Genomic DNA, 61,273 nt, shown 5'->3' on the forward strand with positions numbered 1-61,273 from the left:
ATCTTCCATTTCAAATAGCGTGCTGGCTAGGGAATTCTGGGAGTTGAAATCCACAACTCTTAAAACGTTGCTTGATGGCTGAGAAAACCTCTGGGAGTTGAAGTCCACCAGTCTTCAAAGTTGCCTGCTGGCTGGGGGGATTCTGGGAGTTGAAGTCCACGGGCCATCATTTGCCAAGGTCTGAGACCGCCTGCATTAAATCGTACCTGCCAAAATGGAAAATAAAGGGAGCAGCACCAACTTTTGCTAGAAAGTCCAACCTGATTCTCCACCTGGTGACAGAAGGAGACCCCTGGAAGCGCCCGGCTTCTCCCAGCCTTTCCTTGACGGCTGCTTTGCTCACCTGAGTCCTTCTCCCACCCCCTTCAGCCATCGAAGACGAGTACAGCGGGCCGAAACTGGAGAACGGGAAGGTGACCTTGGACTTCATGAAGGAACTGATGCAGTGGTACAAGGAGCAGAAGAAGCTGCACCGGAAGTGTGCATATCAGGTAGCTGCCCCTCCCCCCTCCCTTCTACAGGTAGTCCTTGCCTTACAACCTCAGCTGGGACCCCAAGGTCCTTCCTCGGTCGTTGCAGTCAGGAAAGGAGTGATCCCATGACTGGATTTTTGCAACCTTTTTTTCCCAGGGTCGTTAAACAAATCGCTATTAAACAGGGTCCAGCTGGGAAGGCTGCCACTTGCAAACTGCAAGTGACTGCAACCTGTTGCCGATGCAAATTAAAATGGCAATTCTGTAAATTGCAGCGGAGGGGGTGGTGCGATAATCGTTAACGGGGGTGGGTGGAAGGACGGATCGTAAAATCACTACTTCTGTTGTGGTTCGCCGGCAGCCGGTGCAGACGGCAGCGGAATTGGACAGGGGGGAAGAACAGGGACCCTCCGGGAGTCTGGGGAGGACTCAGACGAGGGTCTTGCGTCCGATGTAGAGATGGAGCCAGAACCATCGGGGAGTCGGGTGCTGACTCCGGAGCCTCTGGACTCTGGCAGCAGCGAGGCAGAGGACCCAGGGGAGCCTGTTCCCAGTGCACGCATGCACAGAGCTGCCAGAAGGCAAGAGCAGCTGAGACAAAAGGGGCGACTCGAGAGTAAGGCTTGGAGGTGATTGCCCCTTCCCTAAGGTATAAAGGACAGGCAAAGATAGAGAAACCTTTGCAGGAAGCAATGTTGTTCGCTCTGTTACGATTAATCCTTGAAGCTCTGTGTGGACTTGGTACTTTGGTTGGGTTTTTACAGTTAATTTGGCACTTTAGTTCTTGGCAGCCATTCAAAGGAGAGAAAGGTGGGTGCTTATCTCAGGGAATTGTTTGGGACTCATTACAGGTTGGGAATGCACATAATTCCCAGCGTTGAAATAAAACGAGTTATTTGGACTAAGCATGTACGTAATTACGGTCTCGGGACAACGGTCAGAACAACTTCTGAGGCCATTATCACTTTGAACCATTGTTCAAATGAATGGTCATAAGTCGAGGACAGCCTGCATTTGGAAAAGAGCTCCTTCTCCAGCCCAGGATATATCGTTCCCCTTTGCTACCTGCCTGCCTGCTTGTCAGCCCCTCCTCTTTTCCTTCCTGCAGATTTTGGTACAGGTGAAAGAGGTGCTATCGAAACTCCCTACCCTTGTAGAAACCACGTTAAAAGAGGTAAGGCCGTCTTTCTACCTGTTTGCTTATTACTATGGCGTCCGCCAACGTAGCCTGCCCATTTCACAGTTGCAACTCGGGGCGACACTCACGGGGTTGAAGCAACGAAACAAAACATTGCCAAAAAAGGAAAGATGAAAAATGAAAATAATTGCACGTTGCATCCGTGATTCCTTCCTTATTCCCAAAACTTGGAATGTGAAGTCTCTTTAGTCCAGTGTTTCTCCGTCTTGCCAGGCTGAAGATGGACGGACTTCAATTCCCAGAATTCCCTGGCCTGCATGCTAATAAACTTCTAAGAAATATGGACTTCAGTTCCCAGAATTCCCTGGCCTGCATGCTAATAAACCTTAAGAAATATGGACTTCAGTTCCCAGAATTCCTGGCCTGCATGCTAATAAACCTAAGAAATATGGACTTCAGTTCCCAGAATTCCCTGGCCTGCATGCTAATAAACTTCTAAGAAATATGGACTTCAGTTCCAGAATTCCCTGGCCTGCATGCTAATAAACCTTAAGAAATATGGACTTCAGTTCCCAGAATTCCCTGGCCTGCATGCTAATAAACTTCTAAGAAATATGGACTTCAGTTCCCAGAATTCCCTGCCTGCATGCTAATAAACCTTAAGAAATATGGACTTCAGTTCCCAGAATTCCCTGGCCTGCATGCTAATAAACCTTAAGAAATATGGACTTCAGTTCCCAGAATTCCCTGGTCTGCATGCTAATAAACTTCTAAGAAATATGAACTTCAGTTCCCAGAATTCCCTGGCCTGTATGCTAATAAACTTCTAAGAAATATGGACTTCAGTTCCCAGAATTCCCTGGCCTCCATGCTAATAAACCTTAAGAAATATGGACTTCAACCCCCAGAATTCCCCAGCCAGTATGCTATTGAAACTGAAGATGGGTGGACTCCAACTTCACTGGGGAATTCTGGGAGTTGAAGTCCACCCATCTTCTAATCGGGGAGAATGCTTCATTCTTCAATCCCTCTTAAATGATTTTTGACCTTCCACCAACTTGCTCCTTGATGGCACCTCCCGTTATCCCACCAGTTATCTCCGCTGGTACCTCCCAATTCTACCTGCTTCCTTTGAAGTTGCGTACCTGTCCCGCGGGCCCCTCCCACCAGGGGTCTTCCCTTTCCCAGCGCTAACCAGAAATAAACCTCTCCCCCCTGCCCCACCTCCAAGGAACTCCATAACCTTTGGAGCTGGGGGAGAGGGCTGGTGACGGGACCCTGTAATTAAGACAGGTGGATTTGTGTCACCGCCACACACAGGTGCACCTGCTGGGCCTGGCTCAGGTGATACAGGTGAGCCTCCCCTGGGCTTCTCCCAATTCCCTGGCTGTCTTATCTGCCTGCAATTGGGGTCATTTTTGCCCGATGAAGCAGAGCAGAGCCTTTGATGTCTTCCTGGAAGCAGGAGAGGTTTTTTCCCCCCAGGTTGCCAAGTCTCTTTAAGTCAAACCAGAAGAGGTGAAAAAAATTATCCTAGTGATTAAAAACTAAACAAAACAGGCTCTTATCTGACTCATCTTTATGACCTCTGGTGACTCCCTGTCTTCTTCCTTCTTCTTTCATCCAGACGGATAAAATTACCATCTGTGGAGACACCCACGGACAATACTACGACCTCCTGAATATATTTGAGCTGAACGGGCTGCCCTCCGAAGATAATCCATACGTATCATTTTGGGGGGTGGGGAGTGGGGCTCGTTGGGGTGGCTGGAGGGTCTGGGGACCTGCGGGTTCTTGGAGAGAAAGGTGGCTGTGGAGCTTCTGGGAAAGGGAAGGGAAGGAAGGGGAGAAGGGAAGGAAGGAAAGGAGGAAAGGAAGGAAGGAAGGAAGGAAGGAAGGAAGGAAGGAAGGAAGGAAGGAAGGAAGGAAGGGAGAAGGGAAGGAAGGGAAGGGGGAAAGGAAGGAAGGGGAGAAGGGAAGGAAGGGAAGGGGGAAAGGAAGGAAAGAAAGGAAAAAAGGAAGGAAGGGAAGGAAGGAAGGAAAGGAGGGAAGGAAGGAAAGGAGGAAAGGAAGAAAGAAAGGAAAAAGGAAGGAAGGGAAGGAAGGAAGGAAAGGAGGGAAGGAAGGAAAGGAAGTAAAGAGGAAAAAGGGAAGGAAGGGAGAAGGGAAGGAAGGAAAGGAGGAAAGGAAGGAAAGAAAGGAAAAAGGAAGGAAGGAAGGAAGGAAAGGGAGAAGGGAAGGAAGGAAGGAAAGGAGGAAGGAAGGAAAGGAGGAAAGGAAGGAAGGGGAGAAGGGAAGGAAGGAAAGGAAGAAAGGAAAGGAGGGAAGGAAGGAAAGGAAAAAGGAAGGAGGGGGAGAAGGGAAGGAAGGAAAGGAGGAAAGGAAGGAAGGGGAGAAGGGAAGGAAGGAAAGGAAAAAGGAAGGGGAGAAGGGAAGGAAGGAAGGAGAAGGAAAAGGGAGGAGGGAGTGAAGGAAATATAAGGGAGGGAAGGGGACGAGGAAAGGAAAGGAAGGAAGTTTTGCATTTCCCTTGTTATTTCCTTGAACAAACCTCCCCACCCAGCTGTTCAACGGGGATTTTGTGGACCGCGGTTCCTTCTCGGTGGAGGTGATACTCACCCTCTTCGGTTTCAAGCTGCTATATCCCGACCATTTCCACTTACTCCGAGGTCAGCCTCAGATTCCCCAGGGAAAGGAGGGGCAGGAGGGGGGGCTGGCCCCTCCCTAGCAGCTCCGGGCTCATTTTCTACCACTCGTGCCCCGTGGTGGTGCTGGGACTGGCCTGACCGAACAGCCGGTTCTCTGGCTGGGTGGGCGTGGCTGGTTGGTCATGTGACTGGGTGGAAGATGTCACTCATCACACCCAGCCCCGCCTCCCGGCCACTCACCTCAAAGCCAGAGGTAGGATTCAGCTGGTTAATCTCACCACTGGCTGGTCCTGCCCCTGCCCAGTTTTCGGCCTGTTTTTTTGGGGGGGAGGAGGCATTTTGGGGCCATTTTCTGGCCAGTTTTCAGGCCCCCAAAACCACCCCAAAATGGGCCATAAAACGAACAGGGGCCGGGTCAGCCAGCGGTGGGATTTGCTGGTTCGCCGAACTGCACAGGATCTTAGCTACCGGTTCAGTCGAACCGTTGCGAACCAGCAGCCGCCCACTTCTGCTTGTGCCCGATTCCTCTCCTCCTTCAGGGAATCACGAAACGGACAACATGAACCAGATCTACGGGTTCGAAGGCGAGGTCAAAGCCAAGTACACAGCTCAGATGTTTGAGCTCTTCAGCGAAGTCTTCGAGTGGTTGCCCCTGGTGCAGTGCATCAATGGGAAAGTGTTGGTAAGGGGGCCGTGGGGTTGGCTGGCTGACCTGGGTTTGGCAGAAGAAGCCAAGGTGGCCGTCACAACCACGTGATGAAAGCCCGGCTGATACGTTGGCTGGTGGCCCCCCATCTCTGACCTCTCTTCTCCCTTCTCCCCCCACCAGATAATGCATGGTGGACTCTTCAGTGAAGATGGTGTCATGTTAGACGATATCAGGAAGATTGAGAGGAATCGCCAACCTCCCGACTCAGGTGAGCAGAAGACCTGGTGGGGAAGAAGACGTACGATAGGCTCAGGGATCTAGCTGGATAAGGTGCTTCCCGCTCAGGTGGGACTCCCATTTGGTCAACGTTCCCCCAGCCCACCACCTTCCAGCCCCTTTGGACCTCACGTCCCATGTTGCATGTCCATCATGGGTGATGGTTGTGTCCATGATCTCTGGAAGTGAGGAAGCCTTTATACGTTATCACAGGTGGTGTTTGTGGGTCCATATCCATGACCTCCTGTGTTTTGGGCCTCCTCCTCTTCCTATTAGCAGAAGCTTAGCTAGATCGAAGTATCTCAAGATACCTGCACGTTGAGGCTGCTGGTGAAGACCTGGATTCTTGGTAGAATGAGCAAAACCCAAGGGAGGTTTAGCAAAATGTTTTGGTCTTGTCAAGAATGCTCCTACTAATCTTTCATTTTGTGTGTTGTTGTTGGTTGTTTGTTTGTTTTTTTTGGCTTTCCTTGTTCTCTTCGCTCGACGTCTTCTCTTGGGCAGGTCCCATGTGTGACCTGTTGTGGTCAGATCCCCAACCCCAGGTGAGTCCGGCTTTGTCACTTCAACTCCCCGTTCAGCTCTTGGCGTTATCTGAGCCCCACCTCACCCCTAAAATCATGGCACGGGGTTGCGCACCTGCATTAGGCACGAAAGGCCACGCGTGGAAGTCCAGTTAATCTATTGCTTCGAGCCGATGCGCAGGAATCTCTCCGCTAACGGTTTCGCCTGCTTGGAGTTAGATAAGCTCAACGACAATCAAAGGAGGTTGGAGTTAGTCCAACCTGGCTACGTAGGGATTCTAGGCCCGTGAGGGTGAACCTATGACAAGTGTGCCACAGGGGCCACGCAGAGCCATTTGTGCATGCACGCAAGTCCCGGCCAAACTTACCTGCACCGCGCATGCCTCCCAATTGATTTTCGGGCTGTTTTTGTCCTCCCGGAGACTTGAGGGAAGCCACTACAAGCTTCTACAAGTGCCAAAACGGGCCCATTTTTCGGCCTCCAAAGGCTGTAGAGGCCCCGGGAGGGTGAAAATAGCCTCCCCCGGGTTCCAGAGGCCCCTCCGCTGGCTGAAAACAGGCACTTTCGGTATTTCCGGAAGGCCCATTTTTCAGCCTCTCGAGGCCGCGGAGGCTTTCCTCAAGCCTCCGAGAGGGCAAAAACGGCCTCAAACAAGCCGAAAAATCACCCGGGAGGCGCGTGCATGCGCAGTGCAGGTAAGGCGGGGTGTTGTGTGCGCACACACGGGGGTGACGCATTGCACTGTGAGTGCCGGCACACGCACGCTTTCGGCACCCCACACGAAAAAGGTTCTTCGTCACTGTTCTAGGCTGATGCCTCTTTTAACTCCACCCACAAGTTGTACCACTCCTCCTACAGCCTGGTCTTTGAATCAGCTGATTCTGCGAGGCTGGGCGTGGTTCTTTCTTCAGCTGGCATTAATTGATTAGTGTAATTAATTTTTCAGCTGGCCTTAATGAACTAATTAAATGTGCACAAAGGAAATAGTTCTGGTTGGTGGGGATGGTTCATAAGGCTGCGGGCTACCATAGGGAGCGGAGGAAGCCAACACCCTGCTGGTAAGAGATCCTACACACACACACACACACACACACACACACACACACACACACACACATTTTAAGAGGAGATAATTCCCATCCTTCCACCTCCAGGAACTTTGTCCACCATTGTAGAGGGGTAAGTAAGATACTCGTGATGGAGATAGAGTCCTCGGCTTATGACCATAACGGAGCCTGCCTATCGCGGTCATAACTCACGACAGCTATCAAATCGAGTCGCCCGTGTGGCCGACCCAACTTTACAGCCTTTATTTGCTAGTGACATTAAATGAGTCCATCTGGCCATTAGACGTATCTCACAATTAACTGAATCGGGCTTTGCCATCATCCTAAAATAATTTTGATCATATGACCGCCGGGATGCAATAAGTGTGAAAAACGGCGGTGCGTCCCTCCTTTCAACGCCCTTGTGACTTCGGTCGCTAAACGAGCGAGTTGTAAGTCGAGGAGCCGCCTGCAGAACAAGGGGGGGAAAAAAGCCCAATTAAAAATTGGATTTGAATCGAACACTATAAAATTTGGGGAAAATGGTATGACTGGATCGAACAAAGATAGTTAAATGGATGATGAATCAATGATAAGTAATATATAAGTTAAATGTTTATATTTGCATAAATTGTATATATTTGTAAATAATACACAAAATAATCGTATAAGAAGATGTCACAATTTGTCAAATCTAAGATACTTTTACTTTTACTTTTTCTTGTTTTTTGTTTTTTAAAGTTATAAAAGATTAATTAAGTTTACTAAAAAAAATCGGATGTAGCCCGATTTGGTTGTTTACAGCTCGCTCTCGTTCACCGGACAGGTTGACCCCTCGTTCCTTGTCTCTCTTTCAGAACGGCCGGTCGGTCAGTAAGCGAGGCGTGAGCTGCCAGTTCGGTCCCGACGTCACGAAGGGTTTCCTGGAAAGCAACCACCTAGACTACATCATTCGAAGCCACGAGGTGAAGCCGGAAGGATACGAGGTGGCTCACGACGGGAAGTGCGTCACCGTTTTCTCGGCCCCCAACTACTGGTGAGTCGGGGAGTGGGGGGATTGTGGTGGGACAGACCCTCCCCCCCTTAAATGGATACCCTGAAAGCGGGTAGGAATTTGGGAAACCCCTTCCCCAACTCACAGTTGTCATTTTTGCAAATTCAGTTTGGTGGGCGTGGCTTGGCGCGTGGTGCACACGTTTTGGGGGGGCGCATGCCCGCCCAACACACACTTGGCGCCGGCGGCAGAGGTGTCCCAACTTACCTCCTGCCAGCCCTCTTCCTGTCGCTTCAGCAGCTGCCACGTGGCACCGAGCTGTGCCGCGCAAAGCAGCTGCGCTTCGAAAGCGGAACCTGCAGGTGAGTATGGGAGCTCGGGCAGGCAGGTGAACCCAATAGCCGAACGGTTTGGAGAGAACCGCTCATTGGCGCTACCAGCTCGGCCAACCCGGTACAATACCGCCACTAGTTTGCCCCGGAGATTGTTCAGGGTGGAACCTTTTGCCCCCAAAAAGGGGGAAAAATGCAGATTAGCAGGATGTCCTTCCCTGGGGGAGAGGAAACCCCCCCCCTCAGCACGTCCAGGCAGTCCTCACCTTACGACGGTTCATTTCGCGGCCATTCGGAGTTACCGCGGCCCCGGAGATAGGGGCTTGCGACCGTTTTTTTTTTCGTGCTTAACGGACGTTGCCCACATGCTGTTGGGGGAGGGGGGGGGGAGAGACAGCCGCTTCCCGGGCTCCTCCTGAGGACAGCCGGCCCACCCTCTTCTCCCCCCTCCCCTCCCCCCCCCTCTGTCGCCAGTGACCAGATGGGCAACAAGGGAGCCTACATCCACTTGCAAGGCTCGGACCTCCAGCCGGAGTTCCACCAGTTCACAGCAGTGGTGAGTCCCGGCTTCCGGGGGGGCTGGCGCTCTCGGGGGAGAGGGGGCTGCCCTGGGCTCGGGCATCTGGGTGAGGCACCCGGGAGGAGAAGGTGGTTGAATTCACTGACTTCTCTTTCTTTTTTTCCTTCCTCCCTCCCTTCTTTCCCTTCTCTGCTTTTCTTTCCTTTTCTCTCGAATTCTTCCTTCCATTCTTCCCTCCTTTCCTGTTCTTTCCCTTCCTTCTCCCTCTGTTCCTTTTTCTCCGTTCCTCCATCCTTCCTTCCCTGCTTCCTCCTCCTTTCCCTCCACTCCTTTTTTTTCTTCCTTCCTTCCTTCCTTTTTCTCTATTCCTCCATCCTTCCTTCCCTGCTTCCTCTTTTTTTCCTTCCACTCCTTTTTCTTTCCTTCCTTCCTTCCTTTTTTCTCTATTCCTCCATCCTTTCTTTCCTGGTTCCTCTTCCTTTTCTCCCTCCCTTCCTCCCTTCTCTATTCTGCCTTTCTTTTCTCTGTTCTTTCCTTTTTTTCTCTTTCTCCATCCTTCCTTTGCTTCTTCCTCCCTCCCTCCCTGCCTTCTGTATTCTGCCTTTCTTTTCTCTCTGTTCCTTCTTTTCTTTTTCCTCTATTTCTCCATCCTTCTTTTTCTAATTTCTCCTCCTTCTTTCCTCCCTTCCCTTTCAATTCCTCCTTCTCTATTCTTCCTTCCTTTCACTTTTCCTTTATTCTTCCTTCCTTCTCTATTCTTCCTTCTTTTTCTCTTCCTCCTTCCTTCCTTTTGTTCCTCCTTCCTTCTCTATTCTTCCTTCCTTCCTTCCTTTCTTCTTTCTTCTTCCTTCCTTCTCTATTCTTCCTTCTTTTTCTCTTCTTCCTTCCTTCCTTTTGTTCCTCCTTCCTTCTCTATTCTTCCTTCCTTCCTTTCTTCTTTCTTCTTCCTTCCTTCTCTATTCTTCCCTCCTTTCATTTTTCCTTCTTTATTCTTCCTTCTCTATTCTTCCTTCTTTTTCTCTTCCTCCTTCCTTCCTTTTGTTTCTCCTTCCTTCTCTATTCTTCCTTTCTTTCTTCTTTCTTCTTCCTTCCTTCTCTATTCTTCCCTCCTTTCATTTTTCCTTTATTCTTCCTTCCTTCTCTATTCTTCCTTCTTTTTCTCTTCCTCCTTCCTTCCTTTTGTTCCTCCTTCCTTCTCTATTCTTCCTTCCTTCCTTCCTTTCTTCTTTCTTCTTCCTTCCTTCTCTATTCTTCCTCCTTTCATTTTTCCTTCTTTATTCTTCCTTCTCTATTCTTCCTTCTTTACTGTTCCTCCTTCCTTCTCTATTCTTCCTTCCTTCTCTGTTCCTCTTTCCTTCCTTCTCTATTCCTTCTTCCTTCCCTCCTTCCTCCCTCAGCCTCATCCAAACATTAAGCCCATGGTTTACGCCAACTCGCTGCTGCAGCTGGGGATGCTATAAGCCGCCTTCGGCCTCTGCTGACCGCCTCCCCCGCCCCTCCCAAGACCACCTGGAGGTCCACTCACCGGGCAGCGGCCGCGATTTCAGAGTTTTCTTATTTTTTTATTTTCCTTTTTTTTTTATCGTTTCTCCCAACATCAGCCTTCACCACGGAGCAGGACTGTGCCGCGGCCAGGCGCGGAGGGGTGGGGCAGCCAAGGGACGGACGGCCACGCCGAAAAATATTCTGTGGCAGGGTTGAGGGGAGGCGAGTCCCTTTTCTCAAAGAGCCAGGTAAAGGACCCCAGGTGGCCTTTTCCTTGCACTCGCTCACCTGGAGTGCTTCACCTGTGGCGGGGGCGGGGGGCGGGGGAACAGCGGTCGGAGCGTTTAAGAAACAAAACGTTTTAAAAAAACAAAACCAAATTATATATTTTGGAAGACTGTATTTATTCCCTAGGTCCTTGTATTTTTTTCTTTTCCTTTTCCTTCCCATTGTCCTCAACACCTTCCTTTCCCAGCCGAGAAAGGAGACCTGGAGGGGAGGGAGAAGAGGGTAGGTGGGCTTACTTTTATGGGCCTGTGTCCCTCCCCAAAAGTCTCCCTCTCCCCCCCTCCCCCGCCTTCCATTCCTCTGCCGAGGAGCCCCTGCGTCCGTCGGGGCCGAAATCCAGCGAATACGTTCCAAAGAGGACCGGGGGGCGTGTGTGTACGGGGGGCACGTTCCGAAGAGGAACATGGAAGTTAAGGGTCTCCAACCTGGTGGACTTCAACTCCCAGAGTTCCTGAGCGGATGCGACCGGAGGAGGGAATTCTGGGAGTTGAAGTCCCCCCGCCTTTAAAGCTAACCAAGGTTTGGAGACCCCTGGTGTAGGGTGAAGGAAAAGGCCCGCTCTCTCACCTGCCCACCCACCCAAAACCACCCACACATTCATTTTTTTTTTTTTCCTGTCATGGATCAGTGTCATCCGCGTGGACTTTTGAGACAGGTGGGTTTCAACTCCCAGGTTGCTGGCTGGGGAATCCTGGGAGTTGTAGTCCACCCATCTTAAGGTCCCCACGGTTGACTGATCCATCTTGGCAGAGAGGAAGGAAGAGACCCACCCCCCAAAATCTCACTTTGCTTCTCCCCCCCAGAAAACCAACCGGTCCCCCCTCAGATCTTCACCCAATGCAGGTCTGGCTCCACCTCTCTCCTCAAGGGAGACCCCCACCTTCGATTGCCATGCTGGTCAATCCAGGGTCACCCCACTTAGCCCCCCACCCACGCCCCGGGAGGGTTCCCAAGTCCTAGAGGGCTCCCTTGTGCCCCACCTCCGTGGAGGGTTTGGAGTCGGCCTCTCCTGGGGGTGTCAGGGCGACTTTTGTTCCTTTGGAGAGAGGGAAGAATAGAGACACCACAACACACAACAGGGACCCCATAGAGACACAAATCTCCTTCTCTTCACCCCCCCAGGCGGCAGTGGAGACAAAGCCATCTGCCCGCCTGGTAGACGGTGACCTGTATTCCTTCCTTCCTTCCTTCCTTCCTTCCTTCCTTCCTTCCTTCCTTCCTTCCTTTTCCTTCCTTCCTTCCTTCCTTTCCTTCCCCCCTTCCTTTTCCTTCCTTCCTTCCTTCCTTCCCTTCCCCCTTCCTTCCTTCCTTCCTTCCTTCCTTCCTTCCTTCCTTCCTTCCTTCCTTCCTTCCTTCCTTCCTTCCTTCCTTCCTTCCTTCCTCCTTCGTCCCTTTTCCTTCTTTCCTTCCTTCCTTCCTTCCTTCCTTTTCCTTCTTTCCTTGCTTCTTTCCTTCCTTCCTTCCTTCCTTTCCACCAACCCTTTTCTTTCTTTTTTTGCCTTCCTTCCTTTTTCTTTTCCTTCTTTCCTCCGTTCCTTTTCTCCTGTTCCTTTCCTTTCCGCCAACCTGTTTCTTTCTTCCCCCTTCCTTCTTTCTTCCTTTCTTCCTTGCGTCTTTTCCTTCTTTCCTTCCTTCCTTCCCTCCCTCCTTTTTTTCCTTCCTTCTATTTCTTCTTTCCTCCCTTCTTTTTTTCCTTGCTTCTCTCTTTCCCTCCCTCCCTCCCCCCTTTTTCCCCTTCCTTCCTTCCTTCCTCTCTCCAAGTTCTCTTCCTCCGAAGCCTGTGACAAAAGAGGGGGGCCCATTGGGGGGGGGCTGTGGAGTCACAGAACTGGGAACGGGGATGAAGCCCCCCCCAACGCCCCTTCCCCGCTCCCTCTTGCCCCGGAACAGCTCCTTTCGGCTTATTTTTACTTTTGTGGCTGAGAAGAGAAGCGAATAGATGAAAAGCACTTTGGTGTTGTATTATGATTATTATTATTATTATTTTCTCCATGCCGACTCTGGAGGGTTTTTATATCCATGCAGGATTTCTTTGCCACTCGCCCTCCTGCCTACTGAGCTATTTTACTGTCTGTAATTAAACCAGAGATGTTAAAATAAAATAACTATTGAAAGATTGACCAGCTTGGAGTCCCCCTTGCTTTCTTCCTTCCAAAAGATTAAATCCTCTTGAACGTCGCTCAACCTTGGCTGCTTGAAGAGGGGTGGGCTTCAACTCCCAGGCTGGCTGGGGGATTCTGGGAGTTGAAGTCCACTCCTCTTCAAGCAGCCAAGGTTGAGAAATATTGGTTTGAGCCAGCTCCCTAAGCCAGAGAGAGTTTTGGCTTGACTTGATCAGCAAGTTGTGTATTCTAAGCCATGGTTTGCAACTTCACATGTAACCATGGTTTGCAACTTCACATGTAACCGTGGTTTGCAACTTCACATGTTCTGAGTCCATCTCATTATACTTTATATACCAAGCCCTGGTTGAGCATGCTGTGGTTTGCATTCTATGTGACTCCAGTCTTAGACCATTGTTTATTTCTAAGCTACGTCCTATAACGGAATTTCTAGCCGGCATGCAAGTTCAACTACAGTTCCCAGAATTCTTCGTGGAGCATGTCAAATCAGGCTTCCTGTTGATTGGTGGAAAGTTCTGGGCGGAGCATCGAGGCTGCCAATGGTGGGAATGGAAAGAGCTGGTGGAAACACTGCCACCTTCTGGTCAAAGCAAGGCACTTCCTTGCCACCTTGCCCAACCCCAAAATAAAAGCTCCTTTGATGTAGTTCAGCCTAGGTCCTCATTTACTGGCCGTAATTGAGACCAGGGACCAGGTCGTTAAGCAAATCCATTGGTAGGTGCAATGGGACTGCATTTGATGATCCGATTTCAGCCTTCCTTCACTTTACAGGCCCTGAAAGGTTCTAAGGATTGGTCACAAAAGTTACTTTTTTTCATCACTGTTGCGGCTGTGAGCAGTCACTAAACGAGGACTGGTTATTGTCCCCAATTATTCATACCTATTTCCTGTATTCGTACTTAGGTTTATTCCTTTGGGCGTTTTTTTTTTTGTAAAAAGTTTTTTATTTTTTTACATTTCAAAAACGTCTCTTAGTGAACAGCACGGTCCCAAGTTTTCACATTTCCATACAAATATTGGTTACATACTCATCTTTCACATTCGATTTCATATATCATTTCATATTTTCTATAGATTTTCTCAAAAATTCTTATATTCTGCAAATTTATTTTATATGTTTTCTATACCTTTCTTATTTCTTTTTATTTTAAATAGTTCTCATATCTTCGTGTTCATTATACTTTAATCTGTCACATTTGCAATTTCATGGCATATTCTTATTTCATTATTCCAAAAGTTCCATCTTAATGTAATAGTTCAAAAAGTTTCTGCTTTAATTACTAATTTGAGTGTGCCACCCCTTTATTTTATACACCATCTAGTTAACCCCTTTTTAATTCATATACTTTTGTTTATTCTTATATCTGTTATCTTGTAAGAGATTGACAAATCAAAATAAACAAAGGGGGGGGGGAACCAAAACCTGATACAGAATCCAAAACTTCGAGTGTATATAAGAGTACAAATTTGAATCAAAACGGGAGGGGGGAAACCAATTTTCTTTTGAAGTAAGAGAAAACTTATACAGGGAGACCTTAACTTACAACAGCTCATTTAGTGACTGTTCAAACTTAAGAAACGGCACTGAAAAAAAGTGACTTGCGACTGTTTTTCAGTTACAATCTTTGTCGTATCCCTAGGATCAAAAATTCAGCCACTTGGCAACTGACTCACACTTATGACCATGGCTGTTTTCCATGGGGGTTTCACGTGATCCCCTTTTGCAACCTTCTTGACAAGTGAAGCCGCATTCGCTTAATCACCGGGCTACTAACTTACCGACTGGCAGCGATTCATTTAACGACCGGGTTCAAGAAAGGTCATGACATGGGGCAAAGCCCCCTTAACAAATGTCTCCCCTTAACAACAGGAAGTTTGGGCTCGATACAAGCGACAAAGTTACAGTCATACAGTCATAAGGGGGTGGGTGAGAGGGGGTGGGTGATAAGGAGTGAGGAGAAGATTAATAGTAATAGTAGTGCAGTCTTCATAAATAATTGGACAGTGTGGAGGGAATTATTTGTTGAGCAGAGTGATGGCTTTCGGGGGAAAAACTCCCCTTGTGTCTAGTTGTTCTGGTGTGCAGGGCTCTATAGCGTCGTTTTGAGGGTGGGAGCTGAAACAGTTTATATCCAGGATGTGAGGGGTCTGTAGATCTTTTCACAGCCCTTTTTTTTCACTCATGCAGTATTATACAGGTCCTCAACTGAAGGCAGGTTGGTAGTAATTGTTTTTTCTGCCGTCCTAATTACTCTCTAGAGTCTCTGTCTGTCTTGTTGGGTTGCCGAACCAAACCAGACAGTTATACTTTTTTAAAAAAATTACAAATAGTTCTGCTACACTTTGAAGTCTTTCTATCTAAAACTTTGGTTCATGTAGCTTTTTTTGGGGGGAGCGGGGCTGCTATCCTTAGACCTATATGGACTCTGATAGTCCAATATAAAGTGTTAGAAAGTGTTTTTCCATTTCTCACAAGAGGAAGGAAATCTTTGTACCACAACAAAAGGGGGAACGTGAAGAAACAGGCTCGGATCGGAGTGAAAACTAGATTAAACTTTGGAATGAAAAAAACCCAAAACCCCAAACACGGATTGGCTTGTCCAGACAGGAGAATGTTTTTGCTCTAGGCTGGTATCTTGTTTATTCCGGAGCTGCTGGGATGGCACGGTGTGTGTGTGTGTGTGTTTGTGCCATTGGCAAGTGCCAGGATCCTCGCTCCTTTCTCTGCCCAAAAAGTGGGCAGGGAAGGGGGGTCCCTCCAAGCCCCCAACGGGCTTGACTTCTGCTCCATTCGATTTTCCCCCCGCTCCCCGTTTCCTTTCAGGCGAGCGCAGACGGGAGTTTCCTTCTGGCCTTCTCCTCTTCCTCCTCCTCCTCCTCCTCCTAGTCCAGAAATCTCACCTGGCATCATTTGCCTCCGAGATGCATCTCTGGTAGAACTGGTTCCCCTGCCCGGATTTTTATTTTATTTTATTTTTTCCAACAGGGACATGCCAACCCTTTTTTCCCTCCCCCCACCGCACCAATTTTCGCTTGGGAAAAGAAAAATACCCCTCCCCCGTGCCACAGGGGCACTTCTCCGTTCGGAGCAGAGAGAAGTTTTAAGGAGAACAAAGTTAACTTTTCACCCATCCTTTGCCCGCCTGTTTTCTTCCCTAGCCAGAAAGCTTATTTCTTTTTATTTTAAATGGCTTGTTGGGATTTGCCCAGCCAGTTAATAAAAAAGTTTCTGCTTAATTCCAATCTGAGGTGCCACCCTTTATTTTATAGAAATCTAGTTAACCCTCCTATACTTTTGTTTATTCCTCATATCTGTTATCTTGTAAGAGATTGACAAATCAAAATAAACAAAGGGGGTTGGGGGAACCAAAACCTGATACAGAATCCAAAACTTCGAGTGGATATAAGAGTACTAATTTGAATCAAAACGGGAGGGGGGGAAACCAATTTTCTTTTGAAGTAAGAGAAAACTTATACAGGGAGACCTTAACTTACAACAGCTCATTTAGTGACTGTTCAAACTTAAGAACGGCACTGAAAAAAAGTGACTTGCGACTGTTTTTCAGTTACAATCTTTGTCGTATCCCTAGGATCAAAAATTCAGCCACTTGGCAACTGACTCACACTTATGACCATGGCTGTTTTCCATGGGGGGTTTTCACGTGATCCCCTTTGCAACTTTCTTGACAAGTGAAGCCGCATTCGCTTAATCACCGGGCTACTAACTTACCGACTGGCAGCGATTCATTTAACGACTGGGTTCAAGAAAGGTCATGACATGGGGCAAAGCCCCCTTAACAAATGTCTCCCCTTAACAACAGGAAGCTTGGGCTCGATGGTGGTTGTACGTCGAGGACTTACCTGTACAGGCAAATATTTTGGGTTTTCTCCCCCCGCTTTTTTTTCCTGGGGAGGGGGACAACCCAGAAACATGCCTCAATAAGAGTGGTGTAAAAATGTCCCAATAAAGAGGAACCCAGACAAACCACAATCAATCATTGTTACTTTAGGATTCAGAGGTTTATTTCATGAGCCTTTTGAAACATGAGTAGCCAGCATAACACAATTTACGGCGTACAACGTACAGGATTAGATAGATAGATAGATAGATAGATAGATAGATAGATAGATAGATAGATAGATAGATAGATAGATAGATAGACAGACAGACAGACAGACAGACAGACAGATGAGAGAGCAGGAGATGGATAGATAGATAGATAGATAGATAGATAGATAGATAGATAGATAGATAGACAGACAGACAGACTGACTGACTGACTGACTGACTGACTGACTGACTGACTTCTTGATTGGCCAAGTGTGATTGGACACACAAGGAATTTGTCTTGGTGCATATAGTCTCAGTGTACATAAAAGGAAAGATACATTCGTCAAGAGTCAAAAATCAGGTACAACACTCAATAATAGTCATAGGGTACAATAAGCAATTGAATCATACTAGGAAACAGTCAATATAAACCGTAAGGATACAAGCGACAAAGTTACAGTCAGACAGTCACAAGTGGGAGGAGACGGGTGATAAGGAGTGAGGAGAAGATTAATAGTAATAGTAGTGCAGACTTAGTAAATAGTTGGACAGTGTTGAGGGAATTATTTGTTGAGCAGAGTGATGGCGTTCAGGGAAAAAACTCCCCTTGTGTCTAGTTGTTCTGGTGTGCAGGGCTCTATTGCGTCGTTTTGAGGGTGGGAGCTGAAACAGTTTATATCCAGGATGTGAGGGGTCTGTAGATATTTTCACAGCCCTTTTTTTTCACTCATGCAGAATACAGGTCCTCAACTGAAGGCAGGTTGGTAGTAATTGTTTTTCTGCCGTCCTAATTACTCTCTAGAGTCTCTGTCTGTCTTGTTGGGTTGCAGAACCAAACCAGACAGTTATACTTTTTTAAAATTACAAATAGTTCTGCTACACTTTGAAGTCTTTCTATCTAAAACTTTGGTTCATGTAGCTTTTTGGGGGGAGCCTGGCTGTTATCCTTAGACCTATATGGACTCCGATAGTCCAATATAAACTATTTTTCCGTTTCTCACAAGAGGAAGGAAATCTTTGTACCACAACAAAAGGGGGAACGTGAAGAAACAGGCTCAGATCCGAGTGAAAACTAGATTAAACTTTGGAATGAAAAAAAAAAAAAACCCAAACACGGATTGGCTTGTCCAGACAGGAGAATGTTTTTGCTCTAGGCTGGTATCTTGTTTATTCCGGAGCTGCTGGGATGGCACGGTGTGTGTGTGTGTGTGTGTGTTTGTGCCATTGGCAAGTGCCAGGATCCTCGCTCCTTTCTCTGCCCAAAAAGTGGGCAGGGAAGGGGGTCCCTCCAAGCCCCCAACGGGCTTGACTTCTGCTCCATTCAATTACCCCCGCCCCCCGTTTCCTTTCAGGCGAGCGCAGACGGGAGTTTCCTTCTGGCCTCCTCCTCTTCCTCCTCCTCCTCCTAGTCCAGAAATCTCACCTGGGCATCATTTGCCTCCGAGATGCATCTCTGGTGGAACTGGTTCCCCAGCCCGGATTTTTATTTTATTTTATTTTTTCCAACAGGGACATCCCAACCCTTTTTTTCCCCTCCCCCACCGCACCAATTTTCGCTTGGGAAAAAGAAAAATACCCCTCCTGTGCCACGGGGCACTTCTCCGTTCAGAGCAGAGAGAAGTTTTAAAGAGAACAAAGTTAACTTTTCACCCATCCTTTGCCCGCCTGTTTTTCTTCCCTAGCCAGAAAGTGGCTTGTTGGGATTTGCCCAGCCAGCTAAGAGTTAATTCCATCTCGGGGGATAAGCGGGGGGGCTTCAGAAAAAGACCCTCCTCTTTGTTTTCGCAAGAGAGGGGGGTTTCTCCCCCCCCAGTAGCAAATCCCCATTGAATCCCACCTGCCTCCTTTACCCCCCACAACAAAGGGGGCTTTATGTGGGCTGCAGAAAAGAGGGGCTGAGCTAGCAAAGGCCAGGCGGCCTGGTGGGCCTTAAACAAACAGAGAAGAGAGCTGGCCCTGGGGTGGGAGGAGGGGGGAGCTCGGCCCCCTTGGGATGATCTCTTTGCAAGATGACAAGGGACCCACTTTGCAGGGGGATCAGACATCTCCTCTGGCAGCTAGAATATCTAGGATTTCCTCTATTTATCTATCTATCTATCTATTTCTGATGTCCAAAGTTTGGAAAAAGAAAGGGAAAAAAAGAAAACCTGGAGTAGGACTAATTTTCAGAAGAACGGGCTCCAAATCTTTTGCACTTTGCTATTTTTGGGCCACAAAATAGACAGGTAGGTAGGTAGGATAGATAGGATAGATAGATAGATAGATAGATAGGTAGGTAGGTAGATAAGTAGATAGGTAGATAAAAGTTTTAAAGTTGATGGACTGGGCTTGGAGAACACAGCTTAGATCGGGGCTCTCCGACTTTGGCCATTTTAAGGCTTGTGGACTTCAACTCCCAGAATTCCTCAGCCAGCATGACTGGGGAATTCTCAGAGTTGAAGACCACCAGTTGTAAGTTGCCTTACAGGGCTCCCCAAACTTGGCCGCTGTAAGAATTCTGGGAGTTGAAGTCCACAAGTCTTAAAGTGGCCAAGTTTGGAGACCTCTAATCCAGGGGTCTCCAATCTTGGCCATTTTAAGCCTGGCAGACTTCAGCTCCCAGAATACCCCAGCTGGGAGGGATTCTGGGAGTTGAAGTCCACCTGGCTTAAAGTGGCCAAGGTTGGAGACCCCTGCTTAACCTACCTGGTGGAATTGCGGGGAGGGGTTTGCTAGTCTCCCTGGGGCTCCCAGCGTAGCCCATCCGTCACTCCGACCCATTTCTCCCTTAGTTACAGCAAAGTTGACCTCTGCTAGGGTTCGTCGTACCTCGAGGACTCCCTGTACCTGAATCAGCCAGGTGTTTTTCCTTTCATGTTTTCATTCATCTACCTGGTACAGGTGAAGGGGGGGGAGGGAGTCTGGTGTCCCTTACCCCCCCAAGGAGTGGAGGAGGGACTCCCAGCCCGGCCTTTGCCATCTCGGGATGCCCGCAACCCCCGCTGCTCCCCCCCCCCGCCACCTCCAGCCCCGCCGGCAGGGGACGATGGGAGTTGTCGTCCCACCCCTTCTCCAGGAGCCTGCCAAGCAGGGAGAGGCGGCCGGCGGCCTCCGCACGTGCTCCCGGCCGGGGTGGGGCAGGCAAGGCTGGGGAGGGGAAGAGGAGGAGGAGGGAGGAGGAAGGGGGGGCACCGGCCCCGCCTCCCGCGGCTGGCAGCCTGGCAGAGCCCCAGCGCCCGTCCCGTCGAGCAGCCGCCTCCTCCGCTTTATGCCCCGCGATCGGGCGGCCCAGGAGGGCTGCCTCGCCGGCTCCGGCCAGGAGGAGGAAGAGGAGGAGGAAGAGGAAGGCTCGCCCGGCCGCCACCATGAGGCTGCGCCCGCGCGGGATCCTCCGCTGCGCCCCGGCGATGCTGCTGCTGCTGCTCCTGCTCCCTGCGCGACTCCAGGTGAGCGACCGACCCGACCGGGCTGGGGGAGAACTAAGCAGGAGTCAGGAGGCCCATGCGCGACTCCCGGCCCCATGGTCCACTCCACTGCCGCCGGCGCAAAAGGGCGCACCCCGAATGCGCTGCGCCTCTGCAGCCGGGAGACCCAGCGAGGCGCAGCTGGACGCTTTGGAGACCCGGAGAGTTTTCCCCAGCTGGGCAGCCCACGCCGTCTCTCGCCCTTTTTCCACGCCAGGGTCGCTACTCCTCCTCATTTACTCCCCCCCTCCGCAAAGGAAAGCTGAGGGAGAATTTCTCTCCGACCCCTCCCCGCGTAACTTCTCAGAAGTCCTGGGAGGAGCGGAACGACCCGCTTGGAACCCCGGTTTGTTTGGGGGGGCTCGGCTAAAAGAGGGTTGAATCGTTTGCGAGGTGCCAGTCCGGAGTTCGGCCACTTTGGACCACGCCAGAAAGTCCTGGCAAGGCTACAAGACGTGGAGGAGGAGGAGGAGGAGGGGGGGCTTAATTCGGGATTCGCAAGCTTCCTTTTCTTCCTCGCCCTGGACCTGTAATAGATCCGAAGTAGACTGGGTTGTTTCTCTGTGTTTCTCATACAATCTATGTGGGAATATGCATAATTTTATATTTATTCTGTCATGTTCATGTAGTGTATATTGGAGGTAGTGACCCTTTGAGAGCTTGTGCAACGAAATTTCATTTTAACGTATGCCGATTAGTGTACTTTCAAAGCGACAATAAAGTTATAATCCATCCATCCATCCATCCAGGTTCACATCCAAATAGAAATAGAAATAGAAGGCAGAATAAAAATAGAATCATAGTAATAAATTTATCCATTCTTCTCTCCATTTGTATCCGTCGATCATCTATATCCATCCATCCATCCATCCAAATAGAAATAGTAGAAGTAGAAATAGAAATAACAGGCAGAATAAAAATAGAATCTAGTAATAAATTTCTCCATTTGTATCTATCTATCTATCTATCTATCTATCTATCTATCTATCTATCTATCTATCTATCTATCTATCTATCTATCTACCTACCTATCTATCTATCTATCTACCTATCTATCTCTATTTGTGTATTGTGCGAATGCAGCCGCTGAGCAGCTCCCGGTTTCCACAAACGGGCAGCCTCGAAATTCTCCGAGTTTGCTTGCTCTGCCTCCCGAAATAATATTTGATTTTTATTTGATTTATTAAACTCTGGCGGTTCTTTCAGTCCGAAGCCATGGCTGCTCCCCCAAACTCTTGCGTTATGCACCCCCCCACCCCAGATCAACCCTAAAATTTTAGGGGATCCTCTCTGGGGGAGATCATGATTACAGAACACCTGGTGCAGGTGTGGGTGGGCATTGCAGCCCCCCCTGCCTTGCAGCTGTGCAGGGTGTGTGTGTGTGTGTTTTCCCAGGGGTCCTAACCGTAAACCTCCTAAAAAGGGGGCCCCTAGAGACCCATTTTCCTCCCCACCTCTCTCCCCCCCCCACAAAAAAGGCAGGAGTTTTACAGCTGTACTGAAACTCAGTGACCTCCCGTCTTTCTCCCTGGGGGGGACGGGAAGGTGTGGCCCTCACTTAGTTTCTCAGTCCAAGCAAGCACACATGGCGGGGGGGAGGGGGTGGCCCTTTGGCAGCTGATGGGCCCCACCCCAGGAACAGCTGTCTTTCCAGATGCAGGGGGGGAGGGAAGAGCCACTCCCCCTTCTGGAGATAAGGATGCCTGGGACCCTGATATTCAAACTCTGTGGAAGCTTCAAAGGTTGGGTTTAAAGTAGGGGAATCTAACCTGGGTCCCTTTAAGACCTTGTGGATTTCAACTCCCAGAATTCCCCAGGTGGCGATTTCTTTGTGTGTGTGTGTGTGTGTGTGTGTGTGTGTGTTTTCTTCCTTTTATCCTTAATTCCTTTCTGTCTCTCTTCCTCTCTTTCCTCCCCTTTCTTTCTGTTTCTCATTTTCTTTGTTTCTCCTTCTTCTCATTCCCTTCTCTTCCCTTCCTCCCTCTCTTCTCCTTCCTCCCTCCATTCCTCTTTTTTCTTCTTTCTTTTCTTTCTGTCTGCCTGTTTTCCTGTCTTTACCTACCTTCCTTCCTTCCTTCCTTCCTTCCTTCCTTCCTTCCTTCCTCCCTATTCCCATCTCCTTCCTTCATCTTTTCCTTCTTTTTGGCTTTTTATTGTGTTTATTTTGAAGTATTTTTTTTTCTTACACGTGGTTCTGAATCACTCTGGAATAGATCAGCATAAAAAAGTAATCAATCAATTAATCAATCAAACTCTTTCTCTAAATGAAAATGGATGTACGGGATGTATGCGTGCATCACTCTGGAACGCCTGAAGCAATTTCCACCTAACTTGGTACACAGATGACCAAAAAACAAATACTGTGGGGTTAAGACGCCCCTAACACCCCTCGGGGTGTGTGTGTGTCCCTTAAAACGGCTTCTACTGTACAGCACAATGGAGTTGCCATGGTAACAGCTTCACAGGGTAATGGCTTCACAGTACTCCACAAAGGGGCTCCCTCTGGTAAGGGGCCCTCAGCCCTCCAAGGAAACATCAGGCGATTGGCCAAGTGCAATCAAACGCTACAAAAATGAAACACCCGCGCAGACAAGAAACTCCCGAGAAGAGGAATAGACCAGGGGTCGCCAACCTTTTGGACCTCAGGGACCACCAAACTCATAATTTTAAATCCCAGGGACCACGAACCGGTTCTGTGGGCATGGCCTAATTTGTGGGTGTGGCTTAGTGGTCATGTGACTGGCTGGGCATGGCTCGTATGTAAATATTATAAATATTTATATAAATATTGAAATTTTTATATAAAAAAGAGCAACTTTTACCCCAAATCAGGCAAAGCAGGCAGGCAGATTAAGTTGCTCACAGAATCACAGATTCATTCAGAGATCTATCTATCTGCCATCGGCTAGCTCAGTCTGTCACATAAAATTAGTTTGCAAGCGAACTCATAAAATTAACTCACAACACACCATGTATGTAAATGTTGAATTTTTTATGAAAAAAAGAGCAACTTTACCCAAAATCAGGCAAAGCAGGGAGGCAGATTGAGTTGCTCACAGAATCACAGATTCACTGAGAGATCTGTGTTTCTGCCATCGGCTACCTGAGTCTGCACTGAATAATAGAAGCTTCAGGTTCAGCTCTGCTTTTAGATTAGCTAGAAGGCAAGAAATTCAACAATTTCCTGTTTTCTAGCTAATCTAAATCTCCCGCACAGCAGAACACCTGATGGTCGGAAAAAGGAAAAATAGCAATTTAGCAGGCAAGTTTGCCGGGTAAGGAGTGAGTGGGCAGGGAGGGTTCCCGCGGGCCATGTCGGCAGCGCAGCCTTGTGTTTTTGCGCAGCCTGGATTAATTGCTTTGTGGGGGTGCTCTGGGGCTGAGATTCCTCTGCGGACCACCAAAGTTTTCTCACGGCCCACCAGTGGGCCCACTGGTTGTCGACCTCTGGAATAGAAGACGTGCAATGCTGAGCCAATAAGTTACGACATCTAGAGCTTCAGAGACAGTACAACAGCGTGAGTCCCGACTACAGTATTTCCCTGTCTAATACAGGATGATTGGGATAAATAAATACCCGGCTGGGCCACGCCAGGTTATCAGCTAGTCATTTAATAAACTCTGGGCAAAAAGCCACTGGGAAACTTCAACTGACATTATTCTAATTTGTCTGCCTAATTGCTTTATTGCTTTTAACCTTCTAATTGTTTTTCCCCTCTTATTGACGATGTCGTAAGAAACCTAATCATGAGACAGGCGGCCTATAAATTGAATGAATAAATACCTTTTAATAAGTAAGTTTTAACGAATAAATTTGAATGCATTCATTCAATACATTTTATGCATACGATACATTCAATAAATTTTCATAAGTAAATTGTAAATAAGTAAATTGAATCAATGCATCGAATAAATAAATACATTTTGATAATCAATTCGATAAATCGATGAACTGAATAAATACATTTTGATAAATTAATGAATTCAATAAATCAATGAATAAATGTAATAAATAAACCTATTGAATAAATAAAACACCTTCCCAAGGGTGGGGATGAGCCCCTTTCCTACAAAGAAAGGGGCACCCCCTGATTGTAGCCACACCGGAACAGAGTTTGACGGGGGCGGGGAGGGCACCAGGTTGGAGATGGAGATTCTCCTCCGGTCCTCCTTCATCTCTCGCGCCGCTCACCAGCTCAGCACCCGCTCTGTTCTCCCCCCCTTCAGGTCTCGGGGGCCAAAGGCGTGGTTGAGCTGCAGGTCTCCTTGGCACGGAACGAGAAGGGCGTCCTGGCGGATGGACGGTGCTGCCGTGGAGGGCAGGAGCCACCATGCCCTGTGGCCGAGCCGTGCCACACCTTCTTCAGGGTCTGCCTCAAGGAATACCAGCTGCGGGCACAGCCGGGGGGGCCTTGCGTGCTGGGGGCCGCCAGCACTCCTGTTTTGGGGGGCAACGTCTTCTCGGCTCCCCTCCAGAAGCTCTCGGACCAGGACGGGACAATCATCATCCCTTTTGACTTTGCCTGGCCGGTAAGTGGCTTGTTTTTATCCTTGTTTGAGGGGTAGCAGAAGCGTCAAATATAAGATTGATCACAACTCTAGGTCTGGCCCAGAGGTGGGATTCAATTCAGTTCTAAAACAATTTTATTTGGGTTTTCACACACAAAAAAGAAAAATAAAGCATCTTTTTTAGTGAGCAGCATGGTTCCAGGTTTTCACATCTCACACTGATATCATCTCAGTTACATATTCATCTTTCATATTCAATTTCATATCACTACTTTATATATTCTTTATTATTTTCCCCCTCAAATACTTCCCTCAGGCTTATTTTATAGCTTTCTCATTCATTTCTAAATCTATTACATATCCTTTTCAAAATGTTCATAATAATTATACTCTGGTTTTCCCTCCACCCCTCTGGGTGTATCGCAATTCATATCCTCCAATGGGACACCTCCATAGCCCAGAGTCATCAGTCGGGCTCTCCAGTTAAAATTTTTAATTACTATCTTTGAAAAACTATTTATGGAATGCACTTTCGATTTACAAGCTGCCGCACTGCTCCCCCTTCCCTTTCTGTTGGCAACTCTAAAAAGACCAAGAGAAATATTTTATGAGTTGACATTAAGTTTGAACGATCATTAAATGAATGGTTGCAAGTCGAGAACCAGCTTTAGCAGGTTGCGTGAATGCAGCTATGAGGAACCTGTTGGACAGCATCCAGTTTTGGAACCACTTTGTGAATTTTTCCAGCTGGATCTACAACTGGGGAAGTGGGGGGGGGTGTCCCCTCTGGAACAGCGGAATAGGCAGATAGGCAGCAGGCCGACAAACCCCAGACCAAGTGTGAGATCCCGGATCCTTCTCCTGACCAGGCAGATTCCTCCCCCAGGATCTCCAGAGATCTGTCCCTGCAGTCTGATCTTTCTCCCAAAGAACCGGGAGAGATCCGAAGGACGGAAGCCATGCCGCTGCATTCATGCCAATTGGCAAGGTTCGGGGGTTTCACAGCATCCCTTGTTACGTCTCAGAGCTCTGTGGACTCTGGAAGAAGACATACTATCCCCTTTCGGGCTGCTTGTCGTCAAACACCTGAATTTTGATCTCCTGAGCATGGAGATACTGCCGCAGAGTCTGTCAGGGCGTGGACCGGTTGCTTTTAAGTCACTTTTCCCAGCGCCGTTGTCACTTCGGCCGCTGAACGAATGACTTCAGGTCGAGGCACCTACCTGTTTCAAGAGGCATCTCTGCGAAACCTGGAAGAAGGGCTGGCTCACTTAACAACCGGCTTGCTTGGCAGTGAAAATTCTGGTTCCAGTTGTGGTCATACATCGAAAATGACCCGTAAAGCTGCATCCCAAGAAAGCCCCAAATTACCCAGGTTGAGAAATGCTGAACTGGAACTTGCAGATTGGAAAAAGCAACAGAGAAGATCTGTAAAGATTCTCCGTCTGCCAAATCATGGCTGTCCTGAAAGTGCTATTTTTGGGAGGGTAGGCAGTTGGACTTCCTTGTTTTTGTTTTTGTTTTCCTTTGAAGATGTTTCACTTCTCATCCAAAGAAGCTTCTTCGGCTCTGACTGGATGGTGGGGAACGGAAGGGTTGATACTCCTTGCAGACAGCTGGTCATTTGCATCCTTTGAGAGGGTCATTGAGGCCACTTGCGGGGGGAAGCACCTTCGGGACAACCATGACCTGGATGACTAAGAATCTCTGCGGACTTTTAGCTCTGCAATTTGGGATGAAGACCGTTTGAATGGCGTGGGAGTAGGAACGGATTTCCAGAGGGAAAATGGAGGACACAGACAAACCTCCAAGTGGCCTCAATGACCCTCTCAAAAGGGTGCAAAGGACCAGCTGTCTGCAAGCCAGGCGTATAAATCCTCCCGTTTCCCTGTTCCCCTGGGTCAGTAAAACCCAGATTGGACCCAGACGGTTGGGGGCCGGTAGGAAAACCGCTTAGAAAGGGATGGAAAGTCCTGTGAAGTGGCATATAAGTCGAAGGGCTACTGCTATTCCAGCTCTTTTCTGATGGAGTTTCTGCCCATCGGAGGCTGTCAGTAGGAGAAGAAAAAGCGTCTTATTTTTTTAAAGAAAAGAAAAGAATCTGTTGTTTTTTTAAAAAAACAACTTATCTATGTTGATCCCACTAATTCCCACCTGAAGGATCACTGGGTGGGATGGGGAGAGGTGTTTGGTTTGTTACAAACCGGAGCTGGTTCTGTTCTGGGAGGCTGCCTTGAAAAACCGAGCGAGCGGCGGCTACTTGGTTTCTGGCCGCAGGTCCTGGGAAAGGTCATTGAGCCTGGATGACCTCTGACCTTTGGGGCTGTTCTGAAATGCCTTCCCCTCTCCCCAAGGGATTGTCTGCCCAGGGAAGCGGCTGTTCGGACGAGACCCTCAAGATCCTGCTTTGAGTGAATGTCCCTCCCTCTCTCTTTCTTTCTCTCTCTGTGTCTCTCTCTGTTTCTCTCTCTCTCTCTCTCTGTCTTTCCCTATCTCTCCCTCCCTCCCTCCTTCCCCCCTCTCTGTCTGTCTGTCTGTCTGCCTCTCCCTTCCTCCCTCTCTGTCTCTCTCCCTCTCTCTGTGTGTGTCTTTCCCTGTCTCTCCCTCCCTCCCTCCCTTTCTGTCTCTGTCTGTCTCTCTCTTCCCCCCTCTCTCTGTCTCTCTGTCTCTCTCTCTCTCTCTCTCTCTCACACACACACACACACACACACACACACACACAGGTCGATGCTGCTTGGATCCAGACATCAGTGGGATTTCCGCAGTGGTGAGATTCTACCAATTTCCCAACTGGTTCAGTGATTGCACACTTTGCGCGTGCATTGTGCACCTAGCACGCGTGTGCACGCAGCTTTCCAAAGCCCAGCTGAGGCTCTGCCGTGCCAATCGGCGGAGGGGATAAAGAACAGGAAAGCACAGAAGTGGGTGGGAGGGCTGATCCTGCACTTTTCTCTTTTCTCCTCTCAGCTGATTGTTGGAGCTTTTTTTTTTTACTACCGGTTCAGAGGAACCGGTCTGAACCGGTAGCATTTCACCACTGGATGTCTGGCGTATCAATGTAATCAATAAATTTAATCAATGAAGAAAAGTTATCTGGAGAGAAGCCAGCGACAGGTTAACATCTCAAACTGCCTTCTGAACTGCATCTTTGATGTCCCCATAATTGCCCTGACGAAGCACAGCGCTGGGGCATTGTGGGAAATTCCTTGCTCAACCAATAGGAAAACAGAGCAGCCCCGCCACATGCTAAGAAAACTTTGGTTGGCTCGGTGGGTTGAGCCAATGCCACCAATGTGGTTAGCTTGTGGTTTGGGGGAATTGCACAAAACCTGGGTAACTGGAGGAGTGGGTGGGAAACGGAGCAAACTGGTTTAGTCAGAGCAGCGGACAAGCAGAGATTCAGGGTTTGGAGAGTTTAAAAGGAGCCCCCAGAGCTGCAGGTTCTTTGAAATGAATCACTGGTCTTCCTGGAAAAGAGACGAAGTGGCCTCCCCTTTCGAGGCTTCAGGTGCGGCCTATTTTTCTTACTTTCGGTAGCCTCCAATGTTGATGCTCAGTATTCCCCATCCTTATCCAGTTTAGCCTTTAGCAGGCATGGGTTTTGTAGTTGTAGACCTCTAACGATGCCATGGAGGCTGTACTTATATCGCTAACCCTCCCTTCGGCTGTGGATGAAGGCCTCTGGCAGTGTTTGTCAACGTTGGTAACTTTACCAAGTTTAGTAACTTGGTAAACTTTACCAAGTTTATCAAGGAAGACCTGTGGACTCCCAACTCCCAGAATTCCTGGCTGGCTGGGGAATTCTGGGAATTAAAGTCCACCCAACTTAAAGTTGCCAAGGTTCTGGGGTGCTTTGAGGAACCTACCTGAGTAGCCAATTAATCCGCCTTTAGTTGGTGCTCCAGATGGGATTAAACCCAAGGTGTTTCTCACTATCTTTGCTTTCTTTGCCACAATCATCTCACTTTTTTTTTGCATTATTATTATTAAATTAATTAATTTTTTTGCATCCAGTTCAGCCGGGTGGAAGTCCGGCTTTGATATGCTAGCAAGGATTTCGTTCTCGTTCAGTCGGTTTGCGCAGAACGGAGCACAGAAGTGGGAGAGTTGCTGGGGGGTGGGGGTGGGGGTGGGGCCACGTAGGCCACGTAGGTTCCCAGATGTTCAGGCCAGGGACGTGTTGATGAACTTCTGCCTTGTCCCTTCTAGCGCTCGTACTCGCTGGTTCTGGAGGCCTGGGATGCTGTCAATGCCAGTGATGTCACCAGCCCAGGTAAGGGATCCCTTTTCTCCCCCGTGCTGGATACAGATGGTGGGTGCAAGGTAGGAAGGGGTGGGATGTTCGGACACATCTGGAATTTTGCGTTCCACTTCTGGAACTGGTATGTACCTCTCCTTTGGGAACCGAGATCGAGGCGAAAGAGCAGGTGGCCAGTCGGTGTGCCTTTTTCTTTCTTTTTTTTCGTTGCGAAGTGGCTCAACTAGTTGTTACTGCCTAGGAAAGATTGGAAGGAAATAATGTTGTAGCTCTGGGCTTTTTACTTCTGCTTTCAGCTACATTCCTGATCACTCAACCCTGAACTAGTCACTAGCCTCTGGCCTGTGAAAACTGGAACTTCCATGGAGAGAGGCACTCTTCCTTAAAGTAGCTCTTGCCTGGAATAAGCAGGAAGAGAGGCCTCATTTATGGATTTCCAGGGGTGAGGGCAGCGGCACCTACAGGGGGTACGGAGGAGCGGGTAAATGAGTTTAAACTTTCATCCCTGTTGCAGTGGCAGGCGGTGCGCCAGCCTCTTTGTGGACTAGTAACTTGTGCTCCTTTCCAGCTCTGACCCGGGCACTCAAGGATGAACCAAATGCTTGCGAGTATCGATAATGTAGAGTTTATTGTAGTAGAGTTTATTGTGATATAAAATACAGGTGAAAAGGAAAACGGGAAAAAAGGAAGGGACGCAGTGTGAAAAGAAACAGAGTAAAAAAAAAAAACGCAGTGATTTTTCTTTTTACTTTATTCAGGGCAGTAAAACGCAAAACAATAGATCCAACCTCAGCTGTTCGCTTTGCACTTCCAGGAAATAGAAGCCATTTCTATAATAACCAAGTTAATCTAGTCCTCCAAAACCTAAAATCAAAACTTAATTTCGTTTTCTGTTTCGAGCGTAAAGTCCAGAAGCGATTTCCAAATGCAAATAAAACTAGATAAGGCCTTCTCTTTAATTAAAAAATTAACTCTGCGCTTTCCGCACAACAACCATCCCTTTTCCCAGCCATTCTTCCATTTTGGGAATGGACGGCTCCGTCTATTTACCCACGTAATAAAATTCTTGCATCTGTCAACATCGATGATAAAACAAGTTCCAAGTTTCGGACTGTTGAGGAACTTTTTGAATTGCATTGAATATGTCAGTTTTGTACCGGTGAGGTCCTTGGTGCTCCTGGAGCCGGGATGTTTTCTTGCAGATATTTCATGACTCAACTCGGTAATAATCAGTGCTAGAAGGGAGTGGGTTTGTGGAGAGGAAGAGGAGGAGAAGGAGAAGAAGGAGAAAGAGAAGGACTGTGGCGTCCTTGGTGCTCTCTGAGCTTGTTGGTTTTCTTGTAGATGTTTCATGACCAAACCTAGGGAACATTATCAGTGCTAGAAGTGAAGGAGGTTTGCAGAGGAAGGGAGGAGGAGGAGGAGGAGGAGGAGAAGGAGAAGGAGAAGGAGAAGGAGAAGGAGGACTGTGGCGTCCTTGGTGCTCTCTGAGCTTGTTGGTTTTCTTGTAGATGTTTCATGACCAAACTAGGGCTAGAACTGAAGGAGGTTTGCAAAGGAAGGAAGGAGGAGGAGGACGAGGAGGACGAGGAGGACGAGGACGAGGACTGTGGGGTTCTTGGTGCTCCCTGAGCTGGGTTGTTTTCTTGCAGATGTTTCATGACCAAACTAGGGAATATTATGAGTGCTAGAAGGGAGTGGGATTTGTGAGAAGAGGAGGAGGAGGAGGAGGAGGAGGAGGAGGAGGAGGAGATGATGACAACGACTGTGGGGCCCTTGATGGTGTCTGAGCTTGGTGGTTTTCTTGCAGACATTTCATTACCCAGCTGAGGTGTTGTGGTCTTTTTTGCTTCCTTTTTCATTGTCTCTTTTGAAGGGCGTGTAAATGTTGTACGTCTCTGTGTGCCTGTTGATGGCTGATTTGTCTGAATGCCGACCTTCCAGAAATGTTCCAGTGTTCTTGAACTTAATTGGTCCAGGTTGCTCACAGTTTCCCAGTTGAAACTATGGTGATGTTTTTGTCCGCGTGTTGTCCAGTTAAGGGGTTTTCATCCCAACCGCTACTTGGTGTTCACGGATGCGCTCTGCAAATCTTCTGTCTCGTAGCGACTGTTGCAGTCCTCACTCTTGAATGTTGCGGACGCCTCCCGCTTTTTCTCCTGGGGCCGCTGGGTCTTTGGGTTTTGTGTGCCTCCCACCAGATGTGGGCTGGTGATGGAGAACAGGACCCTCCACCTTCGTCTTCCTCCCCTTCTTTGGCAGGCTCAGGGCAGCTGATCGAGCGGTTGATCCGTTCGGGCATGGTGAACCCAGGCGAAGGCTGGCAGCATTTAGGGCATCACGGGCGCAGCGCCCTGCTGGAGTGCCGGCTGCGAGTGCGCTGCCATGAGCACTACTACGGGCCCTCGTGCAACCTGCTCTGCAGGCCCCGTGATGACTTCTTCGGGCACCACAGCTGCGACGCGGCCGGGAACAAGGTCTGTCTCGACGGCTGGACAGGGAACAAGTGCCAACGGGGTATGTCTGGGGCTGGCGGGCTGGCACGGGGCAGGGCAGGGCGAGGAAAAAGGGTCTAGAAAAAGGCAAGCTATCCCATTGCCCTGCAGCTCCTCCTACACTGTGGTTGTACTCAGGGGTGGGATTTTACCAATTCACACCGATTCGCTAGAACCGGTTGTTAACAGTCTAAGCAGTTTGGAGAACTGGTTGTTAGAAGAATTTACTGGCCTAATCCTGTAAGGAAGGCAGGAAGGAAACATTCTGGTGTTGCTTACAGAAACTGCCTCTCCGTTAACCCTTATTACATTCTTGGCAGGACTAGACTTCCTGTCTTAGGAACTTCTCTGGAGTTTTTTTTCCCTCCTTTGCTGGTCCTTTGCTTGTGTGGAGTGACCATTCAAAGTTACAATGGCACTGAAAAAAGTGACTTATGACCCTTTTTCACACTTACGACTGTTGCAGCATCCCCACGGTCACGAGAGGTCGGGCGAGGAGAGGCGTGCCTCGATGTGAGTGATATTGAATTGGCCACGCCCAGCCAATAACATGACCACCAAGCCATGCCCACCACCTAACCCACGCCCACAGAACTGGTTGTTAAAAATTTGAATCCCACCCCTGGTTGTACTGGCCCAATTCCCCCCTCCCAGAAAGTGTTTTGGGTGTGTGTGTGTGTGTGTGTGTGTGTGTCACAAAAAACAAGATGGACGCAAGCAAAAAAAAGCCAAATGGTGGACATTTTTCTGGGGCGGGAAGCAGACAAACAGATCAAAACGATGGACGTAACTGCATCCCCAAACCCCACCTGGGCTTCTATATGTCACCTGTGCATTTAAAAGGGGTTGGACTTCATCACATGTTCCCAGCTGCCATCTTGATTTTTTTTTTGACACCTGTCTGTAGGATGTCTCTATGTTTTGCTCTTCTGGAGATGCCGGAATCTGATATTCCACCTCAAAAACAGAAAGGAGCACCTGAGGCTCAGCCCTCCTTCCTTAACCTTTATCTTACCTGTAGCCAGGTGGACCAACCCCTCTCCCTTCTCCACGCACCTAGTGATGCAAAATCAATTGTTCTCTGCATCCTTTCTGTCCTTCCCACGAACACCAAAACAAGGACATTCCTCCCTGGTGAAAATCCGTCAGCCAAATCCCCTCCCCTTAGCTCCCTCCTTGCCAGCCCTTTGAGGTAGGCCAGCACCCTAACCGCGGTATCCAAAGGATCATTCTGATGCGCCCCCAAAGAAAAGGGGGCAGCCGTGTCCTTGCAGCAGCTTTTAAGACCCAGTCCAGAGCCTCGCCTGATGGCGCAACCTTCTCCTTGTGGTCTCTTGCAGCTGTTTGTCGCCAGGGGTGCCACAAAACGCACGGGTTTTGCGAGGAACCTGGCGAGTGCAGGTGAGGAGTTAGCAGGTGGGAGGGGATTCTGGGTCAGGGTGGGGCTGTTGGGAGTTTCGGGAGAGCCACTAGCTAAGATTCTGTGCAGTTTGGAGGACCCCAAATCCCACTCCTGGCTGGCCCGCCCACCCTGCCCCGCCCCTCCCAGGAGTCCCCACCTTTTGGATGCAGGTAAGTGCAGGGCACGGACGGAGGGCCCAACCCAGCCCATACTTACCCTCAACTGCAGCCTCTGTGAAGAAAACAGCTGAGTCGTGCCCCCGTCGGAATCTGATTCAGAGGGGGAGGCTGAGCAGCTGACAGGGAGCGGGAGTGTGGCTCCGTTGGCTGTGGAAGAAACTGGGGAAGGGCCAAGACCGGCTGGGCAGAGCAGGGGAGAGGTAGAACAAGGGAGAGGGAGTTCAGAGGAAGAAACAGGCCCACCCCCTCTTCATCCTAGGGCACACAGGAAGGAACAGAGAAGGGAGCAACATGAGTTGCATGGCTTACGGGGGAGGAAAGGGCCCTGATTCCCTTCATTAGCTGCAGCTGGGAACACGGTCTTTAAAAAGGGAAGTTGCACGCAGCAAGCTGTTGGGAGCAAATTGTGAATCCCAACCCTGATCAAGGGTCCCCAACCTTGGCAACTTGAAGACTTTCAACTCCCAGTATTCTCCACCTGGAGAGAGGTTGTTCTGAGGACCGGAGGAGGGGGGGTGTGGTTTTACGTGCGGCCTGCACCCCACGGGATGGGGCTTCGCTGGTTTGCACAGGCTGGTTTCAGGTATGCTGCCCCCCCCTCCCCCGGTGCCAGTCCATGGACCAGGAGTTGGGGACCCTGTCCTACAGGATCAGATGGGGGCAGGCCTGACCTAGCTGCTCCCCCTCCTCATTTTCTAGGCCATTTGCTGTGCAGTAACCCCTCCTCCCTTCTCAGGTGCCATTACGGCTGGACGGGGCCCCATTGTGACCAATGCCTCCTCTTCCCCGGTTGCGTCCACGGGAGCTGCACCGTGCCCTGGAAGTGTGACTGCGAGACCAACTGGGGTGGCCTTCTGTGCGACAAGGGTGAGTTCCCCACCCCCTCTGGGCTTGCTCAGGGGGTCCTTACGTTGAGATGGGAAGAAAGGAGGCAGCGAAGACCCTCCACCAAGAGCCAAAAATTCTTGGCAAGTCCTTCTATAGCAGGGAGGTCATCCATCTTGGCCCCTTTAAGACTTGTGGACTTCAACTCCCAGCATAGCTGGCTGAAGAATTCTGGGAGTTGAAATCTTAAAGGGGCCACGTTTGGGGACCCCTATCATAGAATAACAGAGTTGGAAGGGACCTTGGAGATCATCTAGTCCAGCCCCGCCCCCACTGCTCGAAGCAGGAGAGCCATTAACAGAAGAACACAGATAATCCTTGGCTTACGAGCACCAAGACAGGGGACAGGCATTTCTGTTGCTAAACGAGGTTGTTAGTAAGCAAGTTCCGCCCCTTTCTTGCCGCAGTGGGGTGAAACGAATCACTACTGTGGTTCAAGAGAATCATGCAGTCATTAAGCGAGTCCGGCCTCCCGCATTGACTTTCCTTGTGGGACGTCAGTTGGGAAGGTCGTAAGTGGGGATCGTGTGACGCAAAGGCAACCTCAGCTAGCTGTCAGGGCTCCGGCAGTGACCCCCATTTAAATCCCGAGTCTCGAGCCAAACTTCCAAACCTTCCAAAGGATTTATTGGGAGTTAACATGTCCGGCACTGCCTGGGTGCAGCCAACTCTCTGATTCACTGTCACCTTTGACCCTGGTTTCCCCCACCCCCACCCTCTGTGTGTGTGTTGTAAATCATATCCTCCAATGGGACACCTCCATAGCCCAGAATCATCAATCATGCTCTCCAGTTAGAATTTTGCACCGCAGAAACTTCAGTCACCTGGTTACTATCTCTGAAAAACTATGTATGGAATGCACTTTCGGTTTGCAAGCTGCCACACTGCTCCCCCCTCCCTTTCTGTTGGCACCTCTAAAAAGACCAGACAAATATTTGATGAGTTGACACCGTCGTAAGTACATGCCAGTGGCCGAATTTTGAACGTGTGACCCTGGGAAGCTGCAGTGGTGGTTGTTAGTGCGAGGATCGACTATACGTCACTTTTTTTTCACTTTTTTGTGACGTCAACTAGCCACTAAATGGAAGGTTGATAAGTTGAGGATTCCCCTCAAGACACCTACCAGGGTCAATTGAAGCTAATACAAGGTAGTCCTTGACTTACAACAATTCCTTTCGTGATGGTTTTAAGTTACAATGGCACTGAAAAAAAAAGTGACTTACCACCGTTTTTCACACTTACGACCGTTGCAACATTCGCCGTGGTCACCTGATCAAAAATTCAGATGCTCGGCCGCTGCTTCATACTTACGACCGTTGCTGTGTCTTGACCAGCAAGGCCATCAGGGAAGCCGGATTCATTTAACAACCATGTCACTAACTGAGCAATGGCAGGGATTCCCTACCGTTGTAAAACAGGGAAAAACAAATGTCTTGCTGAACAGCATAAATTCTGGGCCTCCCTTGTGGTCGTAAGCCGAGGACATCCTGTAATCGCTTCCCAATGAATCATCTTGGGAATTTTATTTTATTTTATTTTTTCAAAAAAGAGGAAATAAGGGAAGTTGGGAGAATTTTGACCAGAAGATCTTTGGGGGTCCATTTTTCCCCCCCGCCAACTTCAGAGAAGGTTATGCCAACAACAACCGTAGTGGCAACTCAGCCAGAAGCCGGCGGGGAGATCGGTAACCCCAAGAGGCGCCTATTCTGGATGCCTGGTTCAGATGGAACGGGGTGTCAACTCATAAAATAATTCCATGGTCTTTTTAGAGTTGCCAACAGAAAGGGAGGGGTGGAGCAGTGTGGCAGTTTGCAAATCAAAACTGCATTCCGTAAAGGTTTTCAAAATCACTAGGCGGCTGCAGTTTCTGCCATACGAAAATCTAACTGGAGAGCCTGATCGATGGCTCTGAGCTATGGAGGTGTCCCATTGGAGGATAGGAATTATGATACACTCAGGGGATGGAGGGAAAACCAGGGTCAAGGGGTGACCATGAATGATGCGTCTCGGAGTCGGCTACACCCAGGCAGCGCCGGCATGTTTACTCCTAATAAATTTTCTTTTCAGCTTTGAAAATCTGGCTCGAGACTCAGGATTTAAATGGGGGTCACTGCCGGAACCTTGGACCAGATCCCCAAAAAACCCCTTTCCTCTTTTTGTCCTTCTCGCTCAGATCTGAATTATTGTGGATCACACCGCCCGTGCAAGAACGGGGGCACCTGTGCCAACAAGGAACCAGATGAATATGAGTGCCTCTGCCCGGAAGGATTTGGCGGGCGCAACTGCGAGGATGGTGAGCAGGGACGGCCAGCCGGGGATGAGAAAAGAGGGAGGAGCTGAGGGGGGAAGGGGAGGGGCTTTCCAGACCCCGCCCCCCTTGGCACTCTGCAGAGACGGGGGACAGAGGGGCGGGACCAGTGATGGGCATTCTTGGGATGATGTATTGTTTTGGGAGTTGTCTGCATTACGTATTAGAGAAGATTGTCTTGTGAGCCGGACTGTGACTAACTCAGACACTGTCTGGACCTCTCTCTATCCCTTGTGATTCACTCATTTGCACAACTGGTTCCTTGACTGACTCTTTTTCTTTTAATTTTTTCTTTTCTTTTAATTTGATTTGTCAATCGCTTACAAGATAATAGGTATTAAATATATATATAGTTATGAATACATGAAATGGGTACCTATAAGAAAAATAAAAGAAACAATTGGACAGGGATGTAGGCACGTGGGTGCACTTATGCACGCCCCACACAGACCTCTTAGGAAAGGGGTGAGGTCCATAGTAGACAGTCCAAGGTTAAAGTTTTTGGGGTTTGGGGAAGAATCCACAGAGTCAGGTAGAGGGTTCCAGACATTGACCGCTCTGTTATTGCTGAAGTCGTATTTCCTACAATCAAGTTTGGTGCGGTTAACCTTGAGTTTGTATCTATTGTGTGCTCTTGCGTTGTTATGGTTGAAGCTGAAGTATTCATTGACAGGTAGGACATTGCAATATATGATTTTATATACCATACTTGGATCAGATCGAAGACAGCGTAATTCAAGGTTTTCTAGGTCTAGAATTTCGAGTCTGGTGGCATAAGGTCTTCTGCAGCGAGTAGAGGAGTGGAGAACTCTTCTTGTGAAATATTTCTGGACTTTCTCAACTGTGTTGATATCAGATGCGTAATGCGGGTTGTCTCTGGTTGTCGTCTCTTCCCAGCCCTCCTTCCTCTGCCTGCTTCCAGGCCGCCCTGCCCTTCGGAGCTTTGTGCCAACGGTGGGAGCTGCCATCCAACTCCGTCCGGACCGCAGTGTGTCTGTCCACCCGGGTGGCGTGGGAAGGCGTGCCAGGATGGTATGTGGTTCCCAGCACGTGGTAGGGTAGCTTTCTGGAGGCGGATCAGACAGCTGGAGGGGAAACGAAGTGCGATTTCAGCTTTAGGTTCCAATTTTACAAGTACAAATTCATACGTTCCCATCTAGGAAGGAGAGTCTGCAAGGTAATGTGTTGTGATATATAAGAATAAGTACTGAAAGTAGACAAGATTGTAACCGATATTGTTTTTTCTTTTCTTCTTCCTTTCTCTTTTGCATGAAAGGATTATCGCTGCATTAGATATGGAATTCAGTGAAATAAATACGGAAATGGGAATTCATAATAAGAATATTATATATCAGTTGATGATTAGCGATGTGAAAAAATACGAGAATTACTATGGAAAGATTAATATCAGTTGTTACAATGAATTGATTAGATTAATACATTTGTAAAGCAGAGATGATAAGTATGGTGATTGAGAAAACATTGTGCGGAATCTGATGCAGGATAAATATACACCTGATACGTAGTCATTATTAAGTAGAATGAAGGTGGTAAGCTCGAATTAAGAACCAAAGGGGACAATTTCTAGAATTAATAGCATAAGGACTGATAAAATTGCAAATATGACAGATAAAGGCAATATGGGATATGAATATAGAAATGGAACAAGAATTTTAAATAATGCTGTAAAAAAAAAAATCCCTTAAGAAACTTTTAAGACGGGTGGACTTCAACTCCCAGAATTCCATCGTTGAACTGAATTGAAGTCCATCCATCTTAAAGCAAACCTGGCTGGGGGATTCTGGGAGATATTTTTGTGATTACATTATTCTTTTTTTAAAAAAATATATATATTCTTGATTATGGCAACTGGGAAGAGATTTTTTTTAAAGCAAAACCATGGGTTTCAGGGCTTTGCCAGCTGCGAGCTTCCTCATCCAGGAGCAGTGTACCTGTGAATGCTAACGACCAAGGGAAGAGGAAGCGGGGGGAGGCAGGAAAAAGCCGGGTGGATCTAAAGGCTCACCAGAGAGCTCTCTCTGCTTCTGTTCTTCCTTCCAGATGTGAACGAATGCCACAGAAAGCCGTGTCTTCACGCTCGGGCGTGTAAAAACCTTGCGGGGAGCTATTTTTGCGACTGCTTGCCAGGCTGGATGGGTGCAACCTGCAGCATCAGTAAGGGATCAATTCTGGGATTGCAGGAAGGGGAAACTAAACACATCCGCACAGATGCACAAGAGTTCTTTGTGTCATTCAGAAAAACTGGACCTCCAAGGCCAGTGTACCACTGTATTACATTTCCCAGCACCCTTCACAACTGGTTGGGAAGCTGGGAACTGGGGCAGCTGGGAACTGTAGTTTGCTGTGGATTTCCTGTCCTTGGTGATCACCTTAAGCAAAGTTTCTTTAACCTTGGCCACTTGAAGATGGGTGGACTTCAACTCCCAGAATTCCCCAGTTAATAAGCTTTAAGGTAGATGGACTTCAACTCCCAGAATTCTCCAGCTAAGACGCTTTAAGGTAGATGGACTTCAACTCCCAGAATTCTCCAGCTAAGACGCTTTAAGGTAGATGGACTTCAACTCCCAGAATTCCCCAGTTAATAAGCTTTAAGATAGATGGACTTCAACTCCCAGAATTCCCCAGTTAATAAGCTTTAGGATAGATGGACTTCAACTCCCAGAATTCTCCAGCTAAGACGCTTTAAGGTAGATGGACTTCAACTCCCAGAATTCCCCAACTAGCATGCTTTAAGAGGTGTGAACTTTAATTCCCAGAATTCCCCAGTTAAAAAGCTTCAAGATAGATGGACTTCAACTCCCAGAATTCCCCAACCGGCATGCTTTAAGATGGGTGGATTCCAAATCCCAGAATTCTGGGAATTGACGTTCACCCATCTTAAAATTGCCAAGTTTGGGAAACAAAGGTTCTTCAATAAAATGGATGAAAATTGGAGGGACCAGGTGTCAAATTTGCCCTTCGGCCAACCTACCTCCCAGGTAAAGATGTAGCAGCAAGATAGGAGGAAGAGGAAGAGGGGGCCATGTTCACCCTCTTCTCAAGTCCCCCCCAAAACCCCTAGAAAACCCTCAAGGCAAATGCAGGGCCTGATAAAGCAGCCTAACACCTGGTTCTTTCATTGCAGCTTTGAAGTTTCTTTTAATCAATAATCTTCTTCTTTTTTCATCCACTTTCTGCACAGGAATGAATTTGTGCCAAAAGAGATGCCAAAACGGAGGGATTTGCCAGGTGTGTGTGTGTGTTTGTCTAAAAATCTGCCACCTTAGGACAAATGAAAGACGGTTATAGTTTTATATGCTGCTTTCACCCCCCCGCCCTCTCGTAAAACGGAGCAAAACTCACTTAACATGTGTCTCACTTAGTAACAGAAATGTTGGGCTCCGTTGTCGTCGTAAGTCGAGGACTGGCTGTAACCCCTCTCTGCTCGTTGCCCTGACATCTTTTCGCCCCTTCTCCCACAGATGGAGGCTGATAGGCAGAGCTGCTCGTGCCAGCCAGGGTACACAGGTGCCGAGTGCGAGACTGAACAGAGGTCCTGCAGAGATGCCCCCTGCCTGCATGGCGGGCAGTGCCAGCAGGCGGAAAACCAGACCTCCTTCTGCAGGTGCCCTCTGGGCTTTAGCGGCAGGTGGTGTGAGGTAATTTGAGCCCGTTTCCGCAGGGTGCAAACTCCGCCGGGTTCGCATGGCCGAGCTGTGGGAGGGTCCTTTATTTTATTTATTTGTGTGCTGCTTGCAAATAACTTAAGTGGACCACATACTTCATAACTCTTCCGCCTTCTATTTTCCCCACAACAACAACCCTGTGAGGTGGGTTGGTCTGACTGGGAGGGGTTAGCCCAAAGTCACCCAACTGGCTTTCATTCTTTAAGGCTAGACTAGAACTCACCGTCTCCTGGTGATTGGCTCAAAGTCACCTAGTCAGCTTTCATGCCTAAGGCAGGACTAGAACTCACCGTCTCCTGGTGATTGGCTTAAAGTCACCCAACTGATTTTCATTCTTAAGGCCAGACTAGAACTCACTGTCTCCTGTTGTGACTGGCCCAAATTTACCCAGCTGGTTTTTGTATCTAAAGCAGGACTAGAACTCCCAATCTCCTGGTGATTGGCAGAAACTCACTCAGCCGGCTTTTGTGCCTAAGGCAGGACTAGAACTCACCGTCTCCTGGTTTCTAGCCTGGGGCCTTCTCCAGTTAGACCCAACTGGCCTTGGTGGCAGCGCTGAATGACTTCTCCCCATGGAGACCAGTGGGCCTGCCCCATGCTCCATAATGCTCAGATGTTTGGAGTGGAGAGGGCGGGAAGAGTAAAACAACAGACACCCCTGTTCTGACCCAAACCCCTTTCCAATAAAACAAACACGAACCAAAGGAAACAGAAATCTTTTAATGGGTCTTACGAATCCCCGGTTAAAAGGCTGCTGCAAACAAATTAACTTTGATAAGCACAAACCTCACCAAAACTGTGCAAGACAGCCAAGGATCACAGATAAGAAATATTTTACCACACAAGAGTCTTCAAATAGCAACTTAAGATACTGGAATGTCCATGAGGCTGAGTTTCAAAACGTCTTTGCTTCCTGCAAAGAACGTTCACTTCAGAGCTGGCTTGTATCTTCTTGAAGTTCTTCGAGTCGCCTGTGCTGCTGCAGCTGCTCTTTCCTGCGAGCAGCCCTGCGCACGCGCACTTGGCACAGGCTCCTCGGCAACCTCCTTGTCGCTGCTGTCAGCCCCCACAATCTCTAAAAGCCGCAGTCCACTTCCTAATGGTCCTGGCCCCTCATCTGAGTCCTCGCTCTCCTCAGCCATCCTCACCTGCTGCCGGCTAACCACAACAACCCCTCACCCCAAATTTTTCACAGATAAACTCTGACTATCCTTCCCCCCGCCACCTCTTTCTTCCTGCCACCCACCCCTCTTTGGCTTTCTCCCACAGGTCTCTGCCAATCCCTGCTCTCCGAATCCTTGCCCCAAAGGCGCCATCTGCCAAGATGGAGAAGGAAGCTACACCTGCCAGTGCCCTGAAGGTGCCACCTGTCAGGCCCTGCAAGACCCCTGCTTGGGTGAGGGGTGCAAAGGTAGGTCCGGGGGCGAGGGGAAGGGGAAGGGTCTCCCCAGCCTGAAAGCACTTCGTAGGTGGTTGAAGATTGCAGCTTTGGCAGGGCTGGGCCTTAATGCTGATCTTTTAAGGCAGTGTTTTAAAAGATGAGTGGACTTCAACTCCCAGAATTCCCCAGCCGGCAGAGGGGAATTCTGGGAGTTGAAGTCCACCTATCTTTCCAGGGATTTGCAATCTTCAATGAAAGGCATTTCTCGTGCCAATTTCTGTAGTCTCCCCATCCAGATTTATTTCAGCAAACCCTGAAAACCTGCCTCTTCTCCCTAATCTTAGATTAGAGCAGGGATCCCCAAACTTGGCCACTTTAACACTGGTGGACTTCAACTCCCAGAATTCCTCAGCCAGCGAGGCCTTCTTTTCTCTCTCTCCTGATCTCCTAAAGTGGAGAGAGATTGCAGAGGGAGGGATCACAAGAGAGTAAGTTCTGCTGGCTGGCTGGAGAATTCTGGGAGTTGAAGTCCACCAGTCTTAAAGTGGCCAAGTTCGGGGACCTCTGGATTAGAGGTTTGCTTGTACCCCCTTATGACATGCTAGATTTTACCATGGCGGCTGCGTTTCCAGTCATAATTTTTTAGGGTAGGGTCTCTTTTTAGTAGCTTGGTGGGATAGGTTGCCCAGAGTCAGGATAGAGTTGGGTAAAATGAATATTTCTTTTAATGAAGAGAAGGATGAGGGGTGACATGACAGCACTCTTCCAGTCTTCGAGGGGCTGCCCCAAAGAAGACGGGGTCCGCTTGTTCTCCAAAGCAGCAGAAAGCGGGACAAGAAACAATGGTTGGAAACTCACCAAGGAGAAAAACAACCTGGAATGAAGGAGAAACTTGCTAACAGGGAGGACAGTTAGCCAGTGGAACAGCCTGCCACTAGAAATCGTGGGCGCTCCGTCACTGGAGGCTTTTGAGAAGAGGTTGGACAGTCCCTTGTTTGGAATTGTATAGGGTCTCCTGGCTGAGCGGGGGGGGGGGTTGGACTAGATGACCTCCAAGGCCCCTTCCAACTCTGTGATTCTGTAACGGTCTCCTGCCTGAAAGGGGTGTGTGTGGACTAGATGACCTCCAAGTTCCCTTCCAACTCTATCACTCTGTTTTTCAAACATGGTTCCCTCTAGGAGAGACCAACGTTGGCCTCCTGTCTGCCGTCCTTCTACCAGTTCTCCTCCTCACCGGAGGAGTCCCCGTGTTGGTGTTACTGCTCCTGCTTTGCCTTCAACACCGCTTTCTGCCGAAAGTCCCCGGTCAAACCGAACCTCCCGCCAACAACAGCCTGCGGCCGGATGCCGTCCATCTCATCCGCAACTTCACCCCCGGGGAGGCCGAGCGAGGGCCCAGTGCGGCTGACGGCATGGCCAAGATGGCGGGGCTGCCCGCTGGGGGGCCTCCTTCTCCGGAGCTCTCCAAGGTGGACATCTCCAACCAGGAGAGAGCCAGACTCAACCAGTTGAACGTCGGCCTGGTTTTAGAGAAGCCGCCTCTCTGACAAGAAGGAGATGGCGGAGGAGTGTTGTCCTAGGCCTCACCCCAAAAGCACTCGGTCAATTCTGAGTCCCGGCAAAAAAACCTCTTCATTTACAAGAATGTGAATTGTTTCATTCAGAGTCAGCCAACGGCTTGGCCCACAGCCTCGCGAAGGTGGACTAATCTCAGACCTTTATCAATCCTGGAAGGCTGCCTGGTAAATAGTTCCACACTCAGTGCTGACAGGGAAGGCTGGGTTTACAACAGACAAATCTCCACGAGGCTGGAACAAACGAACGACCGATCGAGCCAGTTGTTTCCTGCAAAAGCCCCCTCCCCTTTTGCTCCTCTTGTAATCCTGATGGGAGGGGCCATTTATTGTCCACCTGCGGCCTTGCTCCCACTTCGACCCTGAGCTCTTAATTGCTCCTTACTTTTGGCAGCTGTGCGCATGCGCACGCTGGGAACCAGTTCCAGAAGCTCCCCCCGCCTCACTGCTGTCCGAACCCGAAGGCGGCTGATGACTGCCAGCCTGCCCTGGCCCCATCTCTGCCTCTGATGCAGAGCCCTCCTCCGGGCCTTCCTCAGCCTCCAAGACTCGCCCAGGTTCTTCCCCAACCTCCTCGCTACTGTCCGACTCTGCTGCCAGATCCGTCAGCTGCCAGAGGGCCACACCCATGGTGCTTCTCCTGCAGACAAGAGTTCCTGATTCCCATCTTCTTTACAGTCCTCTCCGAAAGAGGCCCTGCTCCAAAAACGGGCAGGACCCACCTGCAAGGCTTCCTATGTTCCCAGGCAGATGTACCGCTGGTCTAGCTGCCGGGCTCACTGCAGTGAGGGAGGGTCTCTGGGGGGTCTCCGACGGCTGCTCGGACAACAGGACGTCCCCAAAGAAGCTGCGTTTGCAAGAGCAAATAATCGTCTCGTCATTTGAACGGGCACACATCTGGCCATTGATGCGGTACAACATCTGGCAAGCTATATTCCCAGGGGTGGGATTCATCCAGTTCGCACCTATTCGCTAGAACCGGGGGTTAACATTCTAAGCAGTTCGGAGAACCGGTTGTTAGAAGAAATTACGGGCCTAATCCTGTAAGGAAGGCAGGAAGGAAACATTCTGGTGTTGCTTACAGAAACTGCCTCTCCGTTAACCCTTCTAACATTCTTGGAAGGACTGGACTTCCTGTCTCTGGAACTTCTCTGGAGTTTTTTTTCCCCCTCCTTTGCTGGTACTTTGCTTGTGTGGAGGGACCATTCAATGTTACAATGGCACTGAAAAAAGTGACTCATGACCATTTTTCACACTTACGACTGTTGCAGCATCCCCAGCGTCATGAGAGGCCAGGCGACGAGTGGCGTGCCTCGATGTGAGTGATATTGAGTTGGGCACGCCCAGCCAGTCATATTACCACCAAGCCACGCCCACCAACCAAGCCACGCCCACAGAACCGGTTGTTAAAAAAATTGAATCCCACCCCTGTATATTGCCCCCCCTCCCCTAAGGGGATAACAAGGCGGGGGGCCACTCCCATAACCCTGGATCGCCCCCACTTTAGATCCGGTGGCTTCCCATCCCCGTCCCAGCCGGCAACCTCGGGGCTGTGATTTGGAGTGGCTGGGGAGCATGGGGTTTTGTAGTCCAGTCCAGCAAGAGGGTGCTTGGAAGGGGGGTGGGTGGGGAGACAGACCCCCCCTTTTTTTGGCAGGAAGAAACCTCTCGGGCAGATGGGAATGTAACTTGCATTGTAATATACTGTAATATTCTCTTTTTTTGCCGGTTGTGTTTTGATTCAAATGTCCCGTGTTTGGGTGTCGCAAAAGGATTGTGAGGGAATATTTTATGGCTGCCATTTTGCGCACCACTGCATGTTTTGGGGTGTTGCATGGAGCGTTGCCAAAGAGCTGTGTTTGGCACCCCAATTTTGACCTGGGGAGTGGATTATTTGTCATTTTTGGAAACTTCCGTAATGTACTGGGACAAATGGACTAGATGATCTATAAGGTCCCTTCCAACTCTGATTATGTGTTATCTGTTAATGTCTCTCAAGCGCGGCCATTTTAAGATGGGTGGACTTCAACACCCAGAATCCCCCAGCCAGCAATCCTAAATCCTAACATGGTTTGTTTTGGCATCAGAGGTTCAGGTCATCCTCGACTTACAAAACAGTTCATTTAGTGCCCGCTGAAAACGGTAAAGTCACAGCAAAAAGTGACTTACGACCGGTTTTCATACTTAACGACCATTGCAGCATCTCCAACAGTCCCGTGATCAAAATTCAGATGCTTGGCAATTGACTCGTATTTATGATGGTCTCAGTGTCCCCCCTTTAGCAACCAGCAAAGTCAACGGGGAAGCCAGATTCTCTTAACAGCCGTGGGACTATCTTAACGACTGCCGGGAGCCACATAACCACGGTGGCGAGAAAGGTCACAAAGGGCCTCACTGATCAAATGTCTCACTTAGCACCAGCAATTTTGATTTTGATTGTGGCCGTAAGTCGAGGACTACCTGTACGGGGATCTTTGCCAAGAGCGAGCCAGCAAGACGTGGCTGGCAGCTCAAACATCAGCCCAGGCCATTTCTAGCTCTGCCGGCTTGGCAGCTGCATTTTACGGGCTCCTTGAGGGCACCCTGGCATCTCGGGACGGGCCGTTCTGGAGAGATTTGAGGCTGGCAGACCGATTCCTGTTGTTCTTCCCAGCCGGCGAAACCTCCGGAGGCTCTTGGGCTCACCTGCTCCTCCCCTCACCTGTTCGGCTCCCTCTTCGCCCACTTCCTTCACCACCGTGGCTGGTGCCAGCCAAGCCATCACGGAGGGGGAGAAGTCAGGCTGCAGCCTGCCTCGCTCTGCCCCGGGCTCTGAGCTTGTGAGAACACGGGGGAAGAGGAGGTTTGGGGCAGGGGAGGCTGAACACCTCGTAACCTGTACGGGCAGGTAAGCTGCTCAGCCGGGCACCTCCCTCGCCCCATCGTTACTCGGTGGCTGGGGAAGACAGGCGGGGGAAGGGGGGGGTGATGAAATTGCGCTGGGGGCAGGAATTGGGGTGATGCTTGCCAAGCACCCATTTTTGGAAAGAAGGAAGGAAGCTGGTGGGGCAGGAACCAGCGATTCTCAGGTACGGAGGCCGGTGAGCTCAATAGAGAGACCAGGTGCTCGCCAAATCAAGGAACAGGACAGTGAAGCCCCCCTGGGTTGGAACGATCATCCTAGAGCTGAACGCTGGAGCATCCAACACTTCAACTTCTCAGTGGACAAATCCAGGTGCAAGTGAGGCTTGAGACTCAGGATTTAAATGGGGTTAAGTGCTGGAATCCTGACAAGCTGTTTTATTCACAGGGACTGCTGTAGAAGGTAAGTATTAGAGCAAGGGCCTTCAAATCGATCGATCGATCTATCTATCTATCTATCTATCTATCTATCACCAACCTACCTACCTATCATCTCTCTCTCTCAATACCTACCTACCTATTTACCTATCTATCTATCTATCATCTATCCCAAGGGTCTTCAAACTTGGCAAGTTTAAGACTTGTGGACTTCAACTCCCAGAATTCCTGAGCTAACATGAGAGGAGGAGGAATTCTGGGAGTTGAAGTCCACAAGTCTTAAAGTGGCCAAGATTGGCCTGATCCAAATCTATGGAAGGAAAGCGGGCCTGCAACGAGTGGGCGTGACCAAAGGAGGGCGTGGCCCATTTTGATTGTCATGTCACCTCTTTGAAAGAAGGCGGGGCTATCCGGCTCAGTGGCCAGTGGGACCACGCCCCTATTTCTAGAGCGATCTATTCGTGCCCGGGAGGGGGAGGGCTATACCATTTTTTTAAAAAACAGTGAAATATTATTATTTTTCCTTTACTAAACCAAACACGCCTCCAAACGCAGCCTCTTGGGCTCTCCCGCTCCTCCACCCACACCCTTCCCCTTGGTTCCTCCCTCCGTCCCCCTTTTTCCCTCCTCCACATGGCCCGCTCCAATTTTGACGCATTGCAGGTGAGAGGCGACCAATGGCCGCGGGAGTCTCATCCTGCGCCTCCTCCCGCGGCCAATGGGAAGGCGCGAAACAATCGCGAGCTCCTCATCCTGTGTCCTTCCGCCGACAGGCGGCGGCAGGGGAGGGGCGGGACGGGACGGGGGAAAGAAGCGCGAGGAGACAGCGAAGGGAGGAAAGTAGTCCCCTCAGGTCCTCTCCCCGCCCGCAGGGAGGAGGCGGGCGGGGCCTCCCTCAAGGGGCAAGAGCGGATTGGGCGCGGCGTCGACCGCGGGGCGGGGCGTCGGGGCGAGGCCCGGAGGCGGCCGTTGGCGGAGGGATCCGGCGCGCGCAGTGAGGCTCCGTGAAGCGGCCCTCGGTGCGTCCCCGGCTGGTGCGCCTCCTGCCTCCCTCGCGACGCCGTTGCTGCCTTCGAAGCCTCCGGACGCCGCTGACGCCGCCTCGCCGAGCCGGATCCGACAATGGTGAGGGGGACAGCGCGGCTTCCGTCGCCTTTCCGGGAAGGGAATATTGGGGGGGGGGGGTGGGGTGTTTGAAACGGACGGACGGACGGACTACAAGGCCCATGCTTCCCGGCTGGAAGCTGCGGCGGATGGGTCTTGTAGTCCTAACCCCCCCACACAGGGTTATTGCCGGGTTATTTGGGCCGGTGGGGGGAGGGGGGTGGAGAGTCATAAGATGGGGAGACGCTTCCGTGGGGGTGGGGCGGGGTGGGGTGGGGGCGAAGAAAACGACCCCTCCCCTTGTTGCGGGTCGGGTCAGGCCCATTAATGGTGGGGAGGGGAGGGGGGCAGTGGCCCCAATTGAGGGGAGGGGGGTCAGCGCATGAGGCCAGTTCCCAGTGAGGGGGGCTCGTATCCCAATGCAGTAGAAGAGATGCGGGAGGAGGAGGAGGAGGAGGGGGTCGCCTCGGAGGAGCGTTGCGGGGGGCTTATGGGCGGGGCGAAGAGGCCCTGGGGCTGACGCAACGTGAATTGGGGAGGGGGAGCATGGGGGTGCCAGACCCCCTCAGTCTTGTGCGGTGGGGGGAGTTTGGCTGTGCGTGGGGGTTATAAGAGAGGGGCTATGGGGGGCTTGGTGGGTTGAGTGGCAGAGGAGAAAGGGGGGTGCTGGGCAGGTGGGCTAATTGGGGAGGGCTGCCCTGGGGCTGGAGCCCCTGGCTGGCTCCTTGCAGGGCAGCATCCCTCTGGGACGGGGCCTGCCTGGGGATGCTTGGAGCAAGGCCAGGCATTTCTCTTTGGGGGGGGGGGAGGGTTCTTCCAGTCTGCTTTTGGGGACCAGGGAGGGGCTCATCTTGGAGGGGAGGGGAGGGAGCTCCAGACAGACGTTTAGGGGGACCGAACAGACAGCAAGCATTGGAGAAGATGGGTTGGGGGAAAGCGTATCTTTTCAGGGGGCGGGCAACACTTCAGTTCTGAGCATCCTGAAAGATACAGACGCCATCATCCGAAAACGGTGCAAAACCAAAAAGGGAGGGGGTTGCAATTTGTCTCTCCCTGCAATGGGGGTGAAGGGGGGACACCTCCCTGCTGGTGCCGGTCACATGGCTGCTATTCGGAGGGGGTTCCGGGGGCAGAGCTGCGGGCACCCTGTCTGCAAGGGGGAAATGTATCCAAGGCCCTCCCGGCTGTGGCATCAGGCTGGTCCTCTGCAGCATCCGAGGATTTGCCTAAAGAAGGAAATGCCGCCTTGGGTCGCCTCTGACTCCAGCGGAAATAGCAGCGGGAACGGGCTCTGGTCGGAAAGCGGCTCACGCCACCCCTGTCCGGGAGAGAGCGAAAGACGGCGGGGGTTTTTTTTTTGCAACCCGCTGCAGAGGAGCCGTCGCCCGTCTTGTCTGGGGCCACAAACTTCTGCCAGGGGCGACTATGAAGGGTTGATTTGGGTGAGCCGAAGCTCTGGAGGAAGGAAGGGCGGCTGGGCTGGGCTGGGCTGCTGAAAAGCACCAATGAGGACAAGGTAGAGACACCTGGACTTGGAAACTTCGTTCGCCCTTCTTCTTCACCTGCGCGGAAGATACACACACACACGGCAGATTTGATTTGGCGCTGAGGCTTTGCGGGTTGCAGAAGGCCACGGAGGCCTCCTTGTTCCTGGGGGGGTGTTTCCCGCTCCCCACTGCAGCTTCCGGCGCCTGGATGACGCGTTGGGATTCTTCAGATCCTCTGCTGAAGTGCCCCCCCCCCTCGTCCCTTTCCCAAACGGAAAGCGGCTGGCCAGCCTCCTCTTTGGACCCTCTGCGCGGACCAGCCCAGCCCACCGGCTCAGGTTCTCTGCTTCCTCGGCACCGGTTGTCCTCGGAAAGCATCTTTGCCGCAAAGCCCCCTCAAAAGGCTGCCTTGAGTTGCGACGGGCAGTTTCTGCAGGGCAAATCTGTGCCGCGATCCGAGGGGATTTGAGGGGGCAGGGAGTGGGATTAATGGCTGGTGGCTTCCGGGGGGGGTGGGGGATAGTGATTTTCTTGCCTCATTCTGGATCCAGGAAGCATAGCTGTGACAGCAGGAAGAGGAGTGGGTTTGAAATTGAGGGTGGGCTGTGAAGCCAGCAGCAGCTCAGGCCTTTTGTGGTCCTTGGGGGGGGGGGCTTCTCCCCAGCCTCCCCCCCTTTTGCTCCATCAGAAGTGCTTCATCATCCTCGCTTCCTCCCTCTGGATCCCCTCCGGTCTCTGGGGCTAAACCCCTCTTTCTTCCCCCCCCACCTCCTTTAATACAGGTAGCCCTCGACTTACAACAGTTCATTTAAAGACGGTTCAAAATGACAACGGCCAGGAGAAAAGCGATATATGGTCTTTTTTCCCACACTTAACGCTGTTGCGGCATCCCCATGGCTGCATGGTTAAAATTCAGGCGCTTGGCAATTGACTCGCATTATGACGGTTGTAGCGCCTTGCGGTTCCGCGATCCCCTTTGCGACCTGGCGAGCGAAGTCAGCGAGGAAGCCAGGAAGTCCCTTAACAGCCGTGTCACCAACTTAGCTGCAGGGATTCGCTTAACACCCATGGCAAGAAAGTGGGCAGATGTCTCCGTGACATAAACAGTGGGCTCCATTCTGGTCGTAAGTCAAGGACTACCAGCAGTGGGAGAGAGACACTCAGATGGAGTTTTTTGACGGGGGGGGGGGGAGACTCTGCTTGATGGCTGTTGGTCAGCGCCTCTGCTTCACCCTGGGAGCCCCAGCGGTGCTCTAGTCACGGCGTGGATTTTGGAGGCGGGTTGGGCTGGGACAGGGCTGGGCACCTCTGGCAGCTTAGCCTCCTATGGACTTCAGCTCCCAGAATCCCACAGGTCCATCGGGTTGCCCCAGCCCTGGGTAGCAGCTGCCCCATGGTCCCCTGGGGAAGCTCCCACCGTGTCCTCTTGAGCCCCGGTCACGGCTGGCCTTCGCCCAGAAGCTGGGATTGCTTGCCCCAAAATCCAGCCTGGCAAACAAACCTCCTTGTCATTGGAGAACTTGCCTTTACAGAAAGACAAAAGGAATCCTAGACGGAAGAGCCGTTTTGCATCCACCGTCCATCCAGGCGACGTCTTTGGGAAGCCCAGCCCGGGTGGTCCCGTTCCCCCGTCCCCCCCAAAATGACATTGAGCAAACTTGGGAAGTCTCAATGGTGGTTTGTCGCTGGTGCAGGACGGCTGCGCTCGGCGTTCCCGTGCCGTGAGGACTCCGTAGATGCGACGGGAGCTCGGGATATTTCTGGTTTTAAGTCAAGCAAGCGCCGTGTGGCTTGTAGGTTTTGAATCTGATCTGGCCACGCTTGGGATCGGCAAAGCTTCTCCACAGGGCCAGACGGGAACTGCTGACTCACTGCAAGGTCCAGCATCCTGTTTCTCACGGTAGCCAGGATTGCTTCAGACAAGCCACCCGTCCACCCACCCACCGGGAGTTAAAAAGGACCTGCCGTGTCAGCGTGAAGAACCAGCGGGCCTTTTGATGCGCAAAACGGGCGAGATGAATGATACCTGGCGGTCTGAGACATGCCTGTTGCCCTGAACGGGCTTTCGGCCATCATCACCCGCCTCTGTTGGGAATAAATTCCAGAAATCAAGTTGTCAAACTGGGTTTTGTGGTGCTCTCCAGCATGAATCAGCCGCCTTTGTGGGCAGCTCTTGCGGTGTGTCTGGTCCTGACTCTTGCCTCACGCGGGCTGGATTAGCGAGAGCTCCAGAAGGAATCTCACGGCTTTCTTTAAGAGCAGAGAAGAGGCAGGAGAGGTTGTGAGTCCCTTGTCCGGAGCCAAGCGAGGGAGGGGCACGCCTTTAATTTATATGGTGGTCTCCAACCCCTAAGGACAGTTGGAGTTGTCTGAATGAGGCTCTTCCATCTTGTGTCAGCCCTGAAGTGACCATGGCTGAGGCCATCTTGGTGGCTTCAGGGTTGCCACAAAACAGAAAGAGGTGGGAAAAAATAGCTAGATGGGGGTTTTGTAGCCAAAACAAAGTTTTCCTGTGGGAACCAAGGACATTCTGACAGGTAGCTGGCCAGGGGAGGAGTGAAGTAACCAAGCAACCGTCCAGCATCTTGATTGGACAGCGTGACCGGTGACTTGGGAGGAAGGGGAAACTTTTTACTGTTTAATTAGCTGCAAGCCTCAGGAACTTTTGCCAGTTATGCCAATATGATGTATCCAATAAAGTGCTCTTTGATGAATCTGCCTGCCTGGTAGTTCTGCTTTCTATGGGTGTGTTGCTTGGAGCGCTGACCCCTTGCTCCAACACGGCTGCCCGCCCTTCCGCTCCTGGAGAGTTGCTTGTGGCTGCAGTGAAGAGCCCTGAGGATGGCCCTTCAGCACAGGAAGGATGATAAGGACAGGGTGGGGTCTCCTGGAAGCAGGCCTGAGCCAGACGCCTGCAGCGAGCGATGGGTCCCCTGGCGGAGAGTCTTGTCCCCAGTTGTCGCTGTGATGGGACCAATCGCACCTTGAGCAAGAATGGTAGAAGGCAGGACATGCAACGGCTGGCAGGGAGCCTTGAAGGACCCCATTCAACCTTTGTGTCAGGGGTCCCCAAACTTGGCACCTTTAAGACTTGCGGACTTCAATTTCCACAAGCCGGAGAATACTAGGAGTTGACATCCACAAAGGTGCCACGTTTGGGGACCTCTGCCCTGTGTGATTTGCTGCATCTTCAGAGAGGCGGTATTTTGGGATTTCTACAGCGCAGCACTGAAGATCTGGATTCAGAGCCCTCCCAAAATTTGGAGGGACCTCAATTATCTTTTTGGGGGGCATGGAAAATATCACTTGCAACTGATGCTTCCCCGCCCAGTTATTTTTTGGCAAAAAGATTCCAAGGTGGACAGAGGGAGGGATGAGCCGTAGCGCTTAACTTCTGTTTTCTGCTTGCAGGCTGACCAGCTGACTGAAGAACAAATTGCAGGTGAGTTTACACACACGCACGCACACACACCACCCGGAGCATGAACGGGATTAATAACACCCACCCACCCCAGTTGTTGAAGAGCCACAAACAGACTTACTCAGCAAACACACACTGAGAGGCAGGTCTTTAAACTTATTTCTGGAAAGTCCAGGGACTTTTAGGCAGCTTAAAGTCTGCAGAGATTCTCATTCCTCCAGGTGATGGTTGTCCCAAAGGTGGTGTTTTTTTTTTTTTTTTTTTCAGGAGGCAACTGGGACTTTCTTGTTTTTATCTTTTCTTTTGAAGACGTTTCGCTTTTCCAGGAAGCTTCTTCAGCTGGGACAGGACAGTTGTCAGGATTCCAGGAATCACTCTAATTAAACAATGATTCCCGAGCCAAACTTCAAAAACCTTCCAAGGATTCCTTAGAGGCGACCTCCTGGCCCTGCCCTTTATGAAGCCAACTCTGCCCTACGTCATTTACAGTCCCCTGTGACCCTGTTTCCCCCCCCCCCCACTCACCCCCGGGTGTGTCATAAGTCAGATTCTCCAGTTGAGCACCTTCACGGGCTGACTGTCCTCATTCACGTTCTCCAATGAAATATATTGAGGGCGGCAAAAGCTCTGGAAGTTTAGTTACAATCTTTTAAAGAGAAGAGTTGGAATGTAGTCTCGCTTCCCCCCCCCTTCCCTTTTTTGTGGCAACTACTAAAACGGGCATAGGAATGTTTTACGAGTTGACCACAGTGAGGCATGGAAGGATTTATATTCTTACATCCTTATTTTAGGCAGCTCCTTTTTCACAAACTCCGCTTGGCTTTGTTAGTCTGTGGTCCTTCCACATTCATGGGGGCGGGGGTTGGGGCTCAGGGCTGCTCAGAAAACAGAAAAGGGGGACAGTGGGAAGGATGTGGGCACCCCGAGATTCCCCACCTCTCTTCCCTTTTTCCTCCTCCTTGAGCCCTTTTGGGGTAAAGCCCTGCCGGGTTTCCTACACCACCGGTTTTGAGAGCCCCGTTTTCTTCTCCCCCCTGCAGAATTCAAGGAGGCCTTCTCCCTCTTTGACAAGGACGGCGATGGCACCATCACCACCAAGGAGCTGGGCACCGTGATGAGGTCTCTGGGGCAGAACCCCACCGAGGCCGAACTGCAAGACATGATTAACGAGGTGGATGCGGATGGTGAGTGACAGCCCTCCCCCCTCCAAAAAAACCCACTCCAGCAGTAAACGGGGTCGCATTCTATCAAGAGCCCCATCGGTGGTGGGATCGGCATAACGGAAGAGCCGGTTCTCTGGCTGGGTAGGTGTGGCCGGTTGGTCATGTGACTGGGTGGGGGGACATCACTCATGACACCCAGGCCCTGCCTCCTGGCCACTCACCTGAAAGGCAGAGGTAGGAGTCAGCCGGTTAGGGTTAATCCCACCCAGGTCCTGCTCCACCCATTTGGGGGGCTGTTTTTTAGCTGTTTTGGGGGTTTTCAGGCTGTTTTTGGCCGGAAAATGCCCCCCCAAATGCCCGCAGAAAAGGGGCAGGACCAGCCAGTGGTGAGATTTGCTGGTTCGCCGAACTGCTCAGAATCTTAACTACCGGTTCATTTGAACCGGTGCGAAGCGGCGGCAGCTCACCTCTGAGCCCCATTGGGCCAATACAGATGAAGCTTTGCTTGCTCACCTGTCAGCCACCTCCAGGTGTGCGGCCCAGTTCCTAACAGGCCACAGACCGGTACCGGTCCTTGGCCCGAGGACCCTTGCTCCAGTATCTCTCTCGTTTCATTGCAACTGAGTGAGGCTCTATGGGACAAGGGACACAAGTGGTCTCGCCAATCAGGAGGAGGAGACCGCTGGTCAAGGGGGGAGTTTGCAAAGCCTCTTGGGAAAGGGCAGTAGTCCAGACGGGGGGCTGCCCACAGCCGCCCGCTCGGTCTCACCACGCCCATTGCTCCCTTTCAGGCAATGGCACCATCGACTTCCCTGAATTCCTCACCATGATGGCGAGGAAGATGAAGGACACTGACAGCGAGGAGGAGATCCGGGAAGCCTTCCGGGTGTTTGACAAGGTGAAGCCGGGAATCTGCCTGGGAAGTGGGCAGGGAGGCGGGTGGAGTGGGAACTTCTGCCAGCCTGGGCCCTGCCGCCACCCTCACCCCCACAGCCTGACGGAAGCTTCTCTCCTCCCAGGATGGGAACGGCTACATCAGCGCTGCCGAGTTGCGCCACGTGATGACGAACCTTGGTGAGAAGCTGACGGATGAAGAAGTGGACGAGATGATCCGGGAAGCCGATATTGACGGAGACGGGCAGGTCAACTATGAAGGTTGGTAAAAGGGGTCCTGGTGGGTTGGGGGAGTTGCTTCTCAAGTCCCCCAGGTGGGTGGGGTTTCTCTGCAGGTCGGTAAGGCCTCTGAATGGGTTGGAGAACCACAACCGTGAACAGGGATGTTCAACCGTGGCCGTTTTAAGACAGGTGGACTTCAACTCCCAGAATTCCCTAGCCAATTGGCTGGGGAATTCTGGGAGCTGAAGTCCCACCCGTCTTAAAGCGGCCATGGTCGGCCAGGCCTCTGCTAGAACACAACCCATATACTCCACAGTGCAGATCAGGGGTCTGCAACCTGAAACACTCAAAGGTGCCTCTGATCTTGTGGTTGCTCCATCACCGGAGGAGGTTTTCACAAACAGACAGGACAACCGTTTGCCCAGGATGGGATAAAGACCTCCAGTCTTGAGCCAGGGGGCTGGACTAGAAGACCTCCAAGGTCCCTTCCAGCCCTAGGAGTCTACCTTCTCGTTGATCAGGAAAAGAGAGCTGTGGAGGATGGTGGTGACGGGGGACACCAGGGAGGACAGGAGAGACAGAAGTGGGTTTTTATTTCCCTCTGGGTGCAGTTGGTTCCTTTTGTCTTCAGCCACACACTTAAACCAAGTTAAAGGGCGGTCAGTGGCGTCCCTGGGCATTAAGTGAGAGGGGAGCAAAGCCTGCCGCGGGGACATCCACGAGGCCTTAAAAGCGGGGGGTGTGCGCTCACCATGTCTTGCTTTCTTCCGTGTCTCTTGCAGAGTTTGTGCAGATGATGACCGCAAAATGAAGCCCGCAGACGGAGTGGCTGGCAAGGCCCGTTTTCTCCTTCGATAACTTTTCTCCCACACTCACTCTCTCTACTTAAGCAACCTGGTTCTCTAAGCAAACAAATCGGCTGTCGAAAAAATCTGACCAAGCAGTTAAAAAGTTGGAAAAAAAAAAAAGGAAACAAAAAAAGAAAAACCTTCCCAAGCTGCATGATTGCACTCATCTCTCTCTCCCTCCCTCCCTCCCTCTTTTTCGCCCTCCCTCCCTTCCTCCTCCCCTCCTTCCTCCTCCCCTTCCCACGGTCCCCTGAGCCCCTCTCAGCCCTTCTGGATGTCTTCGTTTCTGTCGTCAGAGCTGGCCCCATATCTCAGGGTGCAGATTCCTTTCGAGAACACCCCCTCCATACACACATACACACCACACCACACCACACCACACCACACCACCACGAAGGGGTGGAGAGAGTGCACAAACCTTTCTTTTTTTTCCCCCACCCGTCCCCAGTCCTGTTGCATGTGTCCGGGCACTGCCGTTGGCGCGCGTTGGACCTGGCCGTCACCGCCGAGGAGGGTCTTGCCCTCAAGGAACACCGGGCGTGCAAGCAAGAAAATGGGGAGGGGGTTTTATTTTTGTCTTCCCCCTTCATTTTGTGGGCGGGAGGGGCGGACTCCCCCACCGCCCGGATGTCCGTGGCGGAAAGCGGATCCCATCGGCACGACCTGGAGGGGAGAGGCGGATCGAAGCGAGGGGAGGGGGGAAAGAACGTGAGGGTCCCCAGCACTGTCCCGATTGGCGCTTTTTCACAAAACCACCCCCGCCACACGCTCCCCGTCTCTTTGTTCTCAACCCTGTAAAAAAAAAGAAACAATTGTAAATGTCCTTTATGGTTTCCTGCGCGTGGTGTCCGACATCCGAGCTGCTATGTACATAACCTGAGGCGATGGGGGATGCGCCCCACGAGCGGCAGAGGCTTTTGATTGGCAGCTTTGGGGAGATTGTGGGGGGAAGAAGGTGTTGGAAGGGGAGGGGCGACACCGCAATAAAAGAGGGAAGCCTCGGCCGAGCGAATGCCAACTGCGCCCGAGCGAGCGCCCCGTTTTCCTCTCCTCCGCCAGTGCTTTTTTTAATTTCTTCTGTCGTGGCTGGCGGCTTTAAGCGCACCTTCTCGGCTTCGGTGTCTGTGCTCTTAGCTGTGGCTTTCTCCCTCCGCCCTCTCCCCCTTTTGCCCCCCTCCCTCCCCGCTCTTCCTGCCCTCCCCCTCCTGGCGGCAAACGGCATGAGCTGCAAACTTCGCTTCTCTCTTTTTTTCCCCCTCCCCTTTCTTCGGGGTGCGGGGGGGGACAGGGTTGATTTTGGTGTTTTTGGTTTTTTTTTTTTGAAATCCAATTGGGGGGAGGAAAGTAATCTTTGGGGAGCTTTTTTTCTCTCTTTTTTTTCTTCTTCTTCCGGGCGAGGCCATTGAAACGAGAAGCAGACTCTTGTGTCCCGTATCTGGACGGGGAGAATTTTGCGCTCCGCCGACATGTCCGTGGAGGGGGGCCTTGCTGGAGAGAGTGGGGAAGGTTGAGCCAGAATGTCTTTTGAAAGCAGGCGGCGTTTGTTCAGTTCAAGCTGTGAAGATTAAAAAAATAAAAATTTTAAAAAAATTATATCAATGTTTTCCAATAAAATGCAGTGACTACCTGACGTGGCTGGTGTTGCTTTGAAGCGGCGGCTGGTTGGCCTGCCTCCTGGGAAGCCCGCTTGGTCTTGAACCCAGAGGAGGTTTCCAGTGAGCGGAAGTTACTCTGAAGGTGCTGCCAAGGTCCCGCCGTTGTGTTGGCTGGCAGCGTAGACCAGGGGGTCCCCAAACGTGGGAGAATGTTAAAAAAGCGCTAGCTAAAGCAGCACAGACCTATTGTTCTGACCCAAACCTGGTTCCAAGAGAGAAAACACAAGACAAAGGCAGCAGCACAACCTTTTAATGTTTCCTCTATGGATGCTGTTTCTTCACAGATAAAAGGCTGCTTCCAACTAAGTAGCTCCGACAAGAAAGAGCCTTGCCAAGTTTTGGCAAGGCTGCCAAAAAACAACAGAAAAGAAATAGTTTTACAACACAAGAGTCTTCAAATACCAACTGGAATGTCCACGAGGCTGAGCTTCAAAACGTCTTTGCTTCCTGTAAAGAACGTTCACAGCTGGCTTTTATCTTCTTCAAGGAGGGGCTATCACCTTGCAGCCTTACTCCCGAGTCACCCTTGCAACTGCTCTTTCCTACAAGCAATCCTGCACACATGCGCACTTGGCACAGGCTCCTTGGGAACCTCATCGCTGCTGCCAGCCCCCACAATCTCTGAAGGCGGCAGTCCACTCCTTAATGGTCCTGGCCCCCCATCTGAGTCCTCACTCTCCTCAGCCGTCCGCACCTGCTGCCAGCTAACCACAACGCCTATAAAAACCAAGCAGACAAAACACCGAGCCCAGCAGCGGCCATTCCATGTGGGGGAGAAGTCTTACCTCTCCACAAAGTACCTACAGCTAAAACTCCCTAGCGAGAAACGGGAGCCAAAGTTTATGGGCCCATTCCTCATAGTAGAGAGGATCAACCCAGTCACGGTACACTTGAAATTGCCCCAATTGCTAGGGGAGATACACCTGGCATTCCATAGTAACCTTAAAACCTGTGGTCGGATTGACCCTGAGGCCCCTACCTCGTGAGCCCCCAGACTCTGTGGTCATAGGAGGCCAAGCCCGTTATGATGTGCAGCAAATCCTCAATTCGAGGTGGCACAGGAGACAATTCCAATACTTAAGTGGAAGGGCTATCCATTACCGGAGGCATTGGGTAAAGAGTAGGAACGTCCAAGCCGATCACCTGATAGCAAGGTTCCATGCAGAAAATCCAACCAAGCCTGGGGTTAGTGGTTCGCAATCCTAAATTCTATATCTGCACTCAATTTGTTTTTGTTTTATACAGGTCACCTTCAAGAAGTGAGAGGAGCCGAATGTCAACTCAAAACATTCCTATTCCTGTTTTAGTAATTACCATTTATAAAAAGGGTGGGGGGGAGAGGAAGGAAATCTGGAAGAGCAGTGCAGCAGTTTGCAAGCAAAAGTACATTCCAACTCTTGAAAAGATTGTAACTAAACTACCAGAGCTTTTGCCCGGGAATATATGGAATTGGGCAACGTGAATGAGGACACCCAGCCTGTGAAGGTACTCTGGAATATCTGATTTATGACACACCCGGGGGTGAGGGGGGGAACAATGATATAGGCCAGAGTTGGCTTCATCCAGGGCAGTGCCAGGATGTCACCTCTAATGAATCCTTTTGAAGTTTGGCTCAAGAATCATGATTTAATTAGGGCGATGGCTGGAATCCTGACAAACTTGGCAACTTTAAGACTTGTGGACTTCAGCTCCCAGAATTCACCAGCCAACTATGCTGTCTGGAGAATTCTGGGAGTTGAAGTCCACATTTGGAGACCCCTGATGTAAACTAACAACGGATACAGTATTTGTAGCTCAAGAGTTGACTCGTGGGCTCCTTGGTGCTACCTAATCTTAATTGCTTTTTCGCAGACGTTTCGTGACCCAACGAGGTTACCTCATCAGTGCTAGAGGGGGTTGTGCTGTCTACAGAGTTTGTTCAACAAGGTTGCCCAACCTTAGTCAGTTTAAAACTTTTGAGGCCTGTAAACATAACTCTGGGGAATTCTGGGAAGTGAAGTCTACAAGTCTTAAAAGATACCGAGGATGGACACCTTTGCTCTACAGACAGCAAACCTCACTCCTGCCAGCGCTGATGATGCAACATAGTTGGGTAATGAAACGTCTGCAAGAAAACAGCAGGACCGAGGGCCTCACGGACCCACAACTGCCCTCTCCCTACAACGACTTATCTTGCCATCCTTGGCCCCCTTCTATCAGCCGTTGATGGGAGGAAGAAACCACTCTACAGCCAACCCTCGCCTTATGACCACAACTGAACCCAGAATAAAGTGAGTTTTGCTCCGTTTTACGATCTTTCTGGCCACAGTTAAGTGAATCACCACAGTGTGGAAGCTAGTAACCTTGTCACTGAGTGAATCTGTCTTCCCCAGGGACTTTGCTTTTCAGAAGGTCGCAGATAAGGGGATTAAGTGACCTGGGACAGTGCAACCGTCATAAGTACATGCCAGTTGCCAAGCACCTTGAGTTTTGATCACCAGGGAGATGCTAAAATGGTCGTTAAGCATGAAAAACGGCCATAAGTTGTTTTTTTAGTGCCTTTGTGTCTTCGAATGGTCAACTAAGCAAAATACAAATTCAAGGAGTCCACTTAACGAGACTATTTATTTGTATTTCACATTTTGCTGGCTGGGGAATTCTGGGAGTTGAAGTCCTCCCATCTTCAGGGTTGCCTCAGAGGAAAGCGATGTAGCAGCCTTTGTTCCTTTGGAAAGCTTTTTCCTTGCAACATTTCTGAAATTCCCTTGGGAAAGGTTTGGGGTTTCTTGTGGGGGTCTGTGATATTGGAAAGGGGACGTTTTGTTGGCCTTGTAGTGCCAGATCAAGACAGCAGAGGGCGCCTCCCTCCACGGAAAAATCCCCTTGCCTTGATGAAGGTAGTTTCTTCCATAGGTTGCAGGCTGGACAGTGGCTTATGGGTTGGGTCACCAAGCAATGCGCATGTCCAGGAAGGATGCTCCGCTGGAGAGGTTTTGAAGGTGCTCCAGAAATTGTATGCATCCTTGGGGGTCCTGAACTTGGAACCCTATGCTCTGGTGCAGGGGTCTCCAACCTTGGGAACTTTAAGACCGGTGGACTTCAACTCCCAGAATTCCCCAGCCAGCAAATCTTTAAGATTTGTAAACTTCGAAAATAATGGAAGGTGCAGAAATGAGTAGATTGACATTTGCTATTAGAGAGCAAGAAGAAAAAGAATATTATAAAATATGGGGCTTATTTTATCAATGGTTAGATAAGAAATTAGAGAAATATAACATAATATAAACATAACATAATAGTTAAGATAAAATAATGTAATGATATGCTATAAGCAATTACTATGGAAAGGATTATATGTTATTCTATGTTTGATTATTTGAAAATGAACAATACCACAAACTAGGCTTTATAATTGTTGATTCTTGCTCGAAAAAGATGAGATGAATTTATAAATACAGTCTGATAATGATTTGACAATAATGTGATGCTAAGCGGATAGTAGTTATATTATGAATTGTAATGTAAAAACAGGATGGAATGACTATTGATATTGTGCACAAGAGATATGTACCAACAGACACACTGTATAATGGAAAGATTTTATTTAATGTTGTATGTTTTGTGTTTGTTTGTTGTTTAAAATAAAAAAAGTTTTTAAAAAAAGATTTGTAGAATCTTTCTCCCAGAATTCCTCAGCCAGCAAAGCTTTAACTAGGAGTTGAAGTCCACAAGTCTTAAAGTTGCCAAGGTTGGAAACCCCTGCATCAGAGCAAGACCCCCAAGGATGCATACAATTTCTGGAGCACCTCCAAAACCTCTCCAGCTGAGCATCCTTCCTGGACATGTGCTGGCTGAGGAATTCTGGGAATTGAAGCCCACGAGTCTCCAAGGTTGGAGATCCTGGGGAATTCTGGGGGGGGGTGAAGTCCGCCAGGCTTAAAGTAGTCAAGGTCGCTCTTCATTGTCATGCTCTATATTATCCACTTTTCCCTCTCTGAATTAAATTGTAGAAGAGAAACAGCAGGTGCCTCCCCCTGCACTGAAAAACAGAATTTTTCTTTTTTTTTAAAAAAAGAGCACTATCATTTCCCGCTATTCCATTAATAGCCACCCTTGTGGCTTGCGTGTTCTCTTTTAAAAAATAAATAAAAATAAAGCTGTAGCCTATTTAATGCTTGTCAAAGTCTGTTTGGTTCTGATAGGGTGTGGAAATGCGTGCATTTGCGCACACCCCAGATAAAAGAGAAAAAAGGGGGGTGGAGCAGAGAGAGCAGGAGGGTCCCCTTAAAACAGAGGTCCCCAAACTCGGCCACTTTAAGACTTGTGGACTTCAACTCCCAGAATTCTCCAGCCAGCAGAGCTTACTCTCTTGCGATCCCTTCCTCTACAATCTCTCTCCACTTTAAGAGATTAAGAGAGAGAAAAAAGCAGGCCTAGGTGGCTGGGGCATTCTGGGAATTGAAGTCCACCAGTCTTAAAGGTGCCAAGTTTGGGGACCCCTGCCTTAAAATCTCTCCCCACCCATTGAGCAATTCTGTCTAGGACTTTGTTGT

General features: G+C 50.1%; 3 protein-coding genes across 4 annotated transcripts in view; all 3 read left to right on the forward strand.

The window, feature by feature from the left end:
- Nucleotides 1-10,461, forward strand: part of PPP5C (protein phosphatase 5 catalytic subunit) — a 17,996-nt gene extending 7,535 nt beyond the window's left edge. Inside the window, exons 4-13 of the mRNA XM_026715497.2 lie at nucleotides 370-491; nucleotides 1,582-1,647; nucleotides 3,239-3,337; nucleotides 4,175-4,280; nucleotides 4,799-4,941; nucleotides 5,089-5,176; nucleotides 5,689-5,729; nucleotides 7,613-7,791; nucleotides 8,556-8,637; nucleotides 9,999-10,461. Coding sequence (XP_026571282.1) covers nucleotides 370-491; nucleotides 1,582-1,647; nucleotides 3,239-3,337; nucleotides 4,175-4,280; nucleotides 4,799-4,941; nucleotides 5,089-5,176; nucleotides 5,689-5,729; nucleotides 7,613-7,791; nucleotides 8,556-8,637; nucleotides 9,999-10,061 — 989 coding nt within the window. The 3' untranslated portion in view covers nucleotides 10,062-10,461. The remainder of the gene's footprint in view (nucleotides 1-369; nucleotides 492-1,581; nucleotides 1,648-3,238; nucleotides 3,338-4,174; nucleotides 4,281-4,798; nucleotides 4,942-5,088; nucleotides 5,177-5,688; nucleotides 5,730-7,612; nucleotides 7,792-8,555; nucleotides 8,638-9,998) is intronic.
- Nucleotides 10,462-19,717: 9,256 nt separating this feature from the next.
- LOC113445944 (protein jagged-2-like) lies at nucleotides 19,718-44,386 on the forward strand. Of its 2 annotated transcripts, XM_087939304.1 has the most exons (13): nucleotides 19,718-19,973; nucleotides 24,219-24,521; nucleotides 28,710-28,773; nucleotides 31,021-31,275; nucleotides 32,594-32,654; nucleotides 33,571-33,701; nucleotides 35,893-36,012; nucleotides 36,925-37,059; nucleotides 38,089-38,202; nucleotides 39,230-39,276; nucleotides 39,510-39,686; nucleotides 40,983-41,124; nucleotides 42,274-44,386. In XM_087939304.1, the coding sequence occupies exons 1-13, from the start codon at nucleotides 19,893-19,895 to the stop codon at nucleotides 42,639-42,641; spliced, it is 1,998 nt and encodes a 665-aa protein (XP_087795430.1). In that variant the 5' UTR covers nucleotides 19,718-19,892; the 3' UTR covers nucleotides 42,642-44,386. The 2 variants fall into 2 exon arrangements, with proteins under 2 accessions (XP_087795430.1, XP_087795431.1); XM_087939305.1 differs by lacking the exon at nucleotides 38,089-38,202 and having other exon boundaries at nucleotides 19,782-19,973; nucleotides 42,274-44,380.
- Nucleotides 44,387-46,887: 2,501 nt separating this feature from the next.
- On the forward strand, nucleotides 46,888-56,716 carry CALM3 (calmodulin 3). The gene is made up of 6 exons (XM_026715326.2): nucleotides 46,888-47,072; nucleotides 51,950-51,980; nucleotides 53,000-53,143; nucleotides 53,914-54,020; nucleotides 54,142-54,277; nucleotides 55,021-56,716. Exons 1-6 carry the CDS (start codon nucleotides 47,070-47,072, stop codon nucleotides 55,047-55,049), a joined length of 450 nt encoding a protein of 149 aa, XP_026571111.1. The 5' UTR covers nucleotides 46,888-47,069; the 3' UTR covers nucleotides 55,050-56,716.
- The last annotated feature ends 4,557 nt before the right edge of the window (nucleotides 56,717-61,273 follow it).

The sequence above is a fragment of the Pseudonaja textilis genome, chromosome 10 (genome assembly GCF_049901715.1).
Source record: "Pseudonaja textilis isolate UNSWEBS1 chromosome 10, rPseTex1.2, whole genome shotgun sequence".
NCBI classification, from domain to species: Eukaryota; Metazoa; Chordata; class Lepidosauria; order Squamata; family Elapidae; genus Pseudonaja; species Pseudonaja textilis.

Excerpts from the sequence above, each read along its gene's own strand:
- LOC113445944 (XM_087939304.1), top strand. The coding sequence starts at position 19,893 with ATGAGGCTGCGCCCGCGCGGGATCCTCCGCTGCGCCCCGGCGATGCTG. Across the intron at positions 28,774-31,020 it reads CAGTGATGTCACCAGCCCAG|GCTCAGGGCAGCTGATCGAG; the intron begins GTAAGGGATCCC and ends CTTCTTTGGCAG. Across the intron at positions 32,655-33,570 it reads GAGGAACCTGGCGAGTGCAG|GTGCCATTACGGCTGGACGG; the intron begins GTGAGGAGTTAG and ends CTCCCTTCTCAG.
- CALM3 (XM_026715326.2), top strand. Across the intron at positions 51,981-52,999 it reads GACTGAAGAACAAATTGCAG|AATTCAAGGAGGCCTTCTCC; the intron begins GTGAGTTTACAC and ends TCCCCCCTGCAG. Across the intron at positions 54,278-55,020 it reads CGGGCAGGTCAACTATGAAG|AGTTTGTGCAGATGATGACC; the intron begins GTTGGTAAAAGG and ends TGTCTCTTGCAG.